General features: G+C 35.3%; 3 protein-coding genes across 3 annotated transcripts; 1 reads left to right on the forward strand and 2 right to left on the reverse strand.

Annotated features, from left to right (window-relative positions):
* Positions 1-542: 542 nt before the first annotated feature.
* LOC132553662 (uncharacterized) lies at positions 543-5,079 on the reverse strand. Its single transcript, XM_060217921.1, has 5 exons — positions 4,989-5,079; positions 3,405-3,857; positions 2,758-2,814; positions 1,782-1,922; positions 543-724 (listed from the first exon to the last, which is right to left on the reverse strand). The coding sequence occupies exons 1-5, from the start codon at positions 5,077-5,079 to the stop codon at positions 543-545; spliced, it is 924 nt and encodes a 307-aa protein (XP_060073904.1).
* Positions 5,080-31,837: 26,758 nt separating this feature from the next.
* On the forward strand, positions 31,838-49,358 carry LOC132553663 (VWFA and cache domain-containing protein 1-like). The gene is made up of 21 exons (XM_060217923.1): positions 31,838-31,891; positions 32,320-32,540; positions 33,833-33,995; positions 34,531-34,744; positions 35,418-35,546; positions 36,455-36,525; positions 37,636-37,768; positions 38,700-38,980; positions 39,354-39,470; positions 40,507-40,672; positions 41,397-41,536; positions 42,110-42,282; positions 42,893-43,003; positions 44,004-44,126; positions 44,791-44,905; positions 45,959-46,054; positions 46,313-46,435; positions 46,616-46,725; positions 47,163-47,282; positions 47,583-47,701; positions 48,868-49,358. The coding sequence occupies exons 1-21, from the start codon at positions 31,838-31,840 to the stop codon at positions 49,356-49,358; spliced, it is 3,270 nt and encodes a 1,089-aa protein (XP_060073906.1).
* A 7,464-nt stretch (positions 49,359-56,822) lies between these two features.
* On the reverse strand, positions 56,823-60,713 carry LOC132553664 (potassium voltage-gated channel protein Shaw-like). Its single transcript, XM_060217924.1, has 2 exons — positions 60,252-60,713; positions 56,823-57,710 (listed from the first exon to the last, which is right to left on the reverse strand). Exons 1-2 carry the CDS (start codon positions 60,711-60,713, stop codon positions 56,823-56,825), a joined length of 1,350 nt encoding a protein of 449 aa, XP_060073907.1.
* Positions 60,714-60,948: the final 235 nt, after the last annotated feature.

Below are 60,948 nucleotides of genomic sequence, written 5' to 3' on the forward strand. Positions count from 1 at the left end.
TCCGCAGTATATTTCAGCTTGGCAACATTGTAATGTCGCTTCAGTTTCACACTATTAAACGGAGACTTTCAGAAAAAATATCAGAGCCTCCAACAAACATACGCACTCGGATTAGGCGCTCAATTAGCATACAATGGGGATACGAAACTTAAATCACCATAGCTGATGATTGGTTGTTAAGCGATAAAACCCAAGCTAAACCGGATTTGCGTCCTCATATACTTCACTACTTACAACGGTTTGGGTCACTACTTGCAAATTACATTCTGTATACTGTTGCTCCAGACTTTAATTTTCAATCAGAAATTATAGAAAACGTCGTGACAACCGCTGCATTCATGATTGTAAGTATACTCATACAATAGAATAATAGTAAACTCCAATGTTTTTAGACTTCAGAATTCAGAATTTTATTTCTTATCGAGTTATTCCCTACTTCCGGGGAAACCTGATTTTTATACAGCCCTTACCTCGATGTCCGAAAAATAAAGAAACCGAAACTACGGAAGCAACATTTATTTATTAACTCTTGACATTGTTGTTTACGGCTGACAAAGACACATCGGACATCCATTTGGCGCCAGTACTACACCTTTGTCACATGGAGGTGCGCAACGCAATGGTGCGCATGTACCGGAAGCGGTATTGGTCGTTTGTTGCTGAACTTTAGCGGTAGTTGACGGCGCTGATGTAGCTTTGGTTGCCGTAGTAACAGGCACAGTCGCTGTAACAAAAGTTTGATATATTTTATTTATCCACCAGGACACAACACTGGGTCGATTTATCAAACTACGACATTGAGATTTATTTATATTTTTTTTAAAATTTGATGAATTAGAGAATCTTCACTGAAAAAAAAACGATTTAATATAGCTACGTATCTCGATCAAATTATGGGAATAAAAATGTCTTCACTGCAATGGAATTTAGATTGAATGTCGATGATTCGAGATCTTTGCTCAATCATACAGTTGTGGTAACATAACGTACCGAAACACAAAGTGCGCATATCCTTCATACAAACGCACTGTACAGTATTTAGCACATAACTGTGCGATTTGGTATAAAGAGGTTGTCTAATATTAGAGATTGACAATTAGATATCAAACGGAAAGCTTGGGTATTTGTGACTAAACAACGATCACTTGCGTATTTAAAATTAATCGGTGATTATAAAAGTCATTTTTGTACGGCTGTTTATGAAACAACACTAGACCCAGCATCAATTTATCTACGGGCTACAAAAACTACCTGTACATATTTTGTCTGTTTAGAAAATGATAACGAAATTGGAGTAATTCTGAAGTTTATAGAAAATATAATTGCCTTTGTAACGGTATGAGACTTAGATGATCCATTGCCGAGACGAAAAGATACTTCTGTACACTAAGGCTGGTCACTCGTGGCACGTAGCAAACAAAACACTTTAATTACATATGTATATATCTATTGATTTTGTACTTGATTAATCTACTTGTCCAATCTATGTATTTATGCGCTAATACTTAGTTGCACTCTTACATATTTGAAAAATTGACAAAGCCTTGAAAATAAGTAAACCCTATACCTCTATTATCTATAAATCATTTCTAAATTGATACCAAGGACGATAGAATCGCACGTGCGCATAGATGCCCGATAGCTTATTACGTCCAGTTTTCCTACAGTGCAGAAGATTGTGTAGATACATGTGAAGTTCTGCGATCCCACAAATGTACAATCGTATCTTATAGATCTGTGTTTGTCTTTTCTAGGCATTGGTTTAGTAAAAGGAAACTTACAGTGTTTTGCTGTCTGGCTCTTATGTGTAGTCGCTGCGATTTGAATAACTTGACCATTTCCTGACCCAGGTCCAGTCTGTGGCATTGTACCTTGGACTGGCAGACCATTTCCTGACCCAGGTCCAGTCTGTGGTATTGAACCTTGGATTGGCTGACCATTTCCTGACCAAGATCCAGTCTGTATTATTGTACCTTGGACTGACTGACCACCTCCTGACCCAGGTCCAGTCTGTGGCATTGTACCTTGGACTGGCAGACCATTTCCTGACCCAGGTCCAGTCTGTGGTATTGAACCTTGGATTGGCTGACCATTTCCTGACCCAGGTCCAATCTGTATTATTGTACCTTGGACTGACTGACCACCTCCTGACCCAGGTCCAGTCTGTGACATTGTACCTTGGACTGGCTGACCATTTCCTGACCCAGGTCCAGTCTGTGACATTGTACCTTGGACTGGCTGACCATTTCCTGACCCAGGTCCAGTCTGTGACATTGTGCCTTGGACTGACTGACCATTTCCTGACCCAGGTCCAGTCTGTGACATTGTGCCTTGGACTGACTGACCATTTCCTGACCCAGGTCCAGTCTGTGACATTGTGCCTTGGACTGACTGACCATTTCCTGACCCAGGTCCAGTCTGTGACATTGTGCCTTGGACTGACTGACCATTTCCTGACCCAGGTCCAGTCTGTGACATTGTGCCTACATATTAAATCATAACTTATGAAATAATGCAGTTCATTAAAATGAAAACGAGGACTATTTCTACAAACATCAATAATCTTCTTTACTGTTAACACTTTCCTGTTTTATAATGTTACGATGTGTATTTCCGGTTCCGTTCTGTGACATTGTAACTTGGTATAATGGCAGTATTTTTTAAATGGTTTTCAATGTTGCTTGCAACAAAATAAATAGTTTCTTCGATGTATCTTACGGAATGACAAAAGTTTTACTGTTAAGACTACAGATTTACCTTGTAAATTCCCTGAACCACTTTGGCCTGTCTGTTGTAGTACACCTTGAAAGATAAACCCTATCTTACAAAATAGATTTCCATCAGCTTCTGACATCATTCATTTTTTTTTTAAAATGCAACGCAGAGAAGCCGACATTTATAGCATCACGATATAAAGAATGTAGAAAACACATACAAGGAAACAACACTATTTCGTACAAAGAACTTGGATTACAGCTTAAATATTGATCAATCTGCATTATATAACTGGTCCAACCTTTAATTACTCGTCTGTTATGCTATGTGCCTATGTTTTATGTATAAACCGTACCACATATTGGAAATCATTACAAAGTGACATACAGATTAAGGTAAACGGCCAGGATTAACAGTCTACCACCAGAGTCTTTGATATATCAAATCTAAGGAATAACTCGGGAATACTGTACTCCATAAACAATAATAGGATAGGATAAGGTTTCGCGACTTTTTCCCGTCACAAAATGAAACTAACACATCGAATGATTAAATTAACAATAAGTTCATTTTAGCTCAGTCCGATTCTGTAACATCGTCTACCACCTGCAATCTCAAAGATTGTACAACGGGCATACAAGTTAATGGTTATATACCTTGGGAGTTTCCCGCCAAATTTCCATTCGGCATAGGATTTCCCGCAATAGAAGTGCTGCCTCCTGGGTTGGACGGTCTTCCTGCACCTGCTGCCATTCCAAGGTTCGCCGGATTACCGAATCCATACGGATTACTGGGATCTAAACCTCCACTCAGGGTCATAAAAGGGTTAGCCTGCCCAGAATTTGCAGGGTTGAAACCAGGAAGATTTGAATTAAATACCCCTACAGCTGATGAAGACTGAGAGTTTCCAGAATTAAATCCTGTCCCAAACCCTATCATACTACCTGGATTCACCATTGACATCCCAGAACCTCCGCTGACCACACTTAGTCCAGATGTTGAATTTACAATTCCGTTGGGTCCGTAGTTTGAGCAGTCACACACCGTACAGCCGCCGGACACACCTATACACCACTGAGGACAGATGGCAGGAAGGGCGTTACATTGTACCCTCTTAATGACTCCTCCTGAAATCAAAATATCTCATAAAAAAATTACTATTTTGAATAGATTATCCTTTATATGTATATGCACATTTTCTTTGCCCTTAAGTTTCTTACAAATCCAAATTTGTCTCGTCAGCGACGCTTACGGAGAATGTAAAGACACGAATAAGGAAAGTCCAAAATGCTCGAAAGAGAAAATAAAACCCTTGGTGGGGAGGTGCACAAGCCCCATACAATAAAAATGTAATTCATCAATTTAGTAATTTTCATTTCTGTTAATTTCAAAATAATTCCAAATGCATGTGTTTATTTTAACCATTTATCGTGCCACTATTCGAGTGAATTCACACGACGCTTGGTCATATGACTTCTTGTTTCCTGATTGTCGCTCAGCGTTGACTGAGATACACAAGGACAGGTTATTATCCGTATATTGGAACCCAATAAATTGAATTATTTATTGTACATTGCACGCTGCGATTGGTGTTACAAAAACATATTTATTACAATAAGCGTATCATTTACAACGCTTAATGTAATAATTCTTACATTAAGCGATGTTATTGCAATAATATCAGTTGAAACAGAGGTAGGTTGCATGATACAATCTACGGGTTTTGTTAACAGTATCACAGCGTCCGTCAGTCGCACAATCGACAGTGGACAACGTTCCTCTAGGGACCCGGGCGGTTGCAGGAAAATGAAGCCCAACACAAATAATGCGACAAAACTGTATGGTGACGATATTTATTCAGCTGTGTTATATGTAGTCTCCCTCGTACCATATCGTTGAGTATGTGACGAACGGAAATGCATCAAAGGAAACAGTAGGCAGTGTTGTGATTGTTCTCGTTATATTAATGAGAAATCGTTTATATGTTTCCTCCCCGTGTTTACAGCTGCGTTATTGTTAAAATGATGATAATATGTTATCGTACATCTCCTACGGATGTTTTAATTACATCACTTCCTCTTACGTCTGATGGAGCGAAATTTTTCTGTCTCAGAAATGTCAATATTTATATTCATTATCCCGTTACTGATATTTACATTTTTAACGATTATGTTCATTTTAAAAAGAGAACATTGGAATTATAAACGCAATCTCCATGGATAATGTTTATTAACCCAGTTATTAACCCAGTTGAAATAATTACAGCCTGGTACCGCCAGGTTCGCCCAGTTCTACCCGACAAAGACCAGTACCGCCTCGGTGGGCTATACCGGGCGGTACCACGCTGTAATTATGGCGCCGCATTGGTATTTTCTAGGTAGAAGCGAGGAGAGACAAAAACCACACTGGAATGGCTCCAATGTAGAAAACTATTAAGTCTGATTAAGCGGGAACGTTGTTTGATTCATCGCATCTATGATAGATGCTTTTCATAAATGCGTTTCTACCATTTTTCTGAACACCTCCGTTCTGTTTATAAATTGAACATAATCAGTAAAGATATGAAAATCAATACCAGCATAAAAATGCTGACATTGAGTCATTTTAAAAACCGCAATTTTTCTGTCTCCTCGTCTGGGTGACACAGATAGATAAACCCGATTTTAACACAAGGAAACTGCGGTATTTTAACACACAAATCCTCCTATTGTAGGTACAGACAGATAGACAGACAGACAGACAAATAGACAGACATAGTAACTCATGTGTTATTTATCTCGTGGGATGTAACAGACAGTCAACAGCTCGCAATATTTACACTCCAATTTTATCTAATATACATCTAATCTTGAAATGACATTGTGAAACGGCTTGTAAAATTTGAAATACGTCAATGTGATGTACTTATGTATTGAATTCATTTAATTAAATTCATCTGTATGTAATTTCGGCTTTTACCGAATGCATAATTTCCTTTTGTAGAAAGGAAGGTACACGGTAATAGTGCGAACCGGTTGTCTGTGTTTAAAGTGTCTTAACATTGACGTATACAGCCGAAAGCAACCAGCAGGACGCAGACAAGAACACATACCACGTCGTCCTGAAAGTTCACACACTCAACATGTATTTACTTGGTATGGGGGGGGGGGCATTATGCAATAAAACTGTTGATAAGACGTTGTAAAATGTAATACCAATTTATGTCAAAGCCAGAAACTGGAGTTTACAGAGTCAGCAACCAGCTTCAAGAAAGATAACTCCATGTATAAAAGTCACACAACCATCTTCAGTTTTCGCCAGTCAGGTGCGAGTTTTACTAGATTGAATTACAAACGATCTTTAAGTAATATGAAATACTGTAATACTATTTTGTTATATTCTAATTTAGTTGGGGTAAAGTTTTTTTTCAGAGTGAGAATGCCAGGCATAGGAACCTGCTTGCTTAACGTTTAGACCCCAACTAAGGAGTTTTAGTTACAACTTGACGTTATTTTCTTAAATGCTTGATTTTGATGAGTCAAAATATTATCTGTTATTTACAAATATTAACGAGGTGTAATGGACACACATACTTGAAAGAGCTCCCAGGTGAGGTGGGGTATTATTGTAATATTTAAGCAGAGTATTGACATGAAATCTACCAACAGTTGTCCATAAGCATTGTCATTGTTGTGCTTGATGAACTTTTTCAACTATAATACGTGTATTTCTGCGTAATAGTGATTTACACTGTTCAACCTCCCTGGTTGTACACGTGAACTGTGTTACCTGTGGAACACGTACATTCCTATACACGCCTATACTGCATGCCTAGTGTATACCATTTAGTATCGTATGGCCGGCAAATTTTCAACGCCATCTACAATTTCCAAACGCAAAATTGAGGAAAGTGTAAGCCCCGACTCATTAGTAGCAGGTGCCCCAGTGTCGAGTCGTAGGAGATCGTCCCTACCCGATTTGCCCAGCATGACCTCTACAATTACTAATGAGAGTGATCCTATCAACCTAACTGAACTTATACATGCCTCGGTCACGTCACCTACATTTATAAGCGCGCTCGTCCCGAGCCTGGCTACTGCTCTTGGACCAGCTATCAGCCAACAAATTTCTTCTGCCATGGCCCCTTATACTGAACAAATCAAAACTCTAACTGATCAACTGAATACGGTGACCCAATGTAATCGCCAACTTACAAACAAAGTTCAGCAGTTGGAAACCACAGTTAAGCATCTGGAGTCCTCTTTAGAGGATCTTGAGCAGTATGGGCGCCGTACCAGCCTCCGGTTTCATGGCGTACCCTTACGGGAAAATGAAAAACAAACCACCGATGCGAAGGTCGTTGAGATTTGTAAACGTATTGATGTAAATATCTCTACCGATGACATCAACAGATCTCACGTGATTGGTGACATACGTAATGGAAAGTCTCAAATCATATGTAGATTGCGCAACTGGAAAATCAAGAACAGTATATACCAGTCGCGTCTCAAATTAAAGAATCTCCAATCCGACCAGTTTCGTGTTTTTATAACTGAAGACCTGACATCATTCCGACAAAAGATCATCGCGGGTTTGTCAAAAGCCAAAAGAGAGAAGAAAATCCACTCATTTTGGACGAACGACGGTCGAGTATTCTACAGGGCTACATACAATTCCGCGAAAATCCTAGTGAAGCAGTACGAGGATATATCTCACTTGACTTCCTCTAGTTGAGCCAATTCATATACAAGTACATTGTACCTGACATCACGTGTCTATCATCATGTGGACATTCTATTGTGTTAATAAGTAACAATGTCTTCTGGAAATAAGGCTAACCTTGATTATACATCACTTTGAAAAAATTGAAAGGAAAAACGAGTACACATACCTATACTGAATATATTCATGCAATTAATGCCCATTATGCCATTATGCGTATATATCTATTTGTATTTACAAGTACCAAACTTGGTCTTCTGGTGACAAGTTTAACTTTATATGCGTACATTACTCTCATGCTTCTGTTTTTTTTTTTTTTTTTTTGAGTTATTACACTTTTGTACAAGTGCGCTTACGAATGCATACGTAATACAAATATATACTAAATATATACTTACCATCTGTGTTCATTCGGCGTACTTTACTCACATGTTAAAAATAATCAAAAAAGTTTTTTTTTTTTTTTTTTTTTTTTTAATCATGAATACGGAGTGATATTTTTGTACATGAGCGCTTACGAGCGCATACAATATACTATACATATACTGAATATATAAATACCATCTGTCTTCATTCTGCATACATTTATCACACGATAAGAAAAATCCAAATGCTTTTTTTGAATCATGAATATGGAGTTATTACATTTTTGTACATGTGCGCTTACGAATGCATACATTATACTATATTCATACTGAATATATACATACCATCTGTGTTCATTCAGCGTACATTCCTCACATGATTAAAAAAAAAAATTTTTTTTTTTTTTTTTTTTTTTTCCCTTTTGAATCATGGCTATGGAGTTATTTTTTCGTTCATGTGCGCTTACGAATCCATACATTATACTGTATATATACTTACCATCTGTGTTCATTTTGCGTACATTCCTCACATGTTAAAAAAATCAATTGTTTATAGTGTGGTATTATTAATACGAACTTATATTTATACATGTGTGATATTCATCGGATGGATATATACTTTGCGCATATGCGTTTTTCTAATGTAACCCATGTATATAGTTTTGCCTTTAGTATTACCAACTATTCCTTACGGATATCCAGTATATAAACATACAATTTTGTTATATGTCTTTACATACGTTAATATACCCAATACCTACCCCTCATTCCTCGGTATTCGACATGATACTTATCTGTTTCATTGTTATACCTTCCCTTTGCTGTCTACTATACTATAGCTTCATCTTTCCAATGGCGCATTGTCATCCTCCCTCTCCACAGTTATTCTCTTTTCTCGATTCCTCCCCAACCTTAGGATATGTCTGTGCACCCCTTTTTTCGTTGGTAGTCCTCCACCTATTTCTATTTTTTGTCAACTTCCAACCTCCATGACAGGTAACGACGTGTGTGCATGGAGGGCTGCCATAGGTTGTTTTTATAGTAAATTATCGTGTATTTCAATCACCTTTGTTCTTAAAGTTAAAAATTGTTTATTTTTATTTCTAGCATTGCTCTCCAATCTAAATTGCCTCCATCGGATCTATCTTTTGCTTTTGCAGTTGTCCCATTGCATCCACAATCCTTATAATTCAGCTTTAATTGTTTTATTGATAGCGGGCGATATTCATCCAAACCCCGGACCTAGTTCTAATAGTAGTTCATCTATCAGTGCTCTTAGTATATTACACCTAAACATTCGTAGCTTACGTAACAAATTAAATTATATGTCCTCACTAGTAGACGATGTTGATATTTTAGCCATTACTGAAACACATCTCGACAACTCTGTACCAAACTCCGACATCATAATTGATGGTTTCTCTGAACCATTCCGGAAAGATAGGAATATGTTTGGTGGTGGAGTTGCCATGTATTTTTCTGAATCCCTTATCGCCAAGCGTAGAACTGATCTTGAATTTGGAAACTCTGAAATGATATGGTCACAAGTCAAACTCCAAAATTTTCTTTATTTAATATGTAATATTTACAGACCTCCCTCATCCAACGCCAATGTCTTATGGCAGCATCTTCGACATTCAGTTGATATAGCACTCGAAGAAACACCAAACGTAATAATTACAGGTGATTTAAATATCGATTTTTTGAAAAATGATAGAGTTGATCTAAGTAATATTCTTTCCCAATATAATCTAACAAATGTTATTACCGAACCAACCAGACGTACTGATACTTCTTCTACACTCCTTGACCCCATTATTGTTAGTGATACTGTAGATGTAGTTTTCTCTGATGTGATCGAAATTGAGCGAGCAATTAGTGACCATGATGCTGCTTTCGTCGTCATTAATATTCCTGTAACAATTAAACACAACTTCAGAAGAAAAGTATGGCTGTACAATCAATCCAATGTGGACGAACTTAAAAATATGATCAATAGTATTCCGTGGCTAGAAAATTTCACCCATATGTTAAACGTTAACGAAATGTGTAATTATTTCACCGAGAAATTCTTAAATGCTGTAAATACGTGTATACCCTCGAGAGAAGTATTAGTGCGTGATGGTGACAAGCCCTGGATGAATGGTCTGCTAAGACGCAATATCAGAAAAAGGGATAGACTTAAAAGAATAATGTTTAATAATAGTACTGAGCGTAATAAAAATAATTATAAGTACATGAGAAACAGAGTAAACAATATGATTAAAAGAGCCAAGGAATTATTTTATGAAAATGTAAATACGGTGATTGACAAAAGTAATAGCAATCCCAAAACGTATTGGAAACTTCTACGAAGTATTCTTAAGGGCAAAACAAATATTGAAATTTCCCCCCTACTAGACTCTTTTACAAACGAAATTTTATATGACAATGACAGTAAATGTGAATTGTTGAATAACTATTTTAGTTCTGTATGTAATCTATCAGAAAATGACATAGACAAAGATTTACCTTTTTTTGAACGGCGCACCAACTCCGTTTTATCTGAAATCCATATAGCTCCTGGTGAAGTTGAAGATATTATAAATATTCTTAATTTAAATAAAGCAACAGGTCCTGATGGTATAAGTCATAAAATGCTCAAACTTGTAGCCAATGAAGTTTCTGTACCACTGTCTATTATATTTAATCGATCACTATCTTCCTCTGTATTTCCTGATTTGTGGAAAATTGCCCACGTAATGCCCGTATTTAAAGCTAACGATCCAAGTGTCACTTCTAATTATAGACCAATTTCACTCATAAGTTGTATAGGTAAACTGTTTGAACGTGTGATATATAAGCACATCTACAATTTTTTGATTGAAAATGATCTTATTTACAAGTATCAGTCAGGATTCCTACCTAATCATTCCACAACTCATCAACTAATTGAGTTATATCACTCTATAATTACCTCCTTAGAAAAATTTGAACATTCTATTTTAATTTTTTGTGACTTTTCCAAGGCGTTTGACAGAGTCTGGCACAAAGGCCTTATATTTAAACTAAACAACTACGGTATTTCTGGATCACTTCTCCGATGGATAACCAGCTATTTGTCTAACAGAAAGCAGGCCGTCTTTATTAAGGATTCATTATCCTCGTTCAAGACTATTAATGCTGGCGTCCCTCAAGGTTCTGTACTAGGCCCTCTCTTCTTCTTAATATATATAAACGATATTTCACATAATCTTTCTTCTTTATCTAGACTTTTTGCTGATGACACTTCCCTCTCATATTCATCACAAGACTTAATCTATATTGAAAATGTAGCCAAATCTGATTTGAGGAAACTTGAAATTTGGTCCAAAGATTGGCTTATGTCCTTCAACCCTAAAAAAACTGAAGCAATGATTATCTCTAATCGGCAACTTCCTTTTATCCCATCCCTTACCTTTGATAACACCCCAATTCAAATTACAAATCAACACAAACACCTCGGAGTTATTCTTTCTAACGATGGTAAATGGAATGCCCATATTCAGTATATTCTAAGCAAAGTAACCAAATATGTAGCAACCCTCCGAAAGCTTAAACTTATTTTAAATAGAAATAATTTGGAAAAGTTGTATCTTACCTATATCCGTCCCTTACTTGAATATTCATGTGAGCTATGGGACAACTGCGGTGTAGTAAATTCTTTAATTCTGGAAAATATCCAACTAGAAGCTGCAAGAATAGTCACAGGGCTGCCCATATACACAAAAATAGATTTTTTATATCAAGAAACTGGATGGGTTCCTCTTTCCAAAAGACGAGAAGCTCGAAAACTTGCTCTATTTTTCACTATTATTAATAACACAGCACCGAATTTTCTAATAGACTTATTGCCAAATACTGTAGGAAATGCTACTCCTTATAATCTACGTAACAACCATCTACTCAGAGAACAGCCTCTTCGTTTACAACTATCACAACTTTCTTTTTTTCCTTCTACATCAAAACTTTGGAACGATTTAAATGTTACTATCAGAAATTCTCCATCCCTTAACTCATTCAAGAATAATGTTAAAAAATCCATACTAATAGATACTAATATCTGTAAAACTTTTGTAAATCATGGTCCTAGGAAACTAAGTATTCTTCATTGTAGACTCAGAAATCGAGCAAGTCCCCTAAATTATGACCTTTTTAGAGCCAATTTACTAGCTAGTGCTGAGTGCCGTTGTGGGCATCCCTGTGAAGATTCCTATCACTTCTTTCTAATCTGTCCTGTTTATGCCAATCTGCGTCGATCTCTATTAACAGAACTAGCATGGTTTGAAGGTAATATTACAATAGATCTTCTATGCAAAGGTGACCCGAATATATCTGATGTTAACAATGCAAAAATTGCAAAGGCTGCACAGCATTTCCTCAACAGGTCGGGTAGGTTCGACTGATATATAATTATACTTCTATATACAAAATAAGGAGTTTCTCTCTCTCTCCCTCCCCCTCTTTTCCCGTCTCTCCCCCACCTCTCTCCCTCTACCTCTCGCCTCTCTCTCTCCCTCTCTCTCATTATCAATATTATAACTTAAGTGGCTATTCAATTAGTTTTTTTCATCTCTTGTGTATGATACGCATTCATTTATATATGCCACCATGTGACTTGTTTTTGTACTATATTGTATATATATTGTTGGGAGAAGTCGTCTATAAGTTGGCAAAACTTACTGACCAATCCCTTTGACTTTTCTTTGTCAATAAAATAATGTCTTTCTCACATTGTATTTATACTCATAATGGAATATCCCCTTAGTGGATAGACGCCATACACTCACACAAGGTAAATAAAAAATGGAAACTCCAGTGACAAGAAATTGGAAACTCTAAATCTAGCAACGCTATAAGTGTACCATATATAAATGAGTCCCGGAATAGAGGGCAGTATTCGACTCACTTCTGTTGTAGCACTCATATTCAAAACATGTAGATCGTGTACGTTCAGCCTGCAATAAATAATAAACTTTTAGATTACTTATTTTACAAGATTTTAAGATTCAAGATTTTTATTTCTCTCAGACAACAACAATGTGTGACAAGAGGTCATACATATTGAAACATTTTTAGTACATGACAGGCACCCATAGTTATAAACATGTTATATATTTGTTGATTTTCCGAAAACATACATTGTAAGCAGCTCAAACATTTTAATATCTAGGACAATCAATGCTAACAATTAACGCAGTCGCATTATAAAATGTATGACAATCGTTGGATAAACATGCTTACATTCATCAATAACTTTTTATTAAAGACTGTGAACATCCCTTTCATTTTGTATCGGTTAGGATATTTACAGTAGTATCCCGGGATATACTTCAGTCTTAGCTGTTTTACTTCATCATTATTACACAAAAATAAAAAATGAAACTCATCTCCTATACCATTATTATATATGGGACATACTCGATCAAGATGTTGTATCCCTCTCCATCTACCTAATTCTACCGGTAATTTAACATTTGCTGTTCTGAATTTACAGATAAATTCTGCATCTTTTTTATTCAACCGTAATAAATAGTCTTCAATACCAAATTCATTTTTGAAAATACTATATACTTGTCCTCTGGACGATTTTTCCATTTCGTCAAACCAAGATTGGACAAACTGGTCCTTCAGTCTCTGAGCAACTTCAGATTTTAAAAAATTGATATGTGGTAAACAAGTTTTCTGAAACATCCATACATGACCTAATCCAACACTGTTTAAAATATTTTTGATGCAGTTTATCCATTTGAATTCTATTTGGCCTGTTTCGTTGAGTGAATACATCAATTTATACATGCAACTTGATAATTTATTGTCATTCAGGATTAGTGAGTACCAATATTTAACCATTCTTAATTTAATATCTATACTAATAGGGTATCTTCCGATTTCTCCGTAGACCATAAAATTGGTTGTACTTTTCTTCAACCCCAAAATTCTCTTACAAAATTGTAAATGTATCTTTTCAATAAGATAACAGTTCTCATATCCCCATATTTCACTTGAATATAATAAAATCGGGGATACCAATGCATCAAATAATTTCAATTTCAAATCAAGCGGTAAATCAATATTTCTTATTTTTCGGTATACTACAAACAGGGCTTTTCGAGCTTGCTCAGACAAGTGTTTTTTTGCCGCGGCAAAACTACCATTGTAATTAAAAAGAACTCCTAGGTAGGGGAACGAGCTTTGTATATCAAGTTCGTTATTGTAAAGTAAAAAACTATTTCTAGATTTATTCTTTCTTTTAGAAAAAATGACAATTTTAGTTTTCTCGGTGTTCACTCCTAATTTCCAATTTTGGCAGTACTGTTGGAAATGATTTAACATAGCTTGCAGACCCTCTGGTGTTTCAGATATTAACACCGTATCATCAGCATATAAAATAACAAACAATTTTATAAAAAACACCAATATTACAACAATACAACATATTAATCATTATTTTTGGGCCGGATGTAAGCGTGCGAGAGGTCTAACTATGGGAGGAAACCGGAGTTCCAGGGGAAAACGCACGTTGTCGTGCAGGTCACCCGTTATACCTTTTCACATCCGTGCCGTGAATCGAACCCCGGACGGTATGAAGGTGAGTGCGTTACCGCTGCGCCACCCGACCACCCTGTTTCATTTCCTCGCAAGTCATCACTTGTTTACGCATTGTTAGAAACTGCGCGTTTTATTTTCAAATTACATAACCTCCAGGGGTTTAAGTATACCAAACACTTTAATTCAGTTTTGAAAATATAATACAATCACGCAACTATGATCTAACAAAAAACATAATTATCTACAAGTTGTTTACTAAGGTTATTAACTTTATTCTAGGTATACAACCTTGACTTGTGTATTCACGAGACCAGAACACGCATTTCACCGACTTCGTTTTAGGACATTTGATAACTCCTACACAAACACATTTTTTGAATTTTAAGAATAAACCAGGTAGAATTGCATGCCTGAATGACTTAAGGACAGCTGCCAAATAGCAGTGAGCTGGTATGATATTACTTCCTTATTGGGTAGTAATACCTAGTCTTTAACGTAGTCGGTGTTGGAGTGATCTTGAGGACACACGCTTCTGTTCCATAAGATTGGAAATATTTCCGTTTTCTGTGCTGAAGGAGTCTAGAGACCACGTGTTCTATCTCGTTACGTCAGAAAGGTTTACATGTGTCAATATTCATTGATAAAGGACATGATCTTTATAGGTAAGTACTGTGTAGTACACATATAACATTTGTTATTTATTTTTTACACAGCGTCATGATGATTCAATCTAAAATCTGCTCGAAAATAGCAGTAATTTATAGAATGTTTTTAGATCAGACATGGGTAAATTTCAGGATGAAGCTTTATATAACGATAGACCGTGATATGTTGTTACAATAACAAGTTTAAAAGGCATGGTCTAATAGTTATGTATAGTTACCGAACACACAAAATTAATATACTGAACAATCAATGTACAGTTAACAAAATTTGGGAAAACCAGTCTATACTATAGTACATGTATTTTGTGTAGTACATTGCCGGTAATGTAGTTTTATATATTTTGTTACAGTAGATTGACAATATAGTAGATTGACAATGTTGTAGTTTTATATATTTTGTTACAGTAGATTGACAATGTTGTAGTTTATATATTTTGTTACAGTAGATTGACAATATAGTAGATTGACAATGTTGTAGTTTTATATATTTTGTTACAGTAGATTGACAATATTGTAGATTTATATATGTTGTAGTTTTATATATTTTGTTATAGTAGATTGACAATGTTGTAGTTTATATATTTTGTTACAGTAGATTGACAATGTTGTAGTTTATATATTTTGTTACAGTAAATTGACAATATAGTAGATTGACAATGTTGTAGTTTTATATATTTTGTTACAGTAGATTGACAATGTTGTAGTTTATATATTTTGTTACAGTAAATTGACAATATAGTAGATTGACAATGTTGTAGTTTATATATTTTGTTACAGTAGATTGACAATATAGTAGATTGACAATGTTGTAGTTTATATATTTTGTTACAGTAAATTGACAATATAGTAGATTGACAATGTTGTAGTTTTATATATTTTGTTACAGTAGATTGACAATGTTGTAGTTTATATATTTTGTTACAGTAGATTGACAATATAGTAGATTGACAATGTTGTAGTTTTATATATTTTGTTACAGTAGATTGACAATGTTGTAGTTTATATATTTTGTTACAGTAAATTGACAATATAGTAGATTGACAATGTTGTAGTTTATATATTTTGTTACAGTAGATTGACAATGTTGTAGTTTATATATTTTGTTACAGTAGATTGACAATATAGTAGATTGACAATGTTGTAGTTTATATATTTTGTTACAGTAGATTGACAGTATAGTAGATTGACAATGTTGTAGTTTATGTATTTTGTTATAGTAGATTGACAATGTTGTAGTTTATGTATTTTGTTACAGTAGATTGACAATATAGTAGATTGACAATGTTGTAGTTTATATATTTTGTTACAGTAGATTGACAATATAGTAGATTGACAATGTTGTAGTTTATATATTTTGTTACAGTAGATTGAGTTTATATATAGTAGATTGACAATGTTGTAGTTTATATATTTTGTTACAGTAGATTGACAATATAGTAGATTGACAATGTTGTAGTTTATATATTTTGTTACAGTAGATTGACAATGTTGTAGTTTATATATTTTGTTACAGTAGATTGACAATATAGTAGATTGACAATGTTGTAGTTTATATATTTTGTTACAGTAGATTGACAATATAGTAGATTGACAATGTTGTAGTTTTATATATTTTGTTACAGTAGATTGACAATGTTGTAGTTTATATATTTTGTTACAGTAGATTGACAATATAGTAGATTGACAATGTTGTAGTTTTATATATTTTGTTACAGTAGATTGACAATATAGTAGATTGACAATGTTGTAGTTTTATATATTTTGTTATAGTAGATTGACAATGTTGTAGTTTATATATTTTGTTACAGTAGATTGACAATATAGTAGATTGACAATGTTGTAGTTTTATATATTTTGTTACAGTAGATTGACAATGTTGTAGTTTATATATTTTGTTACAGTAAATTGACAATATAGTAGATTGACAATGTTGTAGTTTATATATTTTGTTACAGTAGATTGACAATGTTGTAGTTTATATATTTTGTTACAGTAGATTGACAATATAGTAGATTGACAATGTTGTAGTTTATATATTTTGTTATAGTAGATTGACAATGTTGTAGTTTTATATATTTTGTTATAGTAGATTGACAATGTTGTAGTTTATGTATTTTGTTACAGTAGATTGACAATATAGTAGATTGACAATGTTGTAGTTTATATATTTTGTTACAGTAGATTGACAATATAGTAGATTGACAATGTTGTAGTTTATATATTTTGTTACAGTAGATTGACAATATAGTAGATTGACAATGTTGTAGTTTATATATTTTGTTACAGTAGATTGACAATATAGTAGATTGACAATGTTGTAGTTTATATATTTTGTTGACAATATAGTAGATTGACAATGTTGTAGTTTATATATTTTGTTACAGTAGATTGACAATATAGTAGATTGACAATGTTGTAGTTTATATATATATTTTGTTACAGTAGTTTATATATTTTGACAATATAGTAGATTGACAATGTTGTAGTTTATATATTTTGTTACAGTAGATTGACAATATAGTAGATTGACAATGTTGTAGTTTATATATTTTGTTACAGTAGATTGACAATATAGTAGATTGACAATGTTGTAGTTTATATATTTTGTTACAGTAGATTGACAATGTTGTAGTTTATATATTTTGTTACAGTAGATTGACAATATAGTAGATTGACAATGTTGTAGTTTATATAGTAGATTGACAATGTTGTAGTTTATATATTTTGTTATAGTAGATAACCGAAGTTGTTGTTTTATTTATTTGGAGGTGTCACTAATTTGTATGTTTGTAAGCGATTCTTACCAGATAACAATATAAAATGGTAGAATACTTAGTAAAGCGACAAATTCACAAATGTGTCGTATTGTTGTAAAGTATCAAGTCAGAAACCTGTTCATATGGTAGTCAAACATATTCTCCCTTAGTGCTGGTATGGTATACAAACATATTCCCTCTCGGTGCTGGTATGGTATTTACACATACCCCCCCCCCCTCAGTGCTGGTATGGTATTTAAACATACAACCCCCCCCCCCCCCCCGTGCTGGTATGGTATACAAACATATTCCCCCTCAGTGCTGGTATGGTAGTCAAACATATTCCCCCTCAGTGCTGGTATGGTAGTCAAACATATACCTCCTCAGTGTTGGTATGGTAGTCAAACATATACCCCCGCAGTGCTGGTATGGTAGTCAAACATATTCCCCCTCAGTGCTGGTATGGTAGTTAAACATATTCCCCCGCAGTGCTGGTATGGTAGTCAAACATGTCCCCTTCAGTGCTGGTATGATATTCAAACATATTCCCCCTCAGTGCTGGTACGGTAGTTAAACATATTCCCCCTCAGTGCTGGTATGGTAGTCAAACATATTCCCCCTCAGTGCTGGTACGGTAGTTAAACATATTCCCCCTCAGTGCTGGTATGGTATACAAACATATTCCCCCTTAGTGCTGGTATGGTATTCAAACATATTCCCCCTCAGTGCAGGTATGGTAGTTAAACATATTCCCCCTCAGTGCTGGTATGGTAGTTAAACATATTCCCCCTCATTGCTGGTATGGTATTCAAACATATTCCCCCTCAGTGCTGGTATGGTATTCAAACATATTCCCCCTCAGTGCTGGTATGGTAGTCAAACATATACCCCCGCAGTGCTGGTATGGTAGTCAAACATATTCCCCCTCAGTGCTGGTACGGTAGTTAAACATATTCCCCCTCAGTGCTGGTATGGTAGTCAAACATATACCCCCGCTGTGCTGGTATGGTAGTCAAACATATTCCCCCTCAGTGCTGGTACGGTAGTTAAACATATTCCCCCTCAGTGCTGGTATGGTAGTCAAACATATACCCCCGCAGTGCTGGTATGGTAGTCAAACATATTCCCCCTCAGTGCTGGTACGGTAGTTAAACATATTCCCCCTCAGTGCTGGTATGGTAGTCAAACATATCCCCTCAGTGCTGGTATATTATTCAAACATATTCCCCCTCATTGCTGGTACGGTAGTTAAACATATTCCTCCTCACTGCTGGTATGGTAGTCAGACATATTCCCCCTCAGTACTAGTAGTTATAACAAATGGTTAAATATTCGGATCTCGGGTTAAATATTTGTTACTAGTGTCTGGGAAGTGTATCTATATAATAGCAGTTCTGGTATAGTAGACTCATGGTAAATGCTTTTGTGTAATAGAGTCAATACATTGTAACTAGAAGAGGTGCATTATATTGATTTATTTTTTCATGTTTTGTTACAAAATATTCATGGTATTGTTTACATGCTTTGTTATAAATGGTATGTTTAGGTTTGAAATTCTTTGATAGGTATTTTAAACATTCGACTGAAGATGATAAATATTGCCAATGATGACACACACCTTTACTTGATAAAGATGATAACTCTTGGCAATGATGACACACACCTTTACTTGACAAAGATGATAACCATTGACAATGATGACACACACCTTTACTTGACAAACATGATAACTATTGACAATGATGACACACACACCTTTACGTGACAAAGATGATAACTATTGACAATGATGACACACACACCTTTACTTGACAAACATGATAACTATTGACAATGATGACACACACACCTTTACTTGACAAAGATGATAACCATTGACAATGATGACACACACACCTTTACTTGACAAAGATGATAAAAGATGATACTTATTGACAATAATGACACACACACCTTTACCTGATGAAAATGACTGTGGATGAGAACTTTATAATTTTTTCGTGTCGTTCAGATCGACCATTGTACGAATCTCTAGCAAAATGTATTGTTTTCTGTCCTCTGCTCTCTCCTCTGGGGTTCAAATGGGATCAAATAAACAAATTTCAGCTGAAGAAGGGTCGAAAAAATATACCCCAAAGAATACTTATTCAAATATTATGGATCAAATATGATCATGCAGAGTCAGAGATAAATACACTAGTATATAAAAGCCAATTCAAGGAATTATTCAGAAGTTATCACGTACAGCTGTAACCTAAATGTATGAGATTTAACGTATAGGTATACATACCAGGAAGTTAATTTTATGCCAATTTAAAGATATAAACACTGTGCACGAATGTGAAGTTAATTTTATCACTGTGCACGAATGTGAATAATTGGCGAGAACTTTCTTTGTATAAATCTGTAGAGGCAGTGAAATCACAGTTCAGTGCAGTAAATAAATTGATCGGATGATATGTCATATCATAATTTATTCCAGATGAATGAGTTTCAATACGAGACGTTCTGCCCAGTGCGAGTAAAACCGATTAATTTGACTCCGTAGTTTCACACTGCACATATTTTAGCATATGTCATTGCATTTTCTTTCATAAATGTCAGTAACACAATCACGCAAACACGTCCATAAATTGGTGAGTTGTTGAAGGTTTATAAAGCCTCATTTGTGCCACACCAGAAAATGATATTGAAGTGGAAATCATTCGCCAGTTTGAAGATCTTTTTAAAAGTATACATCTCAGATGCTTCTAGCGTCTTTTTAAAAATGAACCATCATGAAAAATTAAATAATATGAGAAATAATAATTTATTGCAAGATCACATATATGAAGTAATTTAAGGCTAGACGTCGGATTTTGAAGATGATTTGATTGAGGCCAGAGAAAGCACGATCGAAAACTTGATATTTCACTTATTTATCAAAAAATAAAAATCAATGCCTAAGATGTACTGTCGTGGAATATGCTGTCATTGTACTGTTTACTCAGAGATAGAGAACGGGTACAACTGTATATATGTTTTATTACATTTCCAAAAATGAAATAAAAAGAAAATAAGAAATAGAAAATTGACCAATGAATTTTCGATGTAATGAATGGATGAATGAAAAAATTAACATGTTTTCCTCGCTTACAAATAGCACTTTGACATTAAAACAGTTAAACCAAACACATTTTGTTACTGTCTGATAAAATTTGCCATTCAAAAAGCTTGTCATAAAAGCGTAAATAAAATATTAAGAACATGATATTTAATAGGGATTTGAGTAAAAAGAGATATACTTCACTCGTATAAGAATTTAGAATCTCCCTTGATGGACAACAAGTACACCAAATATTCGCTACTCCTGTGAAGTTTATGTAATATTTGCACACTGTTAGATATCATTTATATATATAAATGTTCAACTAATATGGCATTCTGCAAAATAAGTTTTGAAACAGGTTCCTACCTAGATGATCGAACACCATTGAATAAAACTTTGAATTATACACATTACCATATAACACGTGTGTTAACGAGGAGCATATCATAAGAGAAAATTATACACATTACCATATAACACCTGTGTTAATGAGGAGCATATCATAAGAGAAAATTATACACATTACCATATAACACGTGTGTTAATGAGGAGCATATCATAAGAGAAAATTATACACATTACCATATAACACCTGTGTTAATGAGGAGCATATCATAAGAGAAAATTATACACATTACCATATAACACGTGTGTTAATGAGGAGCATATCATAAGAGAAAATTATACATATAACACCTGTGTTAATGAGGAGCATATCATAGGAGAAAATTATACACATTACCATATAACACCTGTGTTAATGAGGAGCATATCACAAGAGAAAATTATACACATTACCATATAACACGTGTGTTAATGAGGAGCATATCATAAGAGAAAATTATACACATTACCATATAACACGTGTGTTAATGAGGAGCATATCATAAGAGAAAATTATACACATTGCCATATAACACCTGTGTTAATGAGGAGCATATCATAGGAGAAAATTATACACATTACCATATAACACCTGTGTTAATGAGGAGCATATCACAAGAGAAAATTATACACATTACCATATAACACCTGTGTTAATGAGGAGCATATCATAAGAGAAAATTATACACATTACCATATAACACCTGTGTTAATGAGGAGCATATCATAAGAGAAAATTATACTAAATCTATAAGAGGGAACAGACAAGCTCAACATATACTAAATCTATAAGAGGGAACAGGTGTCTTTTTGTTTTTACTTTTTGGTTTGTGTGTGTTTTCCTCTAAGGAACCCTTGACCTGATTTTACCGTCTATGCACGTGTTGATATGTAACGTACACTGGCTTAATAATAAACATATCATCTTTCCTTTTATAGACCAACTTCCTCCTTTATATAATACCCAACCTAGTCTGGAGTGGACAAAGTGTCTACTATTAAACCCGTTAATAGTCAATTATTTATGTGTAAAAGTATGGATGTCTTGTCACGGTCTATTGATTAGCATGGTCTAGTATATGGCTGTCAGCTTCGTCGTCCCACTTTTCAACACTTCTCCAGGAGAATACACGGTATATTAGGCACTTAAAGTTATTATGTTACAGCATCAATATACAGTAGACGGTATTAAATGTATTTGACAAAGGAAAAACAAGGAGCGAGAAATGAGTGTGAGCGGGAGATAAAACCTGTATATCTCCTATCGATAACTTTAAAGGTGGTAGTAACCGGGTTCTAAAGACGCCATCTAAACCAGGACACCAACCTGTAATATAGCAACGACGACGTCATAATATACAGTAAAACAATAGGTTATAGACATTAAAACAACTTACCTTCCTGCTAAGCATGGATGATAAGATTATGCTAAACGAATTCTGATGTTTCCGGTTATTTTACACAATATACCGCTTGATGCAATTTAGAATCTGTTGTATCACCGTGAACAAGAATAGACTCTGAAGGAGATTTCCCTGTAGACTTTACAATCAACACTTTCGCTGTCGTTTATCTTTGAATATTAGGCCGGTAAGAAAAGCAAGGTTGGCAGGTTATATCACTTACATTACTAAAGCGGCACTTTATATAATAGGTAGTCAACTATCATTGAACCTTATCGTAATGTTACCCCGAGTATTGAAAAGACTCATCAGCAAGAGGTGGTAACTTAACCTCCTGTTAATTTATGAACACGAGCTTTACAATAACAAGGCAGCATTGTTTTGTCACTGACATGGGTTCCGCAACATATTCAATGGTTAACATTACTTGGGTCGGTATTATATATGTTTAACACGACTTGTATAATCAACGGTGTGTTAGGACGAACTCTACATTTTTCATATTATTTGTTTGTTAAGAAACTTGTATACCTTATATTTACGTACAATAGCTGTAGGAGTTCGTGTCATTTACTGCTCGTTGAAATGCGCCTTTCAACAATAAGTTATCAGTAATCTGATACTCGCTTTCTGTATGTATGTGTATCACGTATCCTTGTAAAGTCAGTGTTACATATAGATAACACCAAACTATTTTACTTGTAAGCTTTAAAACGTCTTTCGAGCATGAAATATGAATAGGTTACAACATTTTCTCGAGTAGAAAATTATATATAGATATTTGTAACCATACAATAACATATTTGTAGATTAACTAATTGTGTATCATAGAACACTCATTCCGAAAAACATAACACGAGCTCTCCATGTATTCCCGGATTGAAACCCGAAAACTTTTGATGAAGTTTCTATTGCACATCACTATCGTCAAAATGAACCAACCTTATTCAGATTAAGTTAAAAAGAACCGACCTTATTAAGTTTTAGTCAAAATTAATCTACCTAATTCAGTTTTAGTCAAAATTAATCTACCTAATTCAGTTTTAGTCAAAATTAATCTACCTAATTCAGTTTTAGTCAAAATTAACCAGCCTGATGTAATTTTAGTCTTATGGGTACATACTAGGGCTGATTGATAAGTTGTGAGTCTTGTATTGAAGAAGATAAAGTTCTACTATTCCCTCACTATTTAAGGCTGTGAGCTCGAAGACTGGTGTCATTTGGTCAGTTTATGTCAAAAAGGTAGCACTCTGAAGTAAACAAAGCGAGCGACAATTTGCAAAATGGACAACATCGCTGAATGAGCACTGATTCAATAATTGTATAAGAAATGTCTAGCACCAAAGGATATCCCTACTGATATTGTAACAACACTAGGGAATAATGCCCCTTCATATGCTACAGTGAAAAGGTGGGTGGCGTAATTTAAGTGTGGCAGGTGGAGCCTTGGTGATGACGCCCGTCCTGGAAGACTGGTCAATGTTGCAACCCCAGAAACGATCAGCCAGTACATTTGGGATTTCACATGAAATAGTACATTCCATTCTTACAGAAGAGCTTGCAATGAGAAAGCTCTCAGTCCGTTTGGTATCAAGGCTTCTGACAGTTCATCAGAAGCACACCAGACCGATTATGTTGCGTGCTAATCTGAACCTTTTAGAGCCTGATCCTGCTAAGAGATTTGTAACTATGGATGAAACATGGGTTCATCATTTCACCCAAGAGGTCAAATAACAGCCTAAACAATTGAAGCACCATGGCTCTGCTTATCGGCTTGAAAAGTTATGACCTCGATTTTCTGGGATGTTGATGGTATGCTGATGGTAGATTATCTGCAAAAGGGACAAACAATCAATGGTACATGTTATGCATCACTTCTTAGATAAGTGAGATAAAATATTTAGCTCAAGCCGAGCGGAAAACTTGGTAAAAGTGTGTTGTTCCATCAGGACAATGGCCCGGTTCACAAGCGTCATTGTCATGGCTGCCATAAACGATTATATCTTTGAATTGATTGAGCATCCCCTTTGTCGCTTGATCTCGCTCAATCAGTCTTTCTAAAGTAGAGAAAGGCCATTTCCGGTTCCCTTTTTTGGTCAGATGATGACGTCATACATGCTGTGGGAGACGTCTGAACGGCTAAGAAAAAAGAACTTCTTTAATAGTAACATTTAGGTTCTTAAACATTGCTGGCCAAAGTGTATTGATACTGAAGAGGATTATGTTAAAAACATAATGCAATATGTCTTACAAAGTCAAACATATCAACCAATCTTCATATACCCTTAAAGCATTCATTGGTTATAAAACACAGTCTTGGGTTAAAATGATGTATCCCAGACATTAATAAAAAGACTTGGGGTACAAGGACGTATCCCGGACATTGAATAAAGACTTTGGGAAAAGGACGTATCCCGTACATTGAATAAAGACTTGGGGAAAAGGACGTATCCCGTACATTGAATAAAGACTTGGGGAAAAGGACGTATCCCGTACAATGAATAAAGACTTGGGTAAAAGGACGTATCCCGTACATTGTATAAAGACTTTGGTACAAGAACGTATCCCGTACATTGAATAAAGACTTGAGGTACAAGGGTGTATCCCCTACATTGAATAAAGACTTCGGGAAAAGGACGTATCCCGGACATTGAATAAAGACTTGGGTACAAGGACGTATCCCGTACATTGAATAAAGACTTGGGGTACAAGGGTGTATCCCCTACATTGAATAAAGACTTCGGTAAAAGGACGTATCCCGGACATTGAATAAAGACTTGGGTACAAGGACGTATCCCGTACATTGAATAAAGACTTGGGGTACAAGGGTGTATCCCGGACATTGAATCAAGACTTTGGGAAAAGGAAATGTCCCGGACATTGAATAAGGACTTGGGGTAAAAGGACGTATCCGGGACATTGAATAAAGACTTCGGGAAAAGGACGTATCCCGTACATTAAATAAAGACTTTGGGAAAAGGACGTATCCCGTACATTGAATAAAGACTTGGGTAAAAGGACGTATCCCGGACATTGAATAAAGACTTGGGTAAAAGGATGTATCCCGGACATTGAATAAAGACTTGGGGTACAAGGACGTATCCCGTACATTGAATAAAGACTTGGGGAAAAGGACGTATCCCGTACATTGAATAAAGACTTGGGGTACAAGGACGTATCCACTACATTGAATAAAGACTTGGGGAAAAGGACGTATCCCGTACATTGAATAAAGACTTTGGGTACAAGGGTGTATCCCGTACATTGAATAAAGACTTTGGGTACAAGGGTGTATCCCGGACATTGAGTAAAGACTTTGGGTACAAGGGTGTATCCCGGACATTGAGTAAAGACTTTGGGTACAAGGATATATCCCGGACATTGAATAAAGACTTGGGGAAAAGGACGTATCCCGTACATTGAATAAAGACTTGGGGTACAAGGGTGTATCCCGGACATTGAATAAAGACTTTGGGTACAAGGGTGTATCCCGGACATTGAGTAAAGACTTTGGGTACAAGGATATATCCCTGACATTGAATAAAGACTTGGGGTACAAGGATGTATCCCGGACGACGAATAAAGACCTGGACGTTAAGTTCCTTATCTTATCAAGTGAATTTTATAAGCTTTGTTTTGTTCTAATAGATAATAATGTATGAAAACATATGGATATTTGTTTTCAACCAGAAATTAGCAACAGTGAACATGTAGATAGTTTTTGAGTTTTCTACTTATAAGTAGAATAATGATAAAAACGTTAGTATTTTTAAGAATTCAAAAGAATGAACCACGGACGTTGTTTTGTCTGGGCCTGTTCTCGAGACTTAGCTCGGCTTTGCAGTGTTGTCATAAAATCTTCCGCATCTTCAATATGCCATTGATTATTGAAAGTTAACTACTCGTTGTGTTAAGATTTACGGAAATAAAAGTGCTATTATGTTATGCTAGTTTGCTATGTCGACGTCAATTTACTGATGTGCTTTCACTAAATAAGGGTGTAATTGACGGAACCTATAAAACATAAAAGAAAATTCTTTAACTGGATCTGTATAGCGTTATACTGGTAAGTCAGACGTCCCGGGTGCGAATCTTAGCTGACGAGTTAGAATTCATAATAATCACTGTTACACAATATACGTAGTTGTCAGCATAACGGCCAAGGAATTTATCTGGTTTTTCCTCGGAGAGGAGATGGTGCAATTCAAATCAATGTCAATTTCATACTAGTACATATAAATAAATAAGTGTGGGTGTTAATGTTAATACTTGGTCTTGAGAATAAACATATCAATTTGCATAAACTTTTAAAATGAAGCTATAATGAAAAAAAATGTCTGTACTTCATACCTCAGAATAACAGTGTGTGTTGTAACTAAGCAGACAACATATTTCCTCTTTTCACTTTTAACAGATTTATGAGTTAGTTGCGTGTGGCCACCTCATAATTGCCAACTGGCGTATTTATTCAACAGAAATGTTAACACATTTAGGTTACTTCCCCTTGTACAGTTACATTACGAGATAACAACTGTGTATAATTTTAATGTGTAGTAAATGTAGCTTTTTGCAATTAATAAATCATTCGTATATTGAAATAAAAAAGTAACGTTAACTTTATTTATATTATTCAGCGGAAGTACACGGGTAGTATGTTAACATGTCTCATGCCGATGATGGCGGGAAAATTTTAATTATTTTTATGAATGAATAGTAAAATCAGATTTAAAAGCATGAGTGATATATAAAAGCATTGGACTGCTTACAGTTGGCATTCATGGGCTGATGATATCTATCAACGATGTGCTAAAATTCACAATTATTATCCGTATTGTATGTGCAGAGGTTATTTATCAACACTCTGCTGTATTGTGTGGGCAGTAGTTACGTCTCAACGTTGTGCCAAAATTAGTGATCGTTTTCCGTATTGTGTGTACAGTAGTTACGTCTCAACGCTGTGCTAAAGTTAGTCACCGTTTTCCGTATTGTGTGGGCAGTAGTTACGTCTCAACACTGTGCTAATGTAGTCATCGTTTTCTGTATTGTGAGGACAGTAGTTACATCTCAACGCTGTGCTAAAGTTAGTCACCGTTTTCTGTATTGTGTGGGCAGTTGTTATGTCTCAACGCTGTGCCAAAGTTAGTCACCGTTTTCTGTATTGTGTGGACAGTAGTTACGTCTCAACGCTGTGCTAAAGTTAGTCACAGTTTTCCGTAATGTATTTACAGCACTTACGTCTCAACCCTGTGCCAAAGTTAGTCACTGTTTTCCGTATTGTGTGTACAGTAGTTACGTCACAACGCTGTGCTAAAGTTAGTAATCGTTTTCTGTATTGTGTGTACAGTTGTTACATCTCAACGCTTTACTAAAGTTAGTAATCGTTTTCCGTATTGTGTGTACAGTAGTTACGTCACAACGCTGTGCTAAAGTTAGTCACCGTTTTCCGTATTGTGTGTACAGTAGTTACGTCACAACGCTGTGCTAAAGTTAGTAATCGTTTTCTGTATTGTGTGTACAGTTGTTACATCTCAACGCTTTACTAAAGTTAGTCACTGTTTTCCGTATTGTGTGTACAGTAGTTACGTCTCAACACTGCGCCAAAGTTAGTCACCGTTTTCTGTATTGTGTGTACAGTAGTTACGTCACAACGCTGTGCCAAAGTTAGTCACTGTTTTCCGTATTGTGTGTACAGTAGTTACGTCTCAACGCTGTGCCAAAGTTAGTCACTGTTTTCCGTTTTGTGTTGGCAGTAGTTACGTCTCAACACTGTGCTAAAGTTAGTCACCGTTTTCCGTTTTGTGTGGGCAGTTGTTACGTCTCAACGCTGTGCTAAAGTTAGTCACAGTTTTCCGTAATGTATTTACAGCACTTACGTCTCAACGCTGTGCCAAAGTTAGTCACTGTTTTCCGTATTGTGTGTACAGTAGTTACGTCACAACGCTGTGCTAAAGTTAGTAATCGTTTTCTGTATTGTGTGTACAGTTGTTACATCTCAACGCTTTACTAAAGTTAGTAATCGTTTTCCGTATTGTGTGTACAGTAGTTACGTCACAACGCTGTGCTAAAGTTAGTCACCGTTTTCCGTATTGTGTGTACAGTAGTTACGTCACAACGCTGTGCTAAAGTTAGTAATCGTTTTCTGTATTGTGTGTACAGTTGTTACATCTCAACGCTTTACTAAAGTTAGTCACTGTTTTCCGTATTGTGTGTACAGTAGTTACGTCTCAACACTGCGCCAAAGTTAGTCACCGTTTTCTGTATTGTGTGTACAGTAGTTACGTCACAACGCTGTGCCAAAGTTAGTCACTGTTTTCCGTATTGTGTGTACAGTAGTTACGTTTTCTCAACGCTGTGCCAAAGTTAGTCACTGTTTTCCGTTTTGTGTTGGCAGTAGTTACGTCTCAACACTGTGCTAAAGTTAGTCACCGTTTTCCGTTTTGTGTGGGCAGTTGTTACGTCTCAACGCTGTGCTAAAGTTAGTCACCGTTTTCCGTTTTGTGTGGGCAGTAGTTACGTCTCAACGCTGTGCCAAAGTTAGTCACCGTTTTCCGTTTTGTGTTGGCAGTAGTTACGTCTCAACACTGTGCTAAAGTTAGTCACCGTTTTCCGTTTTGTGTGGGCAGTAGTTACGTCTCAACGCTGTGCTAAAGTTAGTCACCGTTTTCCGTTTTGTGTGGGCAGTAGTTACGTCTCAACGCTGTGCCAAAGTTAGTCACCGTTATCCGTATTGTATGTACAGCTGTTACGTCTCAACGCTGTGCTAAAGTTAGTCATTGTTTTCTGTATTGTGTGTACAGCTGTTACGTCTCAACACTGTGCTAAAGTTAGTCACCGTTTTCCGTATTGTGTGTACAGTAGTTACGTCTCAACGCTGTGCTAAAGTTAGTCACCGTTTTCCGTATTGTGTGGGCAGTAGTTACGTCTCAACGCTGTGCTAAAGTTAGTCACCGTTTTCCGTATTGTGTGGGCAGTAGTTACGTCTCAACGCTGTGCCAAAGTTAGTCACCGTTTTCCGTTTTGTGTGGGCATTAGTTACGTCTCAACTTTGTGCTAAAGTTAGTCACCGTTTTCCGTATTGTGTGGGCAGTCGTTACGTCTCAACGCTGTGCCAAAGTTAGTCACCGTTTTCCGTATTGTATGTACAGCTGTTATCTCTCAACGCTGTGCTAAAGTTAGTCATTGTTTTCTGTATTGTGTGTACAGTTGTTACGTCTCAACGCTGTGCTAAAATTAGTCACCGTTTTACGTATTGTTTGTACAGTAGTTACGTCTCAACGCTGTGCCAAAGTTAGTCATTGTTTTCTGTATTGTGAGGGCAGTAGGTAGGTCTCAACGCTGTGCCAAAGTTAGTCACCGTTTTCCTTATGGTGTAGTCAGTAGTTAAGTATCGATTCCCGATGTTTGTCTCTGTTACAATGACTCGCGATACATGAAGATAGAGTCATGGAGACGGGAAACTTATGACCATTTTTACTCATGTTTTCAGTATTGTTACTTCAGTTTAACATGTTGTTTTCCTAGTGTTTTGACACTGTCACTTATCAACAATTTCTTATGTTTGCTGTTTTAATTCTAGGAACAAAGCAATGTACAAGATGAACGTCCACCATGCAGTTTCCCTTGTTCTCCTCTTCATGCATGTTTGCACATGCCAAGACTTTGATGCAGATGAACTGAGTAACCGTTTACATGATCTGGCTAACGAAGGAATGGGAGTGGCGGAATTACAGGTACTAATATCACCTTCAAGTTAGTGACACAGAAAATGTTATAAACTACGTCACACCGTCTCACAGAAATGTTTCTTTTGAAGATTTAATTAATTCTTTGCTATTTTTACCTAGTCCAGAGTTGAAGCTCAAAACAATTAGAATAGTTTCATTAGTTTTAGATATAACAACCATTTATAGAACGCAGGAATATAGCTGGAACTCCGGACTAACCTGATAAGTGATAATGGTGATAGTAGTAATGTCCTGATCACAACGAAAAATTAAAACAAATTGGCTGCGTGTGACCGTAAAACAAAAGAACAAATAATTGGAGCATACGGTGAGAAATCTTGTTTTTGAAACTTGTTATACATTTTATATCTTATCCTGGATAGGTTTTGTGGAGGTTTAAAATCAGTCGGAGAAATAGTTCTCATTTCCATGGAAACATTAAAAACATCTATGAGAATTATAAGTTTCTTAAGGAAGCAAGTAAACAAACTTTTAAATGTTGATGTACTTTAAACTTTGATAAAAAATATTTAATCTTCTTGAATTGTCATATTTAATTCCGTTATCAATTGAATGGATAATGTATAAATGAATGTGTTCTATCTGCAGGCACATTATGACAGTCTGAGCTACACCAGGAGTAACGTTGACGGAGATTCCCTCGTTAATGAGGTAAGCTAACAATTTCTTTGCATATTTGGACACAGTCTCAGCTACACACATTAACAAAATAAGATTTCTAGAGCAACGTACACACACATAACACAATGGCAAACACGCTGCTTAAACAACAACCCAAGATTTTTAGTTAAACACATTGGCATGTCATAGAAATTGTACAAAAGACGGGTTAATAGTAACTTTCAGTGCAAACTTAATTTCAGATACAGTTGAGATAAATGCTGAATTCAACTGCCAACACATTCAAAACTCACCCATTGCGAATCAACGCACGTTTTGCTCAGCAGCTAAATTCACACAATCAAGTATTACAACAAAGGAACACAATTTCTGGTAAGACGACCAAATAATGCTCAAAATAGGTACATACACATTTAGACGTTAGCTACATAAAAACTTTTTAACCATATACACAACTTTCTTTAATATCGCCATGTTGAAATTCGATGGTCCTGTAGGGTGTTACTTGAACTCACTTATCTCTAGCTTGATATTCGCTCGGTCAACCTTCCCTGGGAATCATATGATGTACACAGTAAAGAGGAGAAGAAAAACATACACGTGAGATTCTGATACTATATTGGTACATTTTGTTGATGGAGCCGAGGAGTGTCACGTATCCTGAAAAAAATACTTTAAAACTGTCATGTGTTTACTTGGTATTTTTGTTTCAGCTTTCAATAGAGATTGGTGAAAAGTTTAATTATCTGAAGGAAGCTGCCACAGATCTTAAGATATCAGTGGAAGATAACTACGGGTTCTTCACAACATCCCGGCCACTAGACATGGCCAACTGTTGCAACGTATCTGGTACACCCAACCTCAAATTTCAAGCAAATGTAAAGTTGATGTATTTTTCTGTCGAATGCTAAATAAAGGCTAAGGTAAAATGTATTCAATATGAAAATGAAAGAGAAAAGAATTCAAGCAAATGTGAAGTTAACGTATATTTTTCTTTCCAATGGTAATACTGCCTCGAATAAAAAGTTTAATATGAAAACGAAAGAAAAGGATTGCCAGAAATGCAACTCTGACGATGTTCAATTAAATGTCAAGTTAATTATTATTTTCAAACAAATGTCAATGTTTTTTTCTTTTTAATGTTTCTATAACTTACAGTGGAAACGACGGCTTGTATTATGACTTGACTTGGTCAATGATTATGATCCGGTAATGTAACTCCGATTTGAGCTATTTCTCATATCCCCCTCTGCCTTAAATTCTTAATTTTCTTAAATCTCCATAGAATACATTTGTCTGCTTTCAGGTTTCTTTTTCCGGTGGTTGTTGGACGGTATCACCAAAATCTCCACAGACGAAAAAGTTTGCGAATGATGCCGTTGTGCAAACGATGCGTGACAATTTTAATGCAAATCCAAGGCTTTTGTGGCAGTACTTCGGGGGTGAAGACGGCACTTCCGTTCTCTATCCACAAGCTAAAGTGTCCCCCATACCTACATTATGTAATTCCTTCGATCCCCGATTTCGGTAAGTGTTATTGATGTATTTATTGGAATTGTGGGATAAATGTGTTCGGATACTAAATGTCTGTAAAAACACGTAATGTCGTGGTGCTCGAAATCCATGTTTTTTTTCCCCAAACTTAAATAATACATCTAGACGACTTAAGTTCTTGATATGGATAAATAGAATTACAAAAGTATGTTTATACTACAAATTCATTAATTTAAAATGCTCAATAGCTGATTTTTTCATACATTTGAATTCGTTGATGAAAAGTACCTACGAAATCATTGAAAATAAGTGTCGTCGGCAAGCATTGTCCCTGTACAAGATAATAACTGTTTACTAGATATTATTTCTACACAGAAGTATCGATGTTTCAGTTAAAAATAGAAAAGAAAATACCGAAATGCCAATAGAATATATATGTCTAAACTCAATTTGAAAAAAGAAGAAGAAAATACATGGAAATTTTCGACATAAGATAATAAGACTAAGTGTTCTAGAAGAATGAGCGTCTTCTGAATCACCGACGGGACCCGCCATGTTAATTATTATCTGTAATGCCAAGTTATCAGGTAGAACAAGGTAAACACCGACGGACCCGCCATGTTAATCATTATCTGTAATGCCAAGTTATCAGGTAGAACAAGGACCCGCCATGTTAATCATTATCTGTAATGCCAAGTTATCAGGTAGAACAAGGTAAACACCGACGGACCCGCCATGTTAATCATTATCTGTAATGCCAAGTTATCAGGTAGAACAAGGTAAACACCGACGGACCCGCCGTGTTAATCATTATCTGTAATGCCAAGTTATCAGGTAGAACAAGGTAAACACCGACGGACCCGCCATGTTAATCATTATCTGTAATGCCACGTTATCAGGTAGAACAAGGTAAACACCGACGGACCCGCCGTGTTAATCATTATCTGTAATGTCATATTATCAGGTAGAACAAGGTAAACACCGACGGACCCGCCATGTTAATCATTATCTGTAATGTCATATTATCAGGTAGAACAAGGTAAACACCAACAGAAACACCAGGCATACTATCGTGCATGAAACATGTTCTGCTTTGTTTCGCACATGTACATATTTGATTTCTCGTTTCTTCCTTGAAGTAGAGCTTTTGGAGTAAGATGTTAAGAATGTCGTTATTGTATAGTGTTGTCCGTAAGTACTGTATATGAATTTTCAAATATTGATGTGTGGGTGGATTCAAACGCAATAAACGTAATAAAACTACATATTTGTAAATAATATCACTGTGTAATTGTTGTATGAATGTAGTTGTTGTTTAATTTAAGGCCGTACTATGCCGCTGCAGCTACACCTATAGCGAAAGATGTTGTCGTGTTGGTAGACACATCTACCTCAATGCATACTCCAGATAACACTGACCGTACCCGTCTCAAGCTAGCCAAGGAGGTGGCCACAATAGCCCTTCAGACACTGAATCCTAACGACAGGGTAGGCATTCATAGTGGTGATATATCTGTAATATAAAATCGGAAGTGACAGTTATAAAACTCACGTGTGGGGGGGGGATACTTGCATTTTTTAGTATAATTTGTTTATTTTCTTTACGAAATAGTTCAAAGTTCAATCTTGGTTGGACATATTAGTACATGCTAACAGTTTGATGAGATGCACATACTCACCTCGGCTGACACTCAGGGGCATATGGGTGGACTCAAAATGGGTCACATTGACTGTTTTATTGTTCAGGAATGGAAGATTTTACATAGAAAATTAAATTTTTGAGTGTAATTTATTAGGTTAGAAACCTTAGCATGGAACAGCAGTTTATGTTACGTATATTCTACATTTACATTATGTGTACATAATATGTTTTTTGGGGACTTTTTGTATGTTATGTATCATATGATAACAATAGACATTGTAAAATTAAACAAAAATATCTCCTTGTACTAAGCTCTTTATGTTCCAATCTTAACAGTGCATTCTAATTATAACTTTGATTCGAAATGTCTCGCATTTTCAGATGGCAGTTGTGTCTTTCAACCCGGAGACACCTAAACCAACTTCCGGCTGTTATGAGAATCAGCTCTCACAGTATACACCCGAGAACGAAAGATTCTTATCATCATTTATAGGTCACTTGGATGTCAATAGCGAGTCTGACGTAACAGTGGGCCTAGAAGCGGCCTTCCACTATTTCGGAAATTCATCAATGCCAACAGGAGATGAAAAACGATGTAAGAGTTTTAAAAAAGCAATCGCTGCAGTAATAGCATACTCCATACTTAATTTTCCCTTTTAAGCATTTCAGATCAGTTCATTTGAAACACAGGATTTTCTTTTAGTGGAGCGAGGTGTGAAATGTGTTTATTAGTCAAGAACACAGAAGTGCGAATATACATGCCTGAAGAACGTAGAAAAGACACACAATTGAAAATAGGACCTTTTAATAACACTTCAGTGTAAAATACATCATAAAACCCCATGAATTAAACAACATCATACAGCTGTTTCGTCCTTCTAGGATTCCTCAGTGATGCTAAGGGTCTAAAGTGTGAAACCTAGGAGGTGAAAAAAATCCAAAGCGATCTCCGGAAAATTCAAAATCTAGAAGGGGAGATAACTAGCTCCATAATTCAATAAAAAAACCCGTAATTTTTTTCGTATATACCTAATAATTTAAGAACATCAAGTAAACAGAAAAAACATTACCGTCAGGTACAAATAATTCTCCCAACTCATAACGGCCTCTTTGTAAAGCTATTATTGACCCGTGTTTAGTAAATATGTAAAATTAAAATCACGAGTTTTGAATACGCTATTATTTTGTGCCTCATCAGATTAAGTGAATTCACAATTTTCAAATTTGAAACAAACCAATAACTTTTATTTGGATTTCTTTTCTAACAGATAAAGTAATTCTAGTGCTGTCTGATGGAGCCGACTTCTTAACCGACAAGCATCCTCTCGATGTGATCCGTGACGAGAATGCCAAGCTCGGAAACCAAATCTACATCATGGTTTACGGTATAGGAAATGGTATGTAACATTATCTTAAGTATCGTACATACTAATTAGGAAACAAATCGATTATGATGGTACTTTTCATGAAGCAAAATGTTGACGATAATTTCCGAGTCATAACGGTTCTTAAAATAGTGCAGCGAGAGGAATTTTGCGGCTGGAATTTTACCTGTAACGTATTATGGACATCTAGGTCCGCATCTAGAAACAAATGTTGCGTCCTTTATAAATGTATTTAAATTTCCCGTATTTCTCAGGATACACCAGATTTAATATTTGAGTATTTAAATAAACGACAATGCTACGAGGAAAGCGAATTGTAATGCTACGAGGAAGGCGTGTTATAATCACGTTTGAGTAAATAATTCTTTCTTTCGTCTTTTGACTCTGATGTATGGGTTTATGAGTAAGTGTACAAGAATGTGGATGTGGATGTTACATTGATGATGATAATAAAGGAAATGATGACGTATTAATATATCTGAGTGTGGATATGGTGATGTATGGGTTTTTATCCTGTCTAATATGTATGTATATTTGGAAAAAAAGAGAAAAAATAGATGGTTTCGTATGAATGACTCGCTGACAAAAGTACGTGATGTGCCTACTTTAAGGCACATTTGTATTTGTTATAAAACAGCAACAGGTGACAATGGCATGCTAAACCCCTTTGTAATTTATCAAAAAGAGATATTTGTTCTCAGTTTGTTTAATATTATCATCTTTTATTGTGATGTAATATTTCTAAGTTTTTACATCAGCAGTGTGATTAATTGTTACCGTATCTGAGACTTGGCCGAATTAAGATTTTATTGCCTGTATCAGCATCCATTGAGAATGAATAATTGACGATGGACGAGAACTTGAACATATGTAAATGTGCGATACTCTTATCTTGTTCAATTTTCTGTTGTTCAATTTAGATATAGCTGACGACGCTAAAGATTTGCTTCGAGACATGTCTTTACAGACGAGAAACAATGAGACAGCGAAAGTAAGTTAATCTGTTTAAACTGACATGTTTTGATATCTTTAAAACACCTATATGTATTCGAATCTTAAAATTGGGTCAATCCATGCCAGGGTCTATTATAAAGCGCTGTGCCAATGAAATGACATGTCAGACACCTTTCGGTCTATTTTACTGTCCCAATAATAGGCCAATCTTGTCTTCTCTTATTAACAGTTGGGAGCATCAAGCAGGGATAATCAGTTGGATAAAACTTCTTAATCCTTGTGTAGGCTTCATTTAATACCAAAACTGAAAAATTGCCAAAGGAAACAGTAAGAAATGTAGGGTGAAAAAGGGGAAAGGACAATGATAACCTGTAATACAGACGTATAAAACAATTGCCTGATATCATAGAATAATCTACAAAACGTCAAGTAATATTTACTCTTTCATGGTCTCTAAATGAAGCTTTCCAACCGTACTGTATGTTTTTATCAATATTTAGGCATGGTGAAAGGGCTTTTGGATGAGTGTAAGTTTTACAATTACTGATTGTAAATATGTAAAACTGATATAAAGACTGTTATTTTGTATGCAATTTGACGTGACCATATAGCCATTTGTTGTTGGCACTATATTGTTATCATCAATTAAGCCTGAGTGGCGCCTACGTTTTTTCTAAAATGATATGGTAATTAAATTGAATTCGCTGTTGTTCTTACGATGTGAACAAAGTAATTGGTTTTCTAAATGCTTTTTGAATAGATTCTACAAAAGACACACAAGTAAAACCATGACGTAGCACATTTCAATGCAGATTTAGAATTAGATATAGACAATGACGTGCATGAATATAACGGTATCAAACAGCTGTTTCGTCCTTTGTTGAATCGCAGTGGTGACTTTATTTTGTCACACATATGAGGCAACCAAGGAAATTAAAAATTGGAAGAAATGTCAAAATATACATTGGAAGGTGGACTAATCTAGTATTTCAAGAAACGATTTATTAACATACGTCAGTCTGATTGAATTGTAATGAAAGAGGATTGCATTCGTATTCATGTCATTTGGGATCCAATTGAATCAACATATATATTATATATCCCATAGATAACACTTTTTAATCTTGTCTATTTTTTCTGATTTCAGGTTGGATTTTTCGAAATAATTGCAGTTGCAGAATCAGTCCGTTCAAAAATGGGAAGCTATTACAGCTTTTTTAAATCGTCAGCCACAGATATTGTCCTTTCTGATCCATTCATTGATACATTTTCTAGCATCGGTAAGTCGTCAGCCACTGTGTCTGATCCTTCTGATCCATTCATTCATATATTTTCTAACATCGGTAAGTCGTCAGCCACAGGGCCTGTTTTCTCTTATCCATTCATACATATATTTTCTAACATCGGTAAGTCGTCAGCCACTGTGTCTGTTCCTTCTGATCCATTCAATCATATATTTTCTAATATCGGTAAGTCGTGAGCCACTGTGTCTGTTCCTTCTGATCCATTCATTCATATATTTTCTAACATCGGTAAGTGGTCATCCACAGTGTCTGTTCCTTCTGATCCATTCATTCATATATTTTCTAACATCGGTAAGTCGTCAGCCACAGGGCCTGTTGTCTCTGATCCATTCATTCATATATTTTCTAACATCGGTAAGTCGTGAGCCACTGTGTCTGTTCCTTCTGATCCATTCATTCATATATTTTCTAACATCGGTAAGTCGTCAGCCACAGTGTCTGTTCCTTCTGATCCATTCATTCATACATATATTTTCTAACATCGGTAAGTCATATCTATATTTCGCCTTCCGTTTTCTTTTGTGACTGACGAATTTCTTCGTGCGAGTCCTTTAAATCGAACCCGGTAAAATGGAAATTCTGTCATGTTTTGATGTCAGGACCGTCTGAACTGTCCCTGCGATTATAACATTTAGCGCTAATTGCCGTCTTGTTACCGCCTACACCTAATTGTTTTTTTTTTTTTTTAAATATTATACTGTTTTGATTAAACTTATAAAGCTAGAACCATCACCCAAACTTTAGAATATGTTGTAATGGTATAGAAGTGCCAACAGAAGCGATCTAGCGATCATGAAGTCGATCATACAGCTCGGCTATTTTTCACGGTCACTATCACTCACTCAAAAAATTGTAGATTGTAAATACAATGAATGAAAAATAATTTGACTTTTTTTTTACTTTAAAGGTCTGTTGATATCCGTTTGTCTGCCAGTTTATGATAAAGTCGAACCCTCAGTCCTACTGGGAGTAGCTTGTGCTGATGTCAAACTCAGCGATTTGTTCGAAGCCGCAACCGTATTTAACGAAGGAGATTCATCATACGTCTTTATCATTGACCACAAAGGGCGTACTCTAAAGCACCCTCTGTTACGACTCTCCAGATCTGTACGAACAAGCTATACACTCCTAGATATTTCATATCTAGAGCGGGCTAACGGAGCAAAAGCTATAATAGACGCAATGAAAAGGAAAGCGATCTTATTTGCGATTTGTGATAATGCCTCGTATCCATACTCATAGGTTCGGTTCACGTAGTCTTAATAAGTTAAATTGTCTCACTGTTATAATGTTTTTGTACAAAAAGAGATGTCTGATTATTAATCCTAAACGAGATTTTCGTTCTTATTTGATTCTTCCTAAACTAAATATAACTATATTCAATGAAGCTTGTATAGTGTACTATAAAAGGCAATGTATTTCATCTGCATGATTTGATATCTATTAAATATCACATAAATGTATTATTTGCTCCAGTAAGAAAAAAATTCAAATAAAAGGCTGTGTTTAATTGTTTAATTGGACAGCTTGAATATATCAATATTCTCAAAATCTTGTTTGTAGGAGGGAAACGGGGAAACAGGATGTGTTGTCGTCAACGAGAACAATGGCTAGAGGTGTGGTATTAATGGAGGGAATCCTCACACGAACCGTCAAGTCTACATATCATTATGCACCGGTAAATACCTGATATAGGAAACAGAAACGTTTACTTTTTCATTTAATCTTGAATGTGTTACTTTGTAGTTCTGGTGTGATTAGTCATACTAATGACATCGAATGAAACCATATGCATTGTGTCAACATAATGACAAGTGAAGTGGCAATGATTAGTAAGACACTTTAACTTATTGTTTCGGAATGGTTTCGGCAAACTACCCTGGTAAGGCAATTATTTACTCATTGATATACTTTTTTTGCGTGCATGTACGTATAAACTCTCATCGAAATATCTACCGGGCGTTGGTCGGTTGCGGTTGTCTGCAGTCTGTAATAAGGTGTATGAATCTAAGCAACCAACCTATAACCAAAATATGTTGACAGAGCTAAAACTAAGATACACTTAACGATCGATGTGTGCAGATGAAAATGAATTCATATTGCAAAAAAATATTGAAGTATGTAAGAATATGAATTAAATGTTAAATCCACGATTTTGAACTTGTGAAGATATAGGACCAGGTTAGGACGACTCTGCTTTCTTTCAAAGTACCATTATGACTAGTTCGATCTCGTTGTTCCGGCTATGTGGAGTGACCAGACTCAATGTCCTGGTAACAAATTGTAGAGCACAGATAACACAATATTGACAGTAAGGGGAAATAGTTGGTTGCGAAAGGCTATATACATAGTAGTGTTTGCATGTCCAGCAACAATGTCTTTGATGAATTAATGTAATTAGAAATGAGACTTTAAACGTCATGAAACGTGCAAAAAATATATTATAATTTCAAACTTAATGGGTTGATGAAATTTGCATTATTTTGGTTTTACTGATTGAATTTCAAGTATAAAATCAAATGTTTGCAAAAAGCAATCTTTTATTACTGACTGATCGAAAACCTGGAGTCAAATATCACCTACAAGAGTTTTTTTTCGATATGCTTTTACACTGAAGATAGATGGAAGATGTTAACGATAGGTGTAAAACTGCTATATAAAGCTGTGATTTTTGTATAAATGTGTTGACATATAAGTGTATATACATATTTCAGATCCCGAACAGTGATTATTCTATTTGTGTAGTTGTTGGCGAAGACGCTACGATCGCTACACTGCCGACCCAGATTAGGGAACCGGGGAAATTTGTTTACCATCGTCGGGACATCTATGATGATCATCTGCGGAGCTGCAAGAATTTCAAAAGATTTGCAACTACCGGTATTGTATTTTATAAACAATCAACCAATTTTTAATTAGCAGCTGCCGAATGAATATCAAGTTGATTATCTGCTTTACATAATGTCTTTAATCATAAAGCACAACTGTTTTGTGCTGAAAATCCTTTGAGCTCCATGCTTGGGTAGAGTATAACACATAACAGATTTATGTTCAATGAAGTTGTTTCTATACTATGCTATATTTAACTTTTTATTGACTTCTTTTGTATTAAATATCTTTTATGTTGTTTAATAAATTGCCCTTTTGTTTGAAGAAATATGAAATGCATCATTCATAACTCTAACTAAAACAACCCTAGCATACTTCGAATTCCACAATTAAGCAAGAATCACAATTCAGTAGAAGTATTCTTGAGTCAAAGGTTTCATGTATTGGAGACAAGTCAGTTTCTTGAATTTGTTCCTTATTGAAATCTGCTAGTTGTTGAGCATCAAATAGATAACGGTAAGCTGTCAATTTACAATACCGTGCGAGTATTCTAGACAAATTTAACCTTGAACCTCAAAATTTGTATTGGTATTTCTCATGAAAGAAAAAGAAAAACAAAAAAGGTGTTGCAAAATACATAACTGCTTGAATGACTTACTTTTAAAACGTTACATGAATTAATGAAATAACTTCAAATTGATCAATTAGTGATAGCGAAACCGTGAAAGATACAATGTACATGAAACACCTAAGAATATGCTTTGTTCTGTTTTAGAACACTCGATCGTTCAGTTTAACGCCGATGCCTTTTTGGATATCAGTAAATATCTATATGAAGAAGAAAATACAAACACCGTAGACAGATATACCAAGTTTTTCAACGGAGACAGCTCCACGGCTAATCCGGGTTTTACGGTAATTGATTGGCGTTTATTACTGATAATGATGCAATATTATCATGGGATGAATAAACATATCTTTAGCTAGTTGTATTTCAGGAATTATTATGCTGCAGTTTGCAGCAAATGACATTAAATTAACTTTAAAATGGGTGAATAATCGGTCACTATTGAAAACCAAAACGAGGCATTTCTACCATGGCACATTGACCGTACCTATTTTTCAATCGTTTTCATGTTTATAAATTTTCTGATAACCTATAACTGTCGGATATCGTATAAACGTATGTTGAGATATTGAGAGTCTATTTGATACAGTATCTTTTACCAAAATTAAACAATTATTTCAATTCGACTGACCTTCGTGGCTAATGGATTTGATACCCTACTTGTTAACTTTGGGAGTTTTGTTCCCGGTTTTGTATTCATTTGACTTTTGTGTTTGAGTTTTTATGAAATCAGTTTGTGAATATCATTAGCTGGTTCTGTTTGATGTAACCGATTATGGTGAAAATAAACGGTATCAATCTACACTCGAAATTAGGACATAAACAGTTTAAACTCATTTACATTCTTTTCTGATCCACAGTCTGAGGTCATCAACTCCGTTATTGTATCTGTTAAAGCGGAGGAAATATGGAAAGCCAAATCTGAGTTAGCATTGATCTTCATTTGGAGATATTACGGAACAAATGATGGTTTCATTCGTGTTTTCCCTGGAATTCAGTTACCTCATCAGTATGATCATCAACTCAGACCTTGGTAAGATTGAGTTTGATCAGTGTTACGTAACACAAACAAAACAAACCGGAAATTTTCATTACAAGAATCAGACCTGTCCGTTATACAATGTCATTGGGTTTTTCTAGCTCTTAAAATGTTCATATTTGGGCTCCGCGAGTGTTATGCTCTGTGACACATTTAACATGCATTTGATTACATTAAAATACTCTATTGAGTTATAAGATGAATATTTTAAAAAGAAGGCAACGAAAAAAAGTTTTTCCCTTTTACACACCTAGATTTGACTAAACATCAACGTACGTCGTGCAACGTATTGTGATCCGACAATTCCATGTAAAACGACCATAATCACTTAATGGGGATTTCCGTTGTTGCTGTTTACCTCAGTTGAGAACGTGACATTACTTACTTGAATTGACCTTGATTTACACCGTCGGTGTCGTCGATGAAGCAGAAGCCGCCTTCTCTTTGAGCACACCTGGTCATATTCCCCTTGTACTTATTCAGGAGTCTCCGTGTAAATTTTTCATTCGGTCCTTTTTTGCCCTAAATGCAATAAATTTGATTTTGTTCCTGTGTTGGTACGTTCTTGATCTTTTAAACACAGATTCCTATTTTTCTATCGCAGGTGGAGGCGGACTAAATCTCAGAGAGGTACTCTGATTATGACAACACCTTACCTCGACGCTTGGGGTGCAGGATTGGTTGTGACTTTATGTCGCTCAATTTACACTGGCAGGTAGGAATTATTAACTTTTCACATTGGTATACTATGCATGGTACTATGAGACACATATCATATATATTATTATGTTATTATATATATTATTACATATTATTTTACAACATTCTTTTATCTCTACATTATCTGAATGATGAAAATTGGTAAAATAAATAGGTTTTTAAACAGGTTATACAATCCCTTCCATGGTTTTTTTTACTTTGAAATGGAAACACATATTCGCGTTATGACATTGGATTTTGCATAAAAAATAATAAAAAAAAAGCATACGCATTCAAAATTGATGATGTTCAACTCTACCTCATTATAATTTGGCAATAGAAATTTTGGAGCCCTCTGTCACTCAGAGCTCTGCTTAGTGATATTGCATATATGTAATCAGTCAATTATGTAATTAATTTTATCAAAACAATGGCATATTGATTATTATTTATAAAAAGAGTGACCAAAATCTTATTCTAAAGACTGGGTATATGATAAAGATTTTAAAAATTGTTCATACTTCACATAACCTTTTTCACATGATACAAGTAAAGAGAAGATGTCAACCCGAATGGGCTACCTTTGTGGTCATTTGATTGTGGTATTTTACTGACATCTCAAGTCTCAGGCACATACGAATCGCATCTCTTACAGTAAAACATTCGGACGATGGAAATTGATTAATGGAAGGTATCAGATGGGGATAATTAAGTACAGATTTGAAAGTTTTATTATCGTAGGAAGTATGAGGACATAAATGTAGCTGTTCATTAAAAAAGAGGGGTGCGCACTTGATATGTATTAAATTTACTGTGTGGTAGGTCTAGGGATAAAAAGAGAACCTTAAACAGGATATAGTGGGACGTTCTAGGTTAAGAGACTAAACAGTAATCTTTAATGTATTACTTTGATTACACAATTCGCTCCTTTTCTCTGTATTGTGCTCTTCTACATCCTCACTTAAACCTGACTGATATATTAGGATGCGAAAACCACATACAATGTTATATTACAGACAAGATGGGTCGCCACACACAGAACTGGATGACGTTGAAGGAGTTATCGGTAGTGACATCGGGTTATCTTATTTGTATCGAATGTTAGCCGAGACGTATCCGGAATGTAGTAACGGTCAAATGTGAGTGGACACTATCAGCTTTCTTTCATTGTTGTTTTGAATTGCACAAGCAAATCAATTTATGCTCATAGATTCGCTTAATTACTTAACATACCACATTAAATTATAAAATTTCGTTTGGAGATTTAAAGAAAACATGTTTCATCACATACTCACGTACATGCAGTTTCCCCTATGAACCTCACTACAAGGACCAAAGGACATAACTATATCTGCGATGCTGACCAATGATTAGCAGTCTTGCGCTGTAATTTTGGGATACAGCAATGATATCGGTCACCAAAATGAAATATTGCTTTTTGAAAAAAAAAAACCTTATCAAGTACCACCAAAGTTGTGCACTTATTTTCTGAAAAGGACCAGAATGAAATACCTTCAAGAAAGAATACTGTAAACACTGGAGTTATAGAGGAGTTATAATAGCGCTATTGGGTGTAATTAATCTGAAAATAGAAATTGAAAATTATAATTACTGGAGTAAAATGCAAACAATCCATGTTATTACAACAGCGAGAAGTTTGCCCTTTTGTATCACGCTTTCAGTATAACGACGAGATTTTGATCCAACGAAAAGAAATTTTTATTGTAATCCAACGTTGTTGTGGAAAATTAACGTATACATATCCAGGTTGTAAATTCACTCCATTAAATCTATTTTATGTAGATGTATGCTGGTTGACAATTCGGGTTTCATTATCATTCATCCCGATTTCGTGGATCCAAATCTTAAAGAAACGGAAAGAGAAAAGGCAGTGGAGAATATTCATATCGTACAGAAGGTATGTTGTGTTTTTACTTTAAACTTTCACTATCAGATATTTTTTGCAGTATTGTCTGACCCGCGTGCTGTTTAGTTTTCTAAATAAATAAAAGAAATCATACTCCAATGCCATTGACAGCTTCTCCTGTTTTGCTATGTGTTATTGTTAATTCAAATAATCTGTCTTAAAAATAAACATCAAAAGTAATTCAACAATACAAAAGATTTGATTATCATCTGACATTTCTGATAGGGAAGCTTTTACAGTATGTTTTAGTGAATGAATTTTAGATTTACGAAAAGCTTGAAGTCATTTATGTCTTTTCAATATGTCGCCTAACATATGTTGATTCTGACGTCACAGTGGCTTGTATTACTTGGACTGATAAACAAAGTAATTAAAGAGTTAAAGAAAAAGTTATGTGTTTGTGCTTGTAATATGACATATAAACAGCTAAAATGGAAAAATCGTACCTTATAGTTTAAGGATATTGAGTGGAATTCATCGTGCCATAAAACTCAGCAGCGAACAGACGTTTATACCAGATGTGTTTTCACAATTGCATTTTGATATTTCATGATCATATGTAAATGAAACAGCTAAATAAAAACATGTCTAAATGAGTATTTATTTTAACATGCTTTGTGCTAAGGTTCGCCGAGTTGTGGCACCAAAATGTACAGAATTTCAGTGTGTGATACATCCTGAACCCTCTAAGGTTGCTTCCAGCTCCTAACTAATAAGAGGCACAGTGAAATTTACTCACGTTTAGAGAATCACGTCCGTATTCGTAAGCAGTTTGAAGTCGAGATAGTGCTTTCATGTCAAGGCTGTTCCATCCAAGGGAGATAACTCCCATAGTTTTCACTACACTATCTATTCGAATACATATAGTCCATAAGCTAAAACATGCTATAATATAATTGTACGACATTTCATAATGAAGTTTCGTGTTCAGTAATAACTCTTTAACGTTGCTGGCCTTGATGATTGGTCTTTTCTCTTTTAATTTACAATTACTTGAGCATTTTGGTTGCATTCATTTGAAAGTTCTTTTGTCTTTAATTTCAGGAAAGTGACATCGCTAGAGATTTAATTAGCAAGTCGGTAATGAGTAAACAAAGCTGTGCGGATTTCGACAATCACAAGTTACAGTTCACATACAGGGTATGTTTTCTAATTTTAGTGTCGTCTTAATGCATTACTCGTTGATTTAATTCATTACAGTATCTGTCCTCCTCAGGTTGATGAATGCAGTAGGGAAGTTTTATGGTCGCTATAGTGATTTCATTGAGAAATAATTTATATCTTGCGATATGAAGCTTAACTTGTCGTATGCTCCTGTCTTTTGTTCGTACTTTGCCCTAATTTTTGTTTGACTGATGACGATATTGACATGTTGCGTTTTTTCTCTTTTTCTGTTAGATACAGTTGAATGATGGCGATGTGCACATCATTGGGTCCGGTTATGAGTTATGGAATGTGAAAAATACGAACGTGTTCTTGATTAGGAAACCAGTTGCAGATGTATCCGTACAGTGTTGCACGGTAACGTTCACTTTATCACGGTATCCATGAATTATATTCAAGTAAAAGTGAATGTCATAATTATCTTACAAAATGTAAGGTTCTTGAACTTAGTTTAGTAGCAAAACATTGGAAGAGCTGAAGTACTAGAAAAAGTGATTTTTCTTACAAAACCGTGAAGTTTTACGTTTTTTGTTAAAGGACATACCAATGGTATCACCGACCAGAAAGAAGTGTTCGGGCACGTTCTGTGAATGTATCTGCCATACACCTATCGCCTTTGACACGTGTTTGAATATAAACAGTAAAACGTATGTTTCTTCAGATAGCGCTGTCTATCAATTACAGCTTAATTCTTAAACACAAATAGAAATGTCAGTAGAAATCAATAAATATAACTAGATAACTTGTTCTTTTAGAAATAATAAGCATCAAGTTATCTACAAATTTACTTTTATATTATTGATTATCAAAACATTTGCAAGTTATAGCTGAATAGAATATCATTTGATCGCCTTTAAGACATCGTACATACAAATAACCTGTCTTTTATGGAGTTGTGACCACGTAAATTCTGTCTCTGTAGACAAAATAATATGTAAAACGTCCGTGCAACAGTTTGTGTTCTTATGTGCTAACCGCGTATGTCAGTGGTTTGCCATCTAAAGTAACTTCCTATGCCCGGTTTATAGACGATCAATGAGACTCACATACATGTCATTCAATTGACATTCATTTATTTCTTCAGTGGAGCCAGCTTGACATGTATTGCCAAGACACCCGATATTACATCGACCGCAAAGCCTGACGACCTGTCTGGACTCGAGGACTGTTATAACCCAATATGCTTCAACAGGACACGTGACTCGTTTGTATTGAATTGTTTTTTTCAATCTTATAACATGTACATTGATTTAGTGTTTTGAGAGCGTTCATAATTAGGGTTCCTCTTTTCCTGTTAATTAAAACAGGGACATTTACAAGAGAAAATGTATTTAGGATATCAATGGTGACCTGAATGTTATTATCACTACTTGCGTGTGTCAAATACACAACATTGAAATATTTAAATAGCTTGAAAGGAAAGAGCGCTACATGACGGCAGACTGATCTGGTTTTGTGTACCCTGAAACATGCACACAGTAAGTGTTTTTTCCCGATCTTGTAGTACTTGTTACTCGGTACCCGGATGTAGTTGGTGTGTCCGTGACGAAAATGCTCCGTTGGCAAACCCATGCTGCAGGGGGATAGATACATGTGATTTCGGAACAGTCCTTGGTGGAAAAAGTGAGTATAGCACTTAAAATATTCATAAATTGATTGTCATAATTTTGAATTGTGCAAATGTATGCTGATTTTCACATTTGCTATATTCACGAAAAACATCGAAGAAGCGGCTATCCCACGTGATAAATTTATGCCGATGACAGTTGAAGCTAGCCCACATGTATGTAAATAAACATATACTTAGTTTTTGTTGAATTGTTTGATACTGCTATATTTATAACACCTAACTAGATATAAAACAGTTACTATGATATGATTAGTTCATGCACCTACTGGAAATTAGGCTGTGGATTTTGCTGACTGTTTTTCACACGAGACCAACAAGTTGTAGAGTAAATGTCCATGAAAACTTGTCTTGCTAGGAAAAACCTATGAAACCAGTAGACACGACATCTGCCAGTCTGCTTTTATAGGACAGAACCTGTGCAATCTAGTATATAGAGATAAATAATGTGTTGATCCATCTTCAGTTGATACCGTCTTAATGTGGCTGCTGGGAGAAGAACGGACACATTTTACTCAGCTATGAATTAAAAACAAGAATGTTTATAACAGAACGGTATCCCTTTTCAAATGTTCTGTGATCTTAGCTCCAACAAGAAAGATTGTATTCCAACGGACAAGCTCTTATTATTCTTATGATAGCTTGTCGCAATAGTTTCGTTCCATTACATGTCACTCCTCTGAGCGCACCTGGCGTGAACGACATGGATGCAGTTCGTCACTTTAGGTCCGTGTCAAATTACAGGCTAGTTATAAATGGTCATTTCCGATCTGGAAAACATAATGATCAACTTTTGCCAGATTTCTTATAATAAAGAAAGATCTTAAGTTTGACCTTCAATATATTGTTCTTCCTTGTGCTCATATTGCGTCTATGGTTAGTAGTAACACCTTAACTATTGTTGCGTGCTCCTCTCTGTCCACAACAGCCCATCCAAAAATGAACCTCGATTTATATGAACCAAAGTAAGGACATCTCTTGTAAATTTAAGTCAGGATCTTCAGCTTTCCTTTCTTTAGCAATTTGTTTATTATTTTCATATTGGCTGCTTTCATTTATCATGGGTTCTGCTAGGGTTTATATATCAAATATCAATATCAAATGTCCAGTTCATTAAACAAGATACAATATATATCTGTCTCACAAAATCTTATGTCTGCAGGTAATGTGTGTCCCGACCTGATTTTGCCACCAACTACTCCCGTGACCAGTTCTCCAGGGACCCAAGAGACGACTGTTGCTTCACCGTCTGGCAGTGGAGACGTTAGTGTAACAGTAGTGGTGGGGGCGATCTTAGGATCACTTGTAGTTATTCTTTTAATTGTCATTATCGGCATGTCGTATCGTCGTCATATAGGTCGTCGCAAAGACAACCCTGCAGATGATTACTTAACAGCCCTTCCATCTGTGCGAGATGCTTCCACGGAAGGAGGGGTCGTAAATCAGCAATACGCTGGAATGAATGTACCGTTTGGGGTCGCTCAAAATCATGGCGGTGGACCGAATTTGACGCCAATGCATCACAATGCGAATCCCAATAAGTATAATACAATGCCTGGATCGTCCAGTTCATCAGGTTCAAGCGGTACACCTCAAACAGCGAGCCACGGCCATATGCCTCTAAACGCAATCCCGAGCGATCCAAAATTGTAAAGGTCTATTAATCTACCAGAGACCTTGATCAAAACATTCTATCAAATAGCCATTGCTTTACATTAACAGACATTGAATGTGATTATAAAGTCAGAACTTGGTGATATTACAAGGTACATTAATGATATTACAAGGTACATTGTTCTTGGTGATATTACAAGGTACATTGTTCTTGGTGATATTACAAGGTACATTGCTCTTGGTGATATTACAAGGTACATTGTTCTTGGTGATGTTACAAGGTACATTGTTCTTGGTGATGTTACAAGGTACATTGCTCTTGGTGATATTACAAGGTACATTGGTGATATTACAAGGTACATTGGTGATATTACAAGGTACATTGGTGATATTACATGGTACATTGTTCTTGGTGATATTACAAGGTACGACGTTCTTGGTGATATTACAAGGTACATTGGTGATATTACAAGGTACGACGTTCTTGGTGATGTTACAATGTACATTGTTCTTGGTGATATTACAAGGTTGATCTTACTCCATACTTCACAAGAGTTTCGATTGAACTATGTTTCGAGGGTAAAAAACGTTATGCCACTGGGATCAACGTTAATAAAAAAAACATCTATAGCAAATAAGTCTGAACAATGTCATTCCAGCTTGTCCTCTTCAATGTCGAATCGATGCATTCCTAAACTTTGTTTTAATATGAATGTTAACTTGTTTACTTTCTAACTTTTTACTATCATATACCATTGATTTACCTTGGTTCAATATGAATGTTTACTTCATTTATATTTTCAACATAAAGCCGATATCATTCAAATACGTTTACTGTCAATAATCATTAGTGGTAAATATACTGTCAATCATCATCAGTGGTATGTTTACTGTCAATCATCATCAGTGGTATGTTTACTGTTTACTGTCAATCATCATCAGTGGTATGTTTACTGTTTACTGTCAATCATCATCAGTGGTATGTTTACTGTCAATCATCATCAGTGGTATGTTTACTGTCAATCATCATCAGTGATATGTTTACTGTCAATCATCATCAGTGGTATGTTTACTGTCAATCATCATCAGTGGTATGTTTACTGTTTACTGTCAATCATCATCAGTGGTATGTTTACTGTTTACTGTCAATCATCATCAGTGGTATGTTTACTGTCAATCATCATCAGTGGTATGTTTACTGTCAATCATCATCAGTGATATGTTTACTGTTTACTGTCAATCATCATTAGTGGTATGTTTACTGTTTACTGTCAATCATCATCAGTGGTATGTTTACTGTTTACTGTCAATCATCATCAGTGGTATGTTTACTGTCAATCATCATCAGTGGTATGTTTACTGTCAATCATCATCAGTGATATGTTTACTGTCAATCATCATCAGTGATATGTTTACTGTCAATCATCATCAGTGGTATGTTTACTGTCAATCATCATCAGTGGTATGTTTACTGTCAATCATCATCAGTGGTATGTTTACTGTCAATCATCATCAGTGGTATGTTTACTGTCAATCATCATCAGTGATATGTTTACTGTCAATCATCATCAGTGGTATATGTTTACTGTCAATCATCATCAGTGGTATGTTTACTGTTTACTGTCAATTATCATCAGTGGTATGTTTACTGTCAATCATCATTAGTGGTATGTTTACTGTCAATCATCATCAGTGGTATGTTTACTGTTTACTGTCAATCATCATCAGTGGTATGTTTACTGTCAATCATCATTAGTGGTATGTTTACTGTCAATCATCATCAGTGGTATGTTTACTGTTTACTGTCAATTATCATCAGTGGTATGTTTACTGTCAATCATCATTAGTGGTATGTTTACTGTCAATCATCATCAGTGGTATGTTTACTGTTTACTGTCAATCATCATCAGTGGTATGTTTACTGTTTACTGTCAATCATCATCAGTGGTATGTTTACTGTCAATCATCATCAGTGGTATGTTTACTGTCAATCATCATCAGTGATATGTTTACTGTTTACTGTCAATCATCATCAGTGATATGTTTACTGTCAATCATCATTAGTGGTATGTTTACTGTCAATCATCATTAGTGGTATGTTTACTGTTTACTGTCAATCATCATCAGTGGTATGTTTACTGTTTACTGTCAATCATCATCAGTGGTATGTTTACTGTCAATCATCATTAGTGGTATGTTTACTGTCAATCATCATCAGTGGTATGTTTACTGTCAATCATCATCAGTGGTATGCTTACTGTCAACCATCATTAGTGGTATGTTTACTGTTTACTGTCAATCATCATCAGTGATATGTTTACTGTCAATCATCATCAGTGATATGTTTACTGTTTACTGTCAATCATCATCAGTGGTATGTTTACTGTCAATCATCATCAGTGATATGTTTACTGTTTACTGTCAATCATCATCAGTGGTATGTTTACTGTCAATCATCATCAGTGGTATGCTTACTGTCAATCATCATTAGTGGTATGTTTACTGTTTACTGTCAATCATCATCAGTGATATGTTTACTGTCAATCATCATTAGTGGTATGTTTACTGTCAATCATCATTAGTGGTATGTTTACTGTCAATCATCATTAGTGGTATGTTTACTGTCAATCATCATCAGTGGTATGTTTACTGTTTACTGTCAATCATCATCAGTGGTATGTTTACTGTTTACTGTCAATCATTATTAGTGGTATGTTTACTGTCAATCATCATCAGTGATATGTTTACTGTCAATCATCATTAGTGGTATGTTTACTGTCCATCATCATCAGTGGTATGTTTACTGTTTACTGTCAATCATCATTAGTGGTATGTTTACTGTTTACTGTCAATCATCATTAGTGGTATGTTTACTGTTTACTGTCAATCATCATTAGTGGTATGTTTACTGTCAATCATCATCAGTGGTATGTTTACTGTCAATCATCATCAGTGATATGTTTACTGTCAATCATCATCAGTGGTATGTTTACTGTTTACTGTCAATCATCATCAGTGGTATGTTTACTGTATGTGTTTTCTGCAGATCATTATTAATGTCTATTTACTGTTTTCTGATGTTGGTTTCTTCAGTCATTGTTGATAGTATTATTACTGTATACTAATATTAATTGTGACTTACTAGAAATGATATTAATGTTACTTTTACATTGATCTTATAACACTTAGTAGTGAAACGTGTATGTTATACGATGATATTCGATTATCGTAGTCGATAACCATTTGATAATTTCAAACAGGATTTAATTTACATTTATAAATATTGATTATCATGTTTTTGTCTAACATTCTCGGAAACTTGCCTTAACTTATATTGATTAATAATGATAATTATGTTATTTCTATATTTATCATGATTTTGTCTAACATTCTCGGAAACTTGCCTTTATACATTTGGTCTTTCAAAATTTATTTTTGGTGACGATTTGCTTTTCGGAGCACAAGAAATATTGAAGGTAAAAACAACCTGATTTATTACAAAAGGACATCTATGCATTTTATCTCCACGAACCAATTGGTGTAGAAATATTAGGCACTAGGGTTCTCATTAGTGTGCAAAGCGATCGCCCTGAAACACAACAAACGGTGTGACTAACATTTATAGAATGATGACGTCATTCTGATGACATCGTCTTGTAACAATGAATCAAAATACATTACAGATCTCAGGAATACAGTGCTGGATTATGTTCACGTGTAGGTATATAACGTATACCAAAACGTGCACATGTATTGTTCTTTTCCTTTACTTTATGTCAGAGAGATATGTGATGGCAGGATATTTTAAAAATCTTGTAAATAATTAATTATACTGCTATAATTCCAATTTGTTTGCTTCTTTTTTTGTTTTTGTTTTTCGGATTTAATCGCTTAGTGTGTTTAGTTGATGTTCAAAATGAAGTATAACGTTATTGTATTTATACACACACACACATATATATAGGTTATTTTGTATGTAAATATGTTTATGTACAATTTATTTAATCAACATTCCTTTAAGGATAAACGTATGCAGCGAACACAGCACCATGAATGAGGTGTATGTTTAAACAATATTATTTTGTCATCGTTGCCTTAGTAACAAGTTTTGCTCATATTTTGTATTCTCTTTTTTAACAAGTCGTTGTGAATAGAATGATATTTTCCAAAGTGATTGAAATCCTACAGTTTAAGCTTTGTACTCATTTCATACCCTTTAAACATGAGGAAAACCATTAAAATATGCTTTCTCATCATTGTTTTATTTTGTCAAGTGTTATTAGAAAGATTCCCCAAAATATAATGAAATGCACATGCGCCACAACAAATATCAACATATTGTTAAGATTCTGACAAAAAAAAAAAAAAAAAAAACTTTGCTCCTCTGTTTCTTCGACAAATGATGTTGAATAAGAACTATCCTTAATATTTCCGTGAATTACATGCATTCTTTGTTATTTTGGGAGCAGTCTCTTTTTTCGACAAATAATCTCGTATTAATATGTTGCAAAATGACACTGAGTTAATATAAATGAATAGGCTAATAACTGCAAATCGAACAAAAAGTCCAATATTTGAAATCATCTGAAATATATTTCAAGCTCTCAGAGCATATAGTCGCCGCCTTGTCCATCCATCCGTTCATCCGTCTGTCCTTTCTTGCCTACAGCATAACTTTGCCCATAGACAAGCAAATATCATGAAACTTGGTGTATACATTGGTCATACTCATGGGATGTGCACTGTACTAGGAGTTCTCGGAACTTTGATTACAGAGTTATTGACCTTTGCTAAAATGTCGTTTCCTGAATATAACTTTGGTTGCATTCGGATACACTATTGATCACACAAAGACGATGTGCAGTGGCGCAAATTCAGGGCCTGCAAACCCTTAATTACAGAGTTAAAGCCCTTTGTTAAAAAAAATTCTAATTGTTTGTATTTGAATAAAGATAATGAAACTTAGTGGATACATTGATCATACTCAGACAATTTGCAGAATACCAAATGTAGGGCCCTTGACCCCTCAATTAGAGTCCGGAGCGAAACTCAAGCAATGACCATGAACCTTCGCGGAAACTTTGATCATCCTAAAGAGATGTGTATTGTATCAAAGTCAGGGCTCTTGACCTCTCAATATTATATAGTTATTGTCCTTTGTTTAAAATATCATGTCCTGAGCATAACGTTGCATGCATTTAAATAAGGATAATGAAACGTCTTGTAAAAAAATGACCATACAAAGATAATATGCGTTGTACCATGGTTATTGCAACGACCTTTTAATCACATCGTAATTGCCCTGTTGAAATTTCCAACATGCATTAAAATTAGGATTTTTGAAACGTGACCTGTACATCAGTCATACAAAAGCAATGTGCAGTGTAGCGAAGTCAGGGCCCACGACCCCTTAGTACAGGGTTATTTCCCTTTGTTAAAAGTTTTTGTCATAATCATTGCATTAAAACTAGGATCATATTTTTTTGTGTATATCCTTGTCATAAAAAGAGGAAGTGCAGTGTACCAAATCCAGGGCCTGCAACCCCTTAATCACAGAATTGGCGCCATTTGTTGAAATTTTGTGTCTAAAAAAAGTCGTTTTCTGGAGCATGGATCAATTTCACTGATACTCTTGTTTTTGTTTTGATATAGAAATATAACTGAAGATTTCGACGACTAAAATCAGAGGGTCGCTGTGTTTCATTTCGCAGTTTTCACACAAAATTCCATTTTTTCCGAGATCCTGAAAACAAGATATATTGTTGGGTTCTTAAAATTTATCAACGAAATCCATCCAGTAAGAATTAATGTGTTTCAAATATGTAATTCGTAATGAAAGAAATACACAAAGTTAGTATCATAGAAACAAGAATAATAACACGCTATCAACGAAATCGCAACGTCAACTACATTACTACCATTTCATAAAATCTGTTTCACAAGCAAAGAATCTACAATACGTCATATTAACAATCTTATGTATTAATTTAAAGTTTAGATAGCAAAGCATAATATCATAAAGTTCTCAGATACAAAGTTGGAATTTGGTATGAATTCGTCAAAATACAAATACTAGAGCTTACAATGTGATTAGATTTACAATAGGAAAACAATTAAATGTCTTTTATACTCTGAGATAGCCATATTGTTCCAAATATCGTTAGGGGAAAACCTCTCAAAAATTCTATTTTTTTCCTACAAAGTAAAATGCTTACACTTGCAAAGTCAGTTTTAGCTCAAAAATATATAATGAGATAGTACTTCACTAGATGTGTACACAAGAATATTGATCGAAGAAATGAATTGATCTGTGTGACGAAACAGTCATATGAAACGACCAAATGAACCTTTAGGATAAAAAAGTTTTCAAAGTAAATTATACGTGATTTTTTATTATAAACACATTTATGTATCTGCACACTACGACAAGAAACGACACGACAATGAATATGAATGAAGAAATTCACCCTTACAGAGAGGGTGACTTTGTATTTATTTATGAAATTAAAAACATATCTTACAGTTACATAAACCATAAAATGAACAAAAACCATTTTTTGCAGTAGTTATAATGAAAAGCCAATGTTGGGTTTACTAAAAAAAAAAAAAAAAAACCGCCACAAAGACATGACAAATGTCTTCCCCACAAAGGCTATATAATTGCGAATATAGACAAAATACAGTACGCATCAGGTGTCCGGGTAGTTCAGTGGAATCACGTGTGCCAATCATGTGTGCCTTTCACCTAGTAGTCTGGGGGACGATTCTCTGAAGGGGCGTGAAAAAAGTGTGTAGTCATCACATGGATTTTCCCCGGTTATTTCGGTTTCCTCTTACGGTGTAACCCTCTTCAAGCTTCCATGCGGGCCAACAGGAGTGATTAACGTAAGTTGGAATAACTTGTTTTTCCTTTGTTTTAGATAAATAAGATTAAAGTAGATACTTGTGACAGTTTACCTTCCCGAATCTTCACTATCGCATTTCTCCGTGCTGTGCAATAGTTAACGGCGTGAAACGCTCATATATGTCCTCCGGTATAGGCATACAGTTCGAAAGATATAGATATAAATGGTTAGTCAAAAGCACGCCACTATTGAAACTCCAAAAAATATCTCACATCGACTTTTGATAATGAAGCGGGCCATAGGATGTGCACATTACAAAATAAGTTTGTTAAAAAGTATGAAAAGATATTGACAGACATCAACATTCAAAATGTTAATTTCTTACAAATATTTTCTGCTATGCTGGTATACAGTAAATGGATCAATGGAAAGTGTTTTCTGACCGTGACAGTTACATAATTAAACTATACATACTGGTATTACAAGTTGTAATAATTCTATTAAAAAAAAGACACCAGTGTAAGGTAACACCTTTGCTTTATATAGTGATCAGGAATACAGCGGTAGGAAACAATAGACTTTTATAATATTGGTGATAAGACAGTATTGAATTTAGTGAAAAAGCTTCATACGAAATGACGTAGCATAAAGCTTGTTACTACTCTAAAACCGTTTCTGAATCATCCTTCTTTGTAACAGGTGATACCGACGCTTTCGACAAGGCCCTTTTCTGCTTTTTGAGGAGAATTCGCTCTCTGTCCTTATTCCGGGAGTGTAAGTCGCTGAAGTTCGATGCAACGACAGCTATCGGCATTGACAAGAGTAGAATGCCACACATCGCACAGCAAACACCTACAGCACGCCCGAGAATAGTCTTGGGGTAATGGTCTCCATAACCTACAGTTGTCATGGTGATAATCGCCCACCAGATTGCCACTAACATATCCTGGAAAGTAGTCGCTTCTGCAAATTCGGCATAATACACAAATCCAGCAAATACTGTTACCAACATAAAGAACACTGCAACTAATAGCACTAGTTCCTTAAGGCTGGACCGCAGAGTGATGAAAAGGATTCTTAAAGCACTGAATTGTCTCACAAGTCTAAATAACCGAAAGAGTCTGCATATGATAAACGATTTTAGGATAAGATATATTATAACACCTGCCGTACTAGCAAGAACAGCTTTTAAATTCATCTCCAGGCCAAATACAGTCAACATTACAACAACGATAACAGTGTCCAATACGTTCATCCAGCTTCCGAAAAAACGATTTTTGTTTGGAGAGGAGAGGAAGTGAAGGACAAGTTCGATTGTGAAAAAGAACATACACGCTCGTTCTATGTAAAGAAGTGCTGGATAAATTACTGTTAACGACGTCATCACGTCCTTCGGGTTGTTCCAGTCGATCTCAGACATTATATACCATAAGGTCTCGTTGTCAAATACACTGAGGTCTATATCGACACGGAAAGTTGGCACTGATCCAAACACAAATATCAAAATGGAAACTATCACCACGAAGAAATATAGGACGTTGAACATCTGAAATAACATCACAGAAAACAGTATTATTTTTTGTATCATACACCAAACCAATACTAAACACAGAATTACAGATACTAAACACAGAATTACAGATACTTAACACTGGATTACAGATACTAAACACAGAATTACAGATACTTAACACTGAATTACAGATACTTAACACTGAATTACAGATACTAAACACAGAATTACAGGTACTTAATATATAATTATACTTAATACAGAATTACAGAACTGAATACAGAATTACAGATACTTAATACAGAATTACAGAAACTTAATACAGAATTACAGATACTTAATACAGAATTACAGATACTAAACACAGAAATACAGATACTTCACACAGAATTACAGATACTTAATACATAATTACACATACTAAACACAGAAATTCTACAAACCAAACTACCACACACAGAATTACAGTTTTATTTCTACAAACTTAACCAATACTACACTCATAATTAATTTTATTTCTACAAACTTCATTAATGCTACACAAATAATAACATTTTTATTTCTACAAATTGTTATTTTCGTATATAAAATTAAACAGAATCAGACGAGCCTTTCCCAACAAGTATATCATAAATTCATCATATCTATATATGTATACTGTACATCACCTCAGTCAAATACGACTATTTATACAATGTAGTATACATCTTTATTTGGGAACTTTATACCGTATCTACACTACCTATCACTTTGTTCACCGATATAACAGTTCAGATGGAATCAGATTTGTTAACTGGCCATAGAAGCAATGATCCTGTATGTCACGTTTTAATTTAATTGAATCACAGAATAGTTTGGAATATAAAGATGTATCAGACATTGTTCTGAAATAATCGGACACGTGACACTCACAAAATTTATTGCATTTTTCGGGCTAGAGCGCCTCATCATACAGATTTTGTCTTTATTTTTGATCAAGTTTAATTTTTCCTTGTTAGCCCTTAATATCACTGACGAGTCCTATAAGGATGAAACAGTTGTGTGATGTAGCATCACTGATGAGTCCTAGAAGGGCGAAACAGTTGTATGATGCAGCATCACTGACGGGTCCTATCAGGACGAAACACCTGTATGTTGCAGCATCACTGACGAGTCCTATCAGGACGAAACTGCTGTATGATGCAGTATCATTTAAAAGACCTAGAAGGACGAAACTGCTGTATGATGCAGCATCATTGACGAGTCCTAGAAGGACGAAAAAGCTGTATGATGTAGCATCACTAATGAGTCTTAGAAGGACGAAATAGCTGTATGATGTAGCATCACTGACGAGTCCTAGAAGGACGAACCAGCTGTATGATGTAGCATCACTGACGAGACCTAGGACGGCACAGCTGTATGATGTAGCATCAATGACGCGTCCCAGGGGGACGAAACAGATGTATGATGTAGCATCACTGACGAGTCCTATAAGGACGAAACACCTGTATGTTGCAGCATCACTGACGAGTCCTATCAGGACGAAACTGCTGTATGATGCAGTATCATTTACAAGTCCTAGAAGGACGAAACAGTTGTATGTTGCAGCATCACTGACGAGTCCTATCAGGACGAAACTGCTGTATGATGCAGTATCATTTACAAGTCTTAGAAGGACGAAACAGTTGTATGATGCAGCATCACTGACGTGTCCTAGTAGGACGAAACTGCTGTATGATGCAGTATCATTTACAAGTCCTAGAAGGACGAAACAGCTCTATGATACAGTGTTATGAATTGTTTGGCTCTACTTTATCTTGTTCTAAATTTGTATCAAAGAGAACTGTTCACTTGTGTGTATTTGTACAAATACGGTATTTTATATATTTTTTTTAAAAATGTATGCTAGAAACCATTACAAAAATACCCTAAAATCTCGAAAATAGGCGCGTTTTATTTTTCTATAATAATCAGCGAATGTAGGGTTATTCATGCAAGCAACTACTCGTTTGGTCGATTTGATTAAATCCAGTGAGTAAACTAATTAAGCTCTGAAAAACAATTTCATCGTCGGGTAGAGAAAACGGTGTATCATGATTTACCTGTGTTTCAATTTAATTAAATCGTTATTTATTAAGTACCTACTGGGAAGAGGCGACATATTGTTACCGCTATGATCATCATTAAAACACGTAGGAGACATTTTAAATGAACCGAACATTGTTCAATAGATTGTACAAGTAATGTCAACTGTCTCGGTAAATAACTTTTCCAGACTAGCAATGTTAGAGTATCGGTTTCCGCGTTCCCTGAAGATCTTCGTTATAAGAAACTGCCGTTTTTTTTAAAAAGATAATTGCTGGATCAAATTGGCACTGTATATCAAAACAGATACACATGAATATCGATAGGGTTCACATTTATAGTCCTATGCTATATTAAAGTATCTGTGGAATAAAATCAACATATATATTTATATTTAATATTTCTTCTGCTTGTAAACCATGTACTCATGCTAAATGCATTGAAGTGATAATAATACTTATCAATAATAATAATATTTGATTAAGAATCGTTAAAACACGTTAATTTTACCTTGGCTAAAAAGGAAGACTTGGGCTGGTCCAGAAGTAACCATATTGCTCGTTTGAAACACACAAAACTACTGGCTGCGCGCTGATCGTCCGTATAATCGTAGTCCTGGGTAGCTAGTGAGGTTTCTAGTGTGTTCAGCGTGTCCCTGTCATTGTCATACTTATAGTAGACTTGTAGACAACATTCGGATAGATCCTCTTCATGTATCTCCCAGAACGACAACTCGTGTCGAAAGCTTGCACCACAGTAGCAACTTGGCAAATGTAGCTCTCCTGTTCTGTAAAAGTCTAAAAGTGAATTGAAGAAATCTGGATTTCTGTCAAAGAAAAACTGTTTTGTATCCTGACAGTACTCCTCTGAGCTTTCCGACAACTTTCCTAGGCGTGTTTCTGGTTTTGAATGCAATGTGGCATAAGTGGTCTCAAAAACGGTGCCGCCCACATTTAAAATCACCCTCTCCATGTCACCAGCTTACCATCCACCTGTAATACAAACTTGACTTTTGAATATTCCATTTGAACTCTACCCAAATATAATCTCATCCATTATATATACACTATCGATCTTTAGGCGATATCAATATCACTATATAGACATACATACACATTTAAACATACATCGGAAGATCAATAACTTGCAGGTAACAGAAACTCAAATGCAGAACGAATATTGATGTTTACTTGTTTACAAGCCTGAA

The sequence above is a fragment of the Ylistrum balloti genome, unplaced genomic scaffold, assembly GCF_031769215.1.
Source record: "Ylistrum balloti isolate Yb309-2 unplaced genomic scaffold, AGI_CSIRO_Ybal_v1 Utg370344, whole genome shotgun sequence".
NCBI classification, from domain to species: domain Eukaryota; kingdom Metazoa; phylum Mollusca; class Bivalvia; order Pectinida; family Pectinidae; genus Ylistrum; species Ylistrum balloti.

Coding starts and splice junctions, on each gene's coding strand:
- LOC132553662 (XM_060217921.1), bottom strand. CDS start 5,079: ATGCGGCGCCATAATTACAGCGTGGTACCGCCCGGTATAGCCCACCGA. Junction 1,923..2,757: donor TGGTTCAGGGAATTTACAAG/GTAAATCTGTAG, acceptor AGCCAATCCAAG/GTTCAATACCACAGACTGGA. Junction 725..1,781: donor GAGCCAGACAGCAAAACACT/GTAAGTTTCCTT, acceptor CTTTTGTTACAG/CGACTGTGCCTGTTACTACG.
- LOC132553663 (XM_060217923.1), top strand. CDS start 31,838: ATGGCCAACTGTTGCAACGTATCTGGTACACCCAACCTCAAATTTCAA. Junction 38,981..39,353: donor CTATAATAGACGCAATGAAA/AGGAAAGCGATC, acceptor AATCTTGTTTGT/AGGAGGGAAACGGGGAAACA. Junction 44,127..44,790: donor GAATGTAGTAACGGTCAAAT/GTGAGTGGACAC, acceptor TATTTTATGTAG/ATGTATGCTGGTTGACAATT.
- LOC132553664 (XM_060217924.1), bottom strand. CDS start 60,713: ATGGAGAGGGTGATTTTAAATGTGGGCGGCACCGTTTTTGAGACCACT. Junction 57,711..60,251: donor AGTCTTCCTTTTTAGCCAAG/GTAAAATTAACG, acceptor ATGTTATTTCAG/ATGTTCAACGTCCTATATTT.